General features: G+C 30.1%; 1 protein-coding gene across 1 annotated transcript; it reads right to left on the bottom strand.

Annotated features, from left to right (window-relative positions):
• Positions 1-23,124: 23,124 nt before the first annotated feature.
• Positions 23,125-58,569, bottom strand: LOC145324277 (lachesin-like). Its single transcript, XM_080166898.1, has 15 exons — positions 58,147-58,569; positions 42,854-42,967; positions 42,358-42,401; positions 39,776-39,856; positions 38,028-38,123; positions 36,045-36,140; positions 33,651-33,726; positions 32,971-33,035; positions 32,479-32,572; positions 32,064-32,129; positions 31,722-31,774; positions 31,250-31,328; positions 27,073-27,147; positions 24,212-24,277; positions 23,125-23,371 (listed from the first exon to the last, which is right to left on the bottom strand). Exons 1-15 carry the CDS (start codon positions 58,196-58,198, stop codon positions 23,262-23,264), a joined length of 1,167 nt encoding a protein of 388 aa, XP_080023024.1. The 5' UTR covers positions 58,199-58,569; the 3' UTR covers positions 23,125-23,261.
• Positions 58,570-72,089: the final 13,520 nt, after the last annotated feature.

Here is a 72,089-nt window from a genome sequence, read left to right as displayed (position 1 = left end):
TGCGCCAGGATGAGAGTGCGTGGCCGGTGAAAACTGCCGTAGCTGTTGATAATGAACCGGTTGGTACTGGCGTAGCCGTTGATAATGAACCGGTTGGTACTGGCGTAGCTGTTGATAATGAACCGGTTGGTACTGCCGTAGCTGTTGATAATGAACCGGTTGGTACTGCCGTAGCTGTTGATAATGAACCGGTTGGTACTGCCGTAGCTGTTGATAATGAACCGGTTGGTACTGCCGTAGCTGTTGATAATGAACCGGTTGGTACTGCCGTAGCTGTTGATAATGAACCGGTTGGTTCTGCCGTAGCTGTTGATAATGAACCGGTTGGTTCTGCCGTAGCTGTTGATAATGAACCGGTTGGTTCTGCCGTAGCTGTTGATAATGAACCGGTTGGTTCTGCCGTAGCTGTTGATAATGAACTGGTTGGTTCTGCCGTAGCTGTTGATAATGAACCGGTTGGTTCTGCCGTAGCTGTTGATAATGAACCGGTTGGTTCTGCCATAGCTGTTGATAATGAACCAGTTGGTTCTGCCGTAGCTGTTAATGATGAACCTGTTGGTTCTGCTTGTGATGCTGTTGTTGAGAAACCTGTTATTTCTGCAGTTGACGCTGTTGTTTGTGTTGCAGTCAATTCTGATGTTAAAGATACTGCCGCAGCTGTTGATAACATTGCTACGGCGGGTGAGGCTGTAGCCGTTCACAATGATGATGCTGAAATTGGTTGTGTTGCAGCCAGTGCTGATAATGAGGTTGGTGCTGTTGTGAATCAAGAATCGACCTGGCTGCTGCCAAGCTGGCCGCCCGACACAGGGTAAAGGGCCTGCAATATGGCGGGTGTTGCCGCCAGAAAGTTATTGAAAGTCTACCAACCCCACAAATCTAATTTACAACATAAACTATTTATGTGTAAAAATGATCTTTTAAAGAAAAAATAATACAAGTTATATATTAAGCTTGTGAAGGGAACCTAAAAAGGTTCTGTAAAGAATAAGTATTCATTATTCAACTAATTTTATTGTTCATATTTAAGCACAAAAATTCTACAAAATTGTTTAGACTTTTAAAGCAGATTTTAAAAGATTTCGTTTCTTAAGTATGATTTTGAAAAGCAAAAGTTTGTGTGTATTAACTACCAAATGATTTTTGCAGATTTAGATTGAGAAAAATAGATTTTTTTAAATTATTTTTCGAGGTATTTTTTTTCATGGTTCACGTTTGCTTAAAAAATGTTATTTCTCAGATTCTCATATGAGATAATGCATTAAAGTAAAGAACACAACATGTAAAATTATTATGATAATGTTTAAAATATTTCTTATTATTATTTTAAAAAAGATTATCGCAAAAAAATCAAGATATTTGTTTTAATTTGTAAGCAAATAAAGGTTTTTCTTTCACTCCGGAGGCAAGGATTCCTAATAATCCACGCGTAAAGATTTTTTCTTCATTCCGAGAGCAGAGATTCGTAATATATATGTACCTAGCGACTTCGGACAATTTTAAACCTTGAGAAGTATTTTATAGCAATTATTTTCCTAGGTACATATATTTTCGTTCATGTTTAAAAATGTAAACTCTATTTTCTATGAGATAAGCATTTATAATAATGAACACGATGTATGATATTATTAAAATATTGATTATTATTTATATGAATATCACAGAATTAATTTAAGATAAACTATGCATATTTTAAATTAACCTTTCCTTCATTTTTATCGCAGATATTAAAATAAAAGCGGTTATTAAAAATTATGATCAATAATTGATTCTTATTTTATGAAAATTGAGAACATTTTTTTTTAGTAAAAAGCCACATTTTCATATGCCTATTTTATGCCTAAAATAAGAATCAACCGAAATGCGATTAATTTTTATTCTATTTCATATGCTCAAATTTAATTTTATTGAGTTTAATTTCTTTTCAAAAGTACAATTCATTATAAAACTTACCTGAAAAGTTTACCAAAAAAGAATAAATGTGTCGAGGTTGCGTGATTCGATATTTATTCTAAGAAAAAAATCAAGTATTTTTTTAGCAGATTTTTTTAAAATTGCATATGAATTTCAATCAAGTAAAACATTTTTATTCAGATCAAGGAATGATTGAAAATTCATATTTAAAGTCTCATATTTTTTACAAAGAAAAATTGGTATTTTTTCATAATTTCGATGAAAATTCTAACGAAGATATTATTATTATTTTGCTATTATTTAAGTATTGAAAAGTTTTATTGTTGATTAAGATAGTTACAGTTCTTATTCATTAAGTTTGAAAACTTTCTGCCCAAGGATTTTGAAATATTTTTATTACTACTCTTTTTGATGCTTAACAAATTTAGTTTTAAGTACCTATAAATCTTAATTTTCTTGTCTAAGATTTATTTCGTTTTATATTTTACCATTATTGTTTACATTTCAACCTGATTTCGTAGGTACTTATTGATTTATTAATAATGATTTATTACCTATTGATTATGAAATGATTATTATTTAGTATAAGTTGTTATATTTACAACATCATGATTAATAGGATTATCCATTTTAGGATTTGTGTATGTGATCTTGTGAGTGTCAAGTGCCTGGAATATTGTATGGTACAAACCAATCCCCATCCTTCTATCCTAAAATGTGAGGTATTATGAGTCTTAGTGAGGAGTATAATATTGTGTATGCATTTCACGGGGTTTCATTTAGTTAGGAGCAAAAATTGTCATGTTTTTCGGGATGTGGCCATTCTCATGTGATTATGGTGAGTTGAGTTTAGTGAGAAATGTTGCTAGTGCTATGCGCAAAAAAAACCTTGAATCTCGTTAAGGAAGTTAATTTGACTTTCAAACGGGGGGTGTGTCTTAACCTCTTTTCGAGGAAGCTTGGTGTTTATCAAGATCGAAATTAATTCCTTATCATTATCCCAAATTAAGCGCAAATGTCGTCTTTTTTGACTTTCCTTTCATAAAGTGACGCGGTATGGATTGTTTATATTTTTGATGCGCCACGTTCGTTACTTTTGAATGAGATATGAGTGTGTGAAGATTTCGGAGAACAAAATTGGGCCTATCACTGGTCTCATAGTGCGTGAACAACCCTAGTATACCAGGGATTTGAAACCATAAGAACTTCAGGTAGAATTTGTTAATTTTATTAAGTGGAATGGTGTATAGGACGATTATATTTAGTTTAAAAGGCTTTAGCCAGCTAAACATGAAACTTTATTATGAGTAATTATTATGTTTTAGTAATTTTTTATGTGCCTTTATTTTTGCATTTAACAATGATTTATTAAACCAAATAATTTTCCTTTAAAGCCAAAGTTTCCAAAGATTCTTAACCGTAGAGAAAAATGATTTTAAAAAGCAATTAAGATTACGTGGTTATAAAAACTGGAATTTTGTATTAATTGATTTTATAATTTCAGGACTTTGAAATAATTTCATCAATAAATCTATAATCAAACCTGCTGTTGAAACTTGATGGTTCCTGGTATTGGGGGTTTGTCTGTAAGTCAACAAGATCTCGAGAACTTCCCGCTAATTCGGAAGTCACACTCAACCAAAGTGTCATGGTTGAGACAAAATATTCTATCTATCTATGTATTTAGCTATTGTTTATTGAATAAGGAATGTTTGAGCTGATGTTTACAAAAGATTTTGTTGTCATGGACAGCTTTTGTTTTACTTTTAAACATGAGTAGCTGGGTCATTAGTCAACAAATTGATATAATAATCCCTTAATTGCTTAAATTAAAATAATGGTCCGAATGTCATAGTCTAAGCTTTTCATCTTTGTTTTGGACAGACGGACAGCCAAAGGAAGGAATATAACATTTTTTAGAAATTTTTTAACTAGCCTAAATCATGACAAATTGGTAACTTGTTGGACTCTGTCCTTTCAGTTTTAGTGATATTTCAGAACATAAGCCTATTGAAATAGGTAAATACTACCTATGCAACTATACTGTTTATTTAAATCAGGGAGGAAGTGGACAATGGCAATATAATTCATTTACCACCCTTCCCCGTCCCCAAAATAATTAAAAGCTAGCATAAGGAGAATTTAAACTCAAAAAAATAAAATGAAGATTTTACGCCACTTGTCATACCCCTGAATATTTATCATTTACTAGGGTTCAAATACAAGATAAATATATACAAGAAAAGATACTCTTTGATAAGAGTATATTTAGTATTTAATAGGGTTCTGAACCTCAAACTTGAAACAATTTACTAATTTAGATGCTCATAAGAGGATCTCGAAATAGATATGTGAACAAAATAACATTAAGTAGATTCGGTGCTTCAAAGTTCCTAGGACCAATTAGAATTAAGTTTAAAGACAGACACACATTTGAAATTATAAAGCAGCTTTAGCAAACATAAGTATCAATTTTCAGTGAGAACAAAAAGGGTTGATAAGGAAGGTTGATTATTATTTAAATTTATACCGCTTAGTGTTAACTTATCAATAATTACTCTCAATCTTGTAGGTCACATGAGAAAAACTTGTATGATCCCACTTGAAACTTCTGCATTTTTTTTCAAATATGGGTGGAATCAATTTCTCCAACCACCCTCCCCCTCCCCCCATCAATTTTTGGAGAATTTTTTCCCCCAATAACACCTCCCTTATTAGTTTTTTTCTGAAAAGAAACTTGTAATAACATAATCCTATATGAAAACAATAATTGAGTTATTTGAAGTTCAAACACTGTTGCAAAAATATATGACCTGATAATTAGCTTAATAAAATATTAACAAAAATAATTCTATATGTTTTGAAAGCATAGCAACTCTGCAATTATCAAGGTTCTGTTCATTATTAAAATGTAATTTTCTTTTCTTACAGTTTTGATTTGATATCCATTTTTAGACGAAAGAATTGTTTTTGATATTTGAAACTTTTTGGATGAGTGATTACTCAGGGAATAAGGCATAATCAGACTTAATGCAAATATCTTCAAATCAAGATTTAAAATTTTAGTGTTAAGAATAAGCAAGATGTATTACAAGCCTTTTCAAGATAGATTTAGAATAATAAAAGTTGTTGACATTATTAACATACATTCTTTTATGCATTTTATTAATTTGTTTGACTTTATCATTTGTTAACGGATATTAACATTCTTGTTTTCTGTGAACACTTACTTCTTTTTTATCGGAATTACTGATGACATCACACTATATATTATTAGTATTTTTTTTATGGAAGGATTAATATGATTATATGTATAAGATAATATAAATATATATTCTGCTTTTTACCAACTTCCCAAGGCATTCATAAGAATTACCTGAAAAGTTCAACTTTTTATTAAATTTTTTGCTTAAGACATAGAAAATACCTTACTACCTTGTATTATAGGATATTACAGATCTTTCCTGTAAATTTTAAAATATTTATCTATAGTATAAAGTAGAACGCTGTCTGACAGTCCTTAGCCTAACATTTCTTCTTACCTTATGGTTTTACTTGATTTTCTCCATTCCACCCTACCCCAATGCATCACCAAAATAAAATTTAATTGTGGGGTAGAGACTTTTGGCGGGGACACTATCTTTTTAGGTTGGATGCATTTTTGACTCCAAAACGCCATTAAATATATTGTCTTGAATTTGAGAACTTAAAATGCTTTATCGGTATTGAGAAAAAATGTTAAAAGCCCTGATATTTGATTTTGATAAGAAAGTTCACTTTAAAATTAAAATTGCTTCACATACATTTTTTCTACTGGTTGGTTTTGTTATGAGTTTGGGTGGTATTTCTTTGTATTATCTCACATTAGAAAAAAAATTCTTTATTTGATCAAATAAGACTTCAAACAATTTTATCCTGCAATTGTCATAATATTTAAAATTTAAAAAGCTTATTTGTACTTACTTATCTGTTTTCAAATTTATTTCTTTTACTCGATCATTTTTTAAATTTGTATTAGTTTTAAATTGTAGACCTTATATAAAGGTTGAGGTAGGCATGTACATTGTACATATACATTCAATAGAGTAAATAATATAGAGTATCATTTGTAGAGACTGTTCCATCTTTCACCTAAATAAAAATCACTAATTATAATTATTCAATTCAATTTTGTTTGCTATAGCTGGAATTATGTTTGTTTCTTAAGATCTTCTAAACGGCCGAACTGAATGGGAAAATATCAAACTCAGTCAAAAATAATTATATAATGGGTATTTTATTACCAAAACACAGTTTAGTAGAGATCTATTCTATTTAAATTTATCTTGCTTAGCGATTTAGTAGGCATGTATTACTAGGCATTTTAACAATAGGTAGACAAAAGAAGGGGTATTGTCATTTCTTTAATCTTCTCTAGTTTCTTTACACCTTGCAAAGCTACTCTAAAATTTAATCAATACAATAATTATTTTAAGATGACAAACTGACAGACTAAAATATGAAGTAAGGTGCAGGGGACATATTTTATACTCTAGTCTACATTGTAACTATAGTACAGGGCCGCGGCTGTGTTGATGAATGAGGTCTCGGGCTTGTTCCACCGTCTCCCATTACTATATATCATTGTTTAAAAATCAATATACTTTTGATGGACCTACATAAAAATTTATAGGATAGCTACACTACCAAAAACACAAAAGGTTGGGAAAAGGCAACTATATTTTTAAAACCCATTTATATAAAAAGGATTTTGAAAAAAAGTAGCAAGCTATGAAATGAAAAATTTTAAAAAGTAATTATCTTTGCTTCTTTGCATTGTAATCGTTCTTGCCCTTCATTACAAAGGACGCGAATATTTTTTGCCCACATTTGCATATTGAACAACAATAGCAGAATTGTTCCAACAGTTGATAAATAGGATGGCGGGATTTACCAAATTTTGCATTGATGTCTGAAAAATTATAAAAAAATATTAATATAAGCACTGATAACAACATTCTTAAAAGTGTAGCTCAACAAAGCAGTTAAAAGAATTCAAATGAACATTGACAAATATAGAGTCAAAAACTTTTTATTTAAAAAAAATAAATGAAAAGTAGCAAGTTGAAATAGTTTTATTTATAAATCAAAATAAAATTATAGTCGATAGTCAAAATTGTGGCCAATTGTCCAAAGAATCTTCACTTAAAAGAACAAGCAAATAGGACAACTTTATCAGTAAGAATTTGGGATAAAAAAAGCTAGAAATTAATAAACCCCAATTGTTACAGAAATCCTTATGCAAGATTTTAAAGTTACAGGAAAAGAGTACCTTTGAAATACTTTTGAATACATTCCTTAAAACTAATAGCTAGATTTTTTTAATGTTTTAGATGAATTTTTATTAATTAAGTTTCAATTACGTACCAAAGTTTTCCCTTATTTACAATTTTTTGGTGTTTTCCCCAGGGAGGAAGGGGGACATTTGGCCTTTTATCATGATAGTCCCAAAAGTTTTAAAATAACATTTTCTTATTTGTTGGCTTAACAACTTAAATTTTGATTGATTAATTCATTACGTTGAGTGTTTCAAAGTTTCAACCACTAATTGTTATTTTTTTATTTACAATAGAGGTGTTTTTGTATCATCATTGGGGATGTACAACAATTTTTAGGCCATTGTCGTATCCCTTGAAATCCCTGTGTTTTACCCCTTCAAAGTAAGAACTCTATACTGTAAGAAAATGATTATCAGGGAAACAGGATACAAATATAAGCAATATATACCTAAACTCTTTAAATTTAAACGACAAAATTCCCCCTGTTTATCTATTGTTCAACTTTTCCCTCTGAATATTTTAATCTATCAAAGGCAAAGTTTTGAGAGTAATTTCTTTTTAGTATATTTCTCTCTTTCTCTCTCTGTCTCCCCCTAGCTTTCTCTCTCTCTCTCTCTCTCTCTCTCTCACTCTCTCTCTCTCTCTCTCTCTCTCTCTCTCTCTCTCTCTCTCTCTCTCTCTCTCTCTCTCTCTCTCTCTCTCTCTCTCTCTCTCTCTCTCTCTCTCTCTCTCTCACTAAAAGTTTGAACAAGTAACATTTAAAAATAACTTTACAAAGAGTAAAAAAAATAGCGATTAAGACCTTTCAAAAGCAGAAATTTTAAAATCAAAAAGAAAGATTAATGTTGTGTTCCTTCTCCCATCATTTAAATATAAAAAAAATGTTATACTTTTAGGTTAGGATAATTTGGTTTAAGCCTTACCTCATCAATTACCTCATACGGGCGAGGCTGCTATCACTCTAACGTCCTTTAGACAACCAACTCTTTGATTGCAAGGCCTTTATGTAAGAAGTCCTTACTGTACCTGTTTTAGGTCAAGGCAATCTACCCTACTCTAACTATTTATGTCGGGCACCTGACCTAGCAGCAGTAAGAATCATTTTAAGGTCAATAGATGATGAGACGCGGTGTCGGGCCGAGATTTCGAACCTGTCATCTCCCCGACGACGAGCGGATGTGCTAGGTGTTGAGCCACGGTTGCGAGTATGCTGGGGCCTTGTTTGTTTAGTGTTTAAAAATACATTGATTGTCAAAATATTAATGAAAAATTGAAAGTATGATAAATAGGACCATCCTAATACCTCTATGGTAAATTTTCAGATTTGAACATGTGTTTTGGCATCCTACACAAGGATCTGTTTTTATTTGGTTATCACTCTATCTAGCTATGTATCCATCCATCTATCTATCTTGCAATTTATTCATTTTACCCTCCCTTACTCATTCATATTTCTCGATATGTATTCTCTTTCCATCTTTCTATCTATCTTTTCATCTATCTATCCTCTTATATGTAAATCCTTTTATCTATGGAAGAGCAGAACATAGCCTAAAACCATCTCAGGACCTATAAAAAGCTTCACTGTAAAGGTAAACCCTATCGGTTATTGCTTATTACTTTATAAAATAAGATATATATCAATGTATGCCCTTTTGTTAAGCTTAAATTTTCTAATAGCTTTGCTACTGTCGGACATATTTGTTGTTGTTAAAAAATGATAAATATTAAAACCATTATACAAAGTCCCTTTACCATAAAGTAATATTAGTAAAAAGAAAGCATAGGAAGGTATTCATGCGATCCAACTAAAATAAGGCTACGATTTGTGATGATATCATCGTGAATACAGTTCTGAATTGATATAACTAGTGCCTGCACCCCTACCATCATGGGTCTCTGTATTAAAAGGTAAATGAGGGTTGTAAAAAGATATTGATTTAAAAATAAAAAGCGAAAAATATACCGGGTTTTAAGTCAGGCTTCCCTAAAACCAAGAACTTGAGCAGTACATTTCATATATTAGTGAAATCATACTGGACAAAAGAAAACCTTACTACTTTATAAAATACGATAATAAAAGTTTACTTTAGTGTGTTTTTTCCATCAAAACTTTGAGTTAAAAAATGAACATTTAAAAGCATATTAATCAAGTATGTAGAAGATCATTTGCTATGCTCATTAACGGCAGGGAGGGAGGGAACATTGGGCTGTTTTTTAATATACTTGTACCCAAAGTTTTATGATAATGTTTTTAATTGGTTGGTTTAACATCTTTTGGGACTTGTATTTAATTTTGATTGGTTGGTTAATTTATTTGAGTGTCCAAATGTTTCAACCACTGATTATAATCTTTAAAAGGAGAAATTTTGTGTATCATAATTGGGGGTGTACATTACTTAATCGGCCATTGCCTTATCCCTTTACATTTCTTCATTAACCGAGTACCAAGTGTGGAAATTTGATATAATTTTGATAAATATTTTACCCTTGATGATTTACCTATATACCTAGTAATGGTACTTTAATTAGCATAAAAACTAATTATTTTTAACAGGCAGTCATTTTATATTTATATTCTTTAGTTGTATGATATTATAACAGGAATAAATATATCCTAAACTTTAAAGTTAGGGAACATTATGTTTTTAGTAAAAAACATCCAACAGACAACTAGCCCTTTAATTGCGCAACGATTGACTGAAATCTCAACTTGTGATTTAAAAAATTTATATTTAATCAGTGGATGCGCTTCTAGCATCTAAACGCTCTCTATTCAAAAAAGCTAAGTAATAAGGGTGAAAAATATAGCCGAAACCATCCCGAAAAGACTAAAAACAAAAAATTAAACAACCTAAAGCCATCAATGATTCATATTAAGCACTCCTAAAATAGAAGAACTCAATCGGTTCAGTAGTTATTGAAATATTAAGCTACAGACAAAAAAATCACACTACTAAAAATAGGATATATACAATCGCAAGAACTTGCTTTATTGTGCAATTATTTCTCCAGAAAACTTTGTTTTACATTACCAAAAAATGATAAACGTTCTCTTAAAATATTTTGTTATCTTGTTGTTGCTTATGTACATAATTGTCCTTGTTTTAAATATAACCTGAGGTATAAAAGTTAAATATTAAGTTGCGTGGTGAAGTGATATTGATTATAGTTAACAATGATTGAGTGGTGTCCAATCAATTCCGCAATTTAATTCCAACCAAAAGTAGCAAAGTATCTGAAAGATAATGGGGCTATTTCGAATAGATTTTTGAACTGCAATTGGCTGACTTTTTTCCCAACTTTGTTTGTTTGGTTGATAGTACAATTATTCTTCTATATTCTATACATGAAAGATATATATATAGAAGGTTTTGATCTATTTTTGTGTGCGATAGGACAACCCTCCAAAGAGTCCAGTGGAGACTATTGAGGTATATTTTTTTGTTTCTGTTTAGAGGCATGCAGAAGGGGGGGGGGGGATCCATCCCCCTAGAAAAATTAAGGGAGATGGATACAACTCCCTAGATTACCTTCCTCCAAAACTCCTCTACAGCCCACTTGACAATGACCTACACCCCCTTAAAACGCCCATGGTGGAGTCATGGTAAAAAACTCACACTATCCTTGAATTTGAGGAGGGGGGGGGGGTTACAAAATTTCCAGCAAAATCCTGTTTCTTTTGTAAAAGTGGTGATTTGAACAAAATTATTAAGATGTATTGATTGGACATATTTTAAGAAATTTCGTGTCCTTTCTTAAATCATTATATTTGAAAGGACCTTTATTAAGAATTAGTTCTGCTTATTAATAATTGACGCTTTGGCGTTTCAAAGCTTATAATGACGGCAATAAAAATAGCAGAGACAAAATTCTATTGTAAGACATAAAATTGTCAAATATATCTAGAGTTTTTGTAGAAAAATAAAAGAATAGACATACATATTAAACAGCTTCTTTTGGACTAGTCTAAATTAGATTTTTAAAAAGAGGAGGGGGTTGGTGTTTTGTGTTAGACTTAAGGGATTCTACCGAATTATTCAAAAGTAATAATATAATTTAGTTGTTCTGATTATGTAAACAAGAAACAATACATTTGCATTGCAATAATTGTCTTTTCATTATGGGAATTAATTCATTGTTTAATCTCAGGGAGCTAGGGGATATTAGACTGTATATTACACTGGTACCCAAAGCTGTCCAACCATGTTATCTTAACGTTATGTACTTTTTGATTGATTGGTTACAAACTAGTAGTGTACGAACTTTTCATAGCTAATTATTTGAATTATAGACGGAATTATTCTGTTTCTTGTTGATTGTCTTATTCCTTAAGATCCCTGGTTTAATCTGCATTCATGTTACTTATTGATCTTATGAAGGTTATTGATATATATTCAATGCTATTGGTTGTATGTGCCCCTATTAGCCTCAATGGGTCTGTTAAGGCAGCCCCCCCCCCCCCCACCTCACCAAAAAAATAATAATTACAATATTAAAAGTTAATAAGGATTACAGGCGGTTTCCCTATTTCAGATCGTATTTTTATGCTACTTTTAGGTTAGGTTAGGTAAATGTTAGAAGAGCCCCGCAGGATTAGTACCAAAGATGTGTTTGAACGAAAGCACTGGATAATAAGGACAAAACTGTATTCGCTGCTTTTCTATATTTGTCTTTATTTTATCTATTTACCAAATTACCATTACCTACATATAAAAAAATTTATTTCATTTATTTTTTTATCATTAAAAACAATAAGCTATAGTGTGCTGGTAAAGTTGTTTTTTACTTACAAATGATGAACAATCAGACCTACTGACGTACTCTTGACTCGTAGAATAGCTTTGCTACTAAAAAAATGTAGTTTATTATGTTGTATGTATTTTATTTTAAATTGATTTGATTTATAGGTTGCGAAGTTATGCACTAATTCTTTTTAAAATATTTGAGTGTCCATACAAAAAAGTTTTCCAATTTTTTTTGCAAATTAAATAATAGAATTCTTATTGATTGGTACAAACTAGTATTGTGCAAACTTTCCGTCATCATATTTGATTTACTGGTGAAATTTTGTTTATCATAATTGAGCTTTCACATCATTTTACCGTCCTTTGTCTTAACTGGTTTAAAACTGTATGTAAATAAACTTAAAAGTAACTAATTGGTACATAGATTGTAAACTTATATACATTCCAAAATTATTTATGATTATGTTTGCTATCATTTTTATTGATAATACTGAATGAATGCCGGCTATTATTCGCCCATGGCTAAACTACGAGGCAGGCGTTATCAATTAGGATTTACGGGTAGTGATACAAAATCACAAATATTTACAAACAGCTAATGAATATCACTTTACTTTTTAATAAAACAAGGATGCCCACATCCAAAAGTAGCGAAGAACAAACAAATCAAGGATGGAAATACAGACAAGGAGATTTAAAGAGCATTCTTATAAATCTAATTTTGAATGAATTTATTTATACTTTAAACACGCACAAAATTCACCCATCTATCTTGAATAGTTGCCATAAAATAACATTTCTCCGTAGTGTTTCGGACTGACGGACTAATAACGTGAATTATAGAGTATCTTTGCTACCAATAAACTTCAAGTTTGAATTTTAAAATTAAAAGTAATCTGATATTTGAATGACCAAAACTAAATTTACTATTTTGTATCCCCTTCTGATTAACAAACTAAATCTGACCATTTTACACCATGCACAGCCTACAGACATTAATCTTTATATAATAATAATATATTTTGTTCTATTTTTATACTTTTAATTAAATAATAATAACATTTTACGTTGTCTACAAAACAATAAAGAAAACTATTAAGTTGTGGGCAAAATAGTTTTCCACTATTAATCTAGAAATATGTTAATTTGTGTAATTTTCTGTCCTAAAAACAATTTGACCTATAATCTTATAAATTCTTCTTTTTCGTATTTTCATTTTCTTAAAGAAGGTGTATCAACTATTTTTTTATAGCTAGCCGGTTCTTTTAGTAAGTAGTAGATGTAAAATTTTTCATAGAATTCAGATATGCAATCGTTTTTTTTGTAGACCTCTTATTTTTTAAGTAATTTAAGTTTCAAAAAAAAAAAATTAAGTCGATTTTAAGGTACTAAAATGCAACAAAAAAAAGAAAGAAAATAGTCATTATGAACAAAAATAGTAAGATCTTTAATTTGACACCTTACTTTTTCAATTCTGTCAGGTAATTATTGAAAAAATCGATTTTTTTAAACCCACGAGAATAAAAACTTTGAACTTAATTTTATTATTTCACAAGTAAAAAAATATGGGTTCATATATACCTTTAGAATCAGAAAAATATTACGAATCCATTGTAAGCAAAATTGAAAAAAAAAGTTTACAATATAGTATATAAACTACAATAAAAGGAATTATATGAAAATATCATATTATATTGTACAGGCAACGTCTTAATTCTTGAATTGAGTATAAAAATGGGAAGGGGGTAAAGAGGGGGTAAAAAAGGGAAGACGATAGTGTTGCCTGAACAAAAAATATAATTGGCCATTTTTTTATTTTTTTATTGTTTTACTTTTTTTCAATTTTGCTTACAATGGATTCGTAATATTTTTCTGATTCTAAAGGTATATATGAACCCATGTTTTTTATGTCTGTTTGAGAAAATATTTAGGTCTAAAGTTTTTATTAAACCGAGGTTAAAAAAATAGATTTTTTCAATAATTACTCAACAGAATTTTAAAAGTAAGGTGTCAAATTAAAGATCTTACTATTTTTGTTCTTACTGGCCATTTTCTTCTTTTATTTTGTTGCGTTTTAGTACCTTAAAACCGACTTAATTATTTTTTAAAAAAACTTAAATTACTTAAAAAATAAGAGGTCTACAAAAAAACCGATTGCATATCTGAATTCTATGAAAAATTTTACATCTACTACTTACTAAAAGAACCGGCTAGCTATAAAAAAAAAGTTGATACACCTTCTTTGAATAAAAAGCTTAATATTATTTGAAATAAACAATATCAAATTAAATAGGACAGTTGTATCAACAAGTAGTGCAACATAACAGCATTTACTGAGATCTTAAGGACAAAACAATGGATGATGTATAACCCAAATAATATTAAACTAAATAATCGAAGGAAAAGTTTATTATTTCACGAAGAAGGGAACGTGTTTATAAAACTTATGTTTGTATCTAATTACCACATTGAAATGACTATCAACTATAGCCTTGTATCTCATAGCCCATCCTATTGTATATTAACCCATTAGTGCCGAGCGCCACTTTTATGGGCCAATCGAGCTGAAATTCTCAGGGAAGCTTTATAATGGTAAAAACGGAATTCCAATTTTTTTGTTTTGCTCTAGTGGCGTGCACAGGAAAGTTGCAAAAAAACCCGGTTCGGCCTGGCCATAAATACCAACCAGGCATTATTTGGGCGCTTTCTGCCGGCATTAAAACCCGGTTTTGTAGTAATAACCCGGTTATTTCGGCCGTTTCGGGTAAAAAAGCCCGTTTGTCGAAGTTTTAAAACCCGACATACACAAAAAAAGGGTGTAAAAAAACGATAAAAAAATCATATAAAAAATAATAATTTGAATAAAACAAATTAACAAATAGATGTACTTGTCAATAAACATTAGATTTCACGAAAAAAATCAGCGACTTTACTAAAAAAACAAAAAAGTTAGAAGGGTATTTTGAATTTTCATGATTTTCAAATTTTGTTGATCTATACCGGCAAACGGAAGTAAGCTAAACTGCCTGCTTCAGGGGGAAATGAAAGCCAGAGTAGTAGAGGGGGGATTCATACTGAGAATGATGCAATTATGAAGCCGGAAACCGTTTTTTTTTTTTCATTTTTGGAACCGGGTTTTAAACTGTTTTTAACCTATTTTTGAATGGGGGGTCAAAAAAATACTAGGACACCTATAGAATCAGACTGCAGAGCCCAAATTTGAATTAAGTCCCCAATAAACTTTTTGTGGGGGATTTAAAAATTAATTTTTAGTGTTGCTGTAATCATTTTGACCGAAGCAAAAGCTCTTTTTTTACTTCGGGTAATATTGTGGCTTACAGAACATTTTTATATAATTCACTTTATATTGATACAATAAAAAAAACATTACTCTGTTCATTGAAAAAAAAATTTTTCCCCAAAACAATTAATTTCATTGAAAAATCTAACATTTACAATAAAACAAATAATTCTGAAATCTAACCAATAAGAAGTCTTGTTTTATATAATTCTTTACAATTCAAAAAAAGAGTGTTTTCACAAAGTGACGTATTTCCAATGTAGTTAAATATTTTTTATTTAATTAAAATGAAAAGAATGAAAACCATACACATAAAAGATACATACTTTTTAAAATTATTTTAAAAGATAAGTTTGAATTTATAACACATTTGTATATGTGACAAAAATAAATTTGTTGTAATGCATAAACATTTGTTGTCATTTACCCCTTTACAGCCATTTTTTATGTTTTTAAAATAAGTGAGAGAACACAAACATGTTCATGTTAATTCGTTGATATATTATAAAGAATTAACTTTTTAGTGAATTTTCATAGTAAAATCATAAGGCCTAATTTTACTCTATACCAGAATACAATATTTATGAAGCAAAACACTCTAAAAGCTAACAATTTTACCCAAATAAAAAAAAGACCTTTTGCTTCGGTCAAAATGATCACGGCAACAGTAAAAATTAATATTTAAATCCCCCCAAAAAAGTTTATTGGGGACTTAATTCAAATTTAGGCTCTGCAGTCTCATTCTACTGGTGTCATAGTATATTTTTTATATACGTTTTAAAAATAGGTTAAAAACAGTTTAATACCCGGTTCGTCACTAATGGGTTAAGAGTTATTGGTCTGAAGCTTAGGATCTCAATAATTACTAATTGAATTGATTGGGTTCTGTATTTTAAGTAGGCCCCATAATGGTCTTGTGATGGTTTTAGGCTCTTCTATTTACATATTTAGATCTTGGGATGGCATTAAACTATTTTTCTAGATCTTGGGTCTCTTCGGAGTCTCTAGATGCTAGGAGCTTGGCCGCTAGTACAGAAAAAAGACAGAAACAAACAGAGGGAGAGGGGATATTTTCGCCTATCTATCTATCTATCAGTATAACTACCCCATCAAATAATTATTACTGAAATTAATCTATTTATTTCTATGATTCATTGCAAACCAAATTGCTCGCTCAAATATTCAAAATAAGGTGTTTTTACATTTAAGCAAAGAAAAGAAAAAGAATTTTGTTCACGGTAATTAATTGTAACTTAAACTTTGATACTTTTAAGTTATGTTGAATTTGAAGACTAATTATTCATGTCTTTAATTATATTTGTGTTTGTTTTTTTTATATACAAATTACTATCATATCAAAGTTCGTGAAAATGTATTGAGTTGTTTCATTTTCTTTAAATCTATTTGTTTGAAAATAAATGATGATTTACAAGTATAGTCTTTAAGGGTGGTGTATGCTAACTTAATTTTAGATAGAAAAGAACAGCAATACTGTAATAGTAGATGTTGTAGCCATCTTTAGCTTTGTAGCTACAGGCATACGTAAAGGAATAACCTACTATAATGTAGCTGCGTATTACATAGTTCGTAGTATTGTATGATACCCCTAGTGGACATGCACTACTCCCTGTAAGAAACTTGGTAGTTTTGTATGATACCCCTAGTGGACATGCACTACTCCCTGTCAGAAACTTGGTAGTTTTGAATGGTACCCCCAAGTGAACATGCACTACTGCCTGTCCGAAACTTGGTAGTTTTGTATGATAACCCTAGTGGACATGCACTACTGCCTGTCAGAAACTCATAAATATTCAATATACATATTAATTGAGCAAGAGGGAATTACTTTGTCAAACTTATCTATCTATCTAATACGAATTAGTTAGTATCTATATAGCTATCTATGATAAACTTTTTACATTAGAGGGTTTTTTTATTTTCAATGTATCAAATCTTTTAGCGAGAGTCACTAAAAATTGTCTATACAATGCATTATTTTTCCTTACAGGCTTAAATTACATATACTTTTATTATCTAGTAACAGGATGTATGATTGTCTGTACTGAAAGATCTCAATAACTGCTAAATCGTTATGACTCTCCTAATTTTATGGTCTTTGGAAGATTTTCAACTATTTGGCTGGATCTTTTTTCACTATCGTTTTTTAAAAAGCACTAACAAGCCCCCCCCCCCCCCAACCACCCCCTCCAAAAAATATACCTTTTTTAAGGGATATGTGAGGTCTGAATACATTCTTCAAAGCTAGTACATAAAGTAAGATGACTTAATATTTTATATTCTATTAGGATTTTTGAATTTTAAGATCATAAATCGCATCAAAGATATCTAAAAAAATAACCTTTAAATTATGTATATGATTCCTGCGACATAATGAAACTAAATTACCTTTGCCAGCTATAATTGCTGATCTACTATAGAAATAATAGATTTTATTTCATAGATCTATTTTTATAGATTTTTTGTGTGAATTATTTTCGCAGTGTATTATTATTATCATGATAGTAAAATCTAAATATTGTAAAACAAATATGAACAAGGATGACAAACTTTTTTAGAAAAGAAGCACACATATTAAAAATGTGATTATATGCAACAAAAACAATACAGACGAATGGAGTAAATGAGGTATGAAGTAGAAGCTCATTGTATATGAGAATATTCACAAAAAATAAGAAATATATCTATGAAACAAAGCGGTCGAGTAGGTGCCATTTGTTTATTTCCTGATGACACTATTCATGGTCTAACGGACATATTGACGAGTGAGTTATAGAGTGGATACTTATTTCTCGGAAGAACATCCACATTAAACAATATACTTCTATCTTAAATGACAGCAAAGAAAAGATGCTTTCCCATTAAAGTTATAGAGTAGCTTCACCAATAAAAATCGATTTAAACATTTTCTCATAAAATTCTGATGGATAATTTGTAGCTAAAAATCAATATTTGTATTTATACATTAAACAGATTTAATTGATATTGCATGACATATTTAGCAAATATAATAATATATTATTTAATGTTATATTGGAAAAAATTTTATATATAGTAACCGTAAAGCTTCATGTTTATAATTGAAGAGAAGCTACTCTAAAATTCAACTTTGCATTTTATAAGATTCAAGTTTACGTGTAGGCGTTTTTCCTTTCTGTGTCCGACAACGTGTTATATCTAAAAACGTTAAAAATGGTTCCTATTGCTACAATGTCAGATGCGACATCAATTGTTTTAGAATGCTTTGTCTCATAAACTCATTACCATGCACTTAGGTGTTAGGACTTATCGAACAATGGTCGTGCAATCAAAGGGTTGGTTGTATGTTGGATGTTACTTAACTTAATATCCTTTGGTGGTAGAGTATCGCATCCCATTATAAGCTGATGTTGCTCTATATTCTCTCAATAATCACTTAAAATCGAAGGATAACCACGCCCTTACGAGCGAGGTAAGGAAAGAACTATAATATTTTTAAAGTTTTTATTTTCTAATTATTTAAGTTACAAACCAATACATCTATATAAAAAAAGATGACAACAAACATTTAATTACAATTAGTTTAATAAACAATTATTTAATCTGAATGAATAACAAAAATAAAGAGTCAGTGTGACATAATTGTAACAACTCATAAATACGAAGAAAGTTTTTGTTGGATACTTTTACTCTAGCCGTGCTTATTATGCCGTCAATTTGAAGTCTTTAAAGATGAACAAAAAAAACTTTCTTCATAATTCCTATCTAATAAATTTTTTTTTTTTAAATTGGGGTACATTTAATTACTAAGAACTGACTCTTTTTTTACAGAAAGAATTTTCATTTAAATATTTAAATCAAGTAACTTTTTTTTTAAAAAGTTTTTTTTGATGTTTTAAAATTAAAATTATATAAACAAGGTGACAACATTTTATATGAAAAAAATGTAATATAAAAAGTATAGGAAAGTCGAATAGACTGATATATAGTAACTTTGCTTATACTAACATGAGCCTATAAAAAGTAACATTGAGTTTTTTATAATTCTACACATTGATTTTAAAGAGGTATTATTTCTATTTTGAAATGTTAAAAGACTAGGAAGAAGTGGTTAATATCAACCTTGTTAAAATGACTTCAACTTTTTATCCAGCATAATCTTTGACTTCATGGCTGTCACTGTATAATAATATTGGACTTGGGTTTATTTCAACAAAAGTTGCAGAGCTTAAAATCTAAACAATTCTAGCCTTTCTTTCCCTATTCGAATACATAGCCCCTAGGGGCTAGTGGCATAGCCGCTAGGTTTTTTTTTATAATTCGCAAAACAGACAAAATTTCCAATAAATTAGGGAGAACTTTAAAGTTGAGAGGGAAGTTAATGGGGGGGGGGGGGGGCAGTTTATGCTGTTGTAATAATTCGTTCTTGTTTCTGGTGATGTAAAGAGGAAATGAGGGTAGTTCTTCCCATATAAGCTAATCCAACAATATTTTGTATTTTTTGGCGCTAGAATTTTAATGCATAGTTTTGCTACAATAATCCTACTCCACTGGTCTTGTCGTTCCATTTTTGCAATTTCTGCTAGTTAAGCTTGGCCAAGGGATTAAAGGATCAGTCTTAAAAACATTATGATCAACATTCATGGCTAAAGTTTATTTTTGAATAAATCTGCCAACAAACTCTTTAATTCCATGTCCTTTGTCTAAAAGTATGTTTTTATGCTTTTACTAAGTTTGCTTTGCGTCTGACATAGCAGCAGCAGAAACTTTTTCAATCGAGCTGGAACTCAATCTCATTATCTAGGGGAGAAAAAAGTTTTAAAAAATGAAATTCAATTATTCCCAAAACCCGTGCAAAAGGTCCGGCTTAGATGTGCAAAATTGTGGTATAAAATATTTTTGCCACTAAGATCTATAATTTGGCTGCATTACAAAGTGATATTTTAGTATTTAACAGGATACTCTTAATGTAATATTTTCATTTCAGGTAGTGTTAAACAAAAATAGATATAACAGAGTCTGAAGACAACAAATTGCCAGTCACCTATATCTTAACAATGGATTCTTTTTAGTAGTGGGATGTATGTTCGCATCAGAATATAGACATGTGCCTTTCATCTATCTATCACTATTCTTTAAGGGGTGTACCAGAAAATGAACCTTATGGCTTTTAAACTAATTGAAATCAGTAGCGTGCGCAGGGTTTTACCAGTTTTAAAAGGGTGAAAAATTGAAAGTTATCACTTTTCAATTTCAATTTGGGGAGGGGTGTTGGTTCTCCACTACTCCCCCCCCCCCCCCCGGCCCCCCCTGTTGAAATGGTTTTCGTATCTGTCCTAGTTCCTTGTATAAAAACACACTAATCGTCGCCCATAAAACTTTTTACTTAGTGTAAAGGAGAGTTTCCTTTTAGAGCCTACTATGCAATTTTGTTTGAATTGCACCTTAAAATAGAAAAATAAAAAGCATAGTACTTTTGTTTTCAAAGATTTTTTGCTTTACAGTTAGAAAATTAGAAGATTTTTAAAAATTTCCAAATCTATTTTGATTAGTATATGTTTATATAACCGTCTCTTACTAATTTAGCTGCATACAATCCAAATGATAATTTGCATTAAAGAAATTCGACAATCATTTTTTTGCCAAATCATCAAATTTAAAACATTAAATATCTTTAAATGTCATTTTCCAAACTTTAAGTATTTAACAATTATTACTTTTTTTACTCAAAATTGAAAATTGACCAAATCAAATTTAATATCAATTTTGTGCAAACTTGATACTTTTTAATTTTCTTATATTAAAAATTCCGCACAGGTCTAATTTTAATCAAAAACAAGAATTTTGATTATTATAAGTTATTGCATTAAAATTTAAGAAAAAAGATAGATAACAGTTTGAGCTGCTAGCCTATTAAAAGGTTTTTTACTGCAGCCTAATTACAGAACTGATTGATTTCTCCATTTAATGGAAGTTTCACATAGGTCCCTGCATGGTTTTAGGATATTTTTCTGCTTTCCCTACTCCTTACATTACATAGCTCTTAGATACTAGGGGCGCAGTAGAACGACGTCTATCAGTCCGTCTGTGCCTTAACTTTATTCTGCTTTAGTCGTTAAAAAAAATCTTAGACAAATGTTATAAAATTGTCTGTAAATTGTTGTTTTATCATGATATCATAGGCGTCCAAGGGGGGGGGGTAATGGGGCGATTACCCCCCCCCCCCCCCCATTTAAAATTTACCCCTACCCTGGGGGTGCCGTAGGCACCCCCAACCATTTAGGAGAGGGTATTTACCCCCCCCCAAACAATTTTGGCGGGGTAAATACCCCCCCCCAAAATAGAAAATCTCTAACAAAAAAAATTTTTGCGCGCTTCGTGCGCATTTTTAATACTAAATTTTTGATAAAATTTAGCTTACCCCCCCAAAAAATATTACCCCAGGGGTAAATTTTGGGGGGGGTGAACAAATTTTACCCCTGCCAACAGATTTCAGGGGGGGTAATTACCCCCTCCCCCCCCAAGCAAATTTTACCCCCGGGGTAAAAATTTTGGGGGGGGTAAAAAAAATTTGCGGCGCGCTTCGCGCGCCATTTTACCCCCCCCAAAGCCGAATTACCCCCTCCTTAAAAAAATTTTACCCCCCCCCGAAATAAAAAGCTTGGACGCCCCTGCATGATATACATGAAAAATTAAATTCATTAACTTTTTAAGAACTGCGTGACTGTTCTCTGTTGTCATACATAGGGAATGAAATATTAAAAAGATTTCCTTTAGGCGTTCTAAATAATGAATTATCTATTATGTGTATTAAATAGGTATAAAAAGATTTAATCTAGGATGATAAAGCTAGGAAAGGCTTAAAGTCGTTTTTGAAAACCTGTCAAATAAAACATAAACAATAATATATAATATCTTATAGAAAGGTATAAGTAATACTTTCTATAAAAGAATTGATGTAGTATAATGTACTTGGATATTACGACAGGGTAAAGACTTGATAATAATGAACTCATTTATTGGTTAGTTCGTTTATCCAGTAGGAGTGGAGGGGATGGAGTAAAGGGAGTTATTTTAGCCCGCTTAATTTTTTACTTTATAAGATTCAATTATTAATATATCCACGATATAAAAGTTGCCAAAACTGACAAATTACCGAGTATCCGTTATTCTAATGACATTATGTATATTTAATGACAGCACAAAAGCCTAACAAGTTTTAATAAGAGAGGTAAATATAACAAAATTTATACTGGTTTAAAGTCACATATCAATTTCGCACAATTGCGTATTTTTTTTACACGTCTGAGCGTCACAGATTCGCTTTTTATGCGTAGCTGATCCAAAGTGTCATGCCATTAGAAGTAAAGATTAGACTGTTTAAAATGTTGGTATTTGAAATAAAATCATTTAAGTTCTTAAGTATATCCCACTGAAGAGAAAAGGCCCTGAAAAATATGCATACCCCTTATAATATATATTCTTTAAATAAAATAATTATACTCTAAAATAATATTGTCTTTTATCAAAAAGGTAAAAGGGTTTTAAATTTTAAAAATGTCATCGCTCTTAAAAATGTTTTGAAACCAAGTCAAATTTTGAATTTAATCCTTTTTAAAATAAAGGTTAATATAGACTTAATACCATAATAATGAAAAGAAAAAATAATTTTGTAATAAATGATCATGTAAAACCTTGGAATTGCAATGAAAAATAACATTAAACATGATAAGTCGACTTGACATCAATAGAAATAAAACCTATAAATATAAAATTGACTATTGTAACATTTATTAAGTCTTTTTAGTAGTATTACTACTTTATAATTGTCTTTTAACTATTTGTCTTTTTTTTTCACTGGTATTTTTAATTATTTTATTGAATTTTTCACTTTAATACTGAATTAACTTGAGTTTTATAACTTATTTTTGTCTTTTATTTAGTAAATTATCACTAATTTTCTTTTTAATTGATTTAGTAAGTTTAAAAATGTCCTATTAAAGCTGTACATAAAATAGACATATGTATGAAATGTATAGAAATCAAAGAGTTGCTACTCGATGATGTTACTGTTAAGCTACTCTTCTGAGAATCTGAAAAAGAAAACATTATTAAAAAAAGGTTTCCCTGAAAAGATAGCCCAATAATGTTTATAAATAGTGCAGCAATAACAAGTTTACCAATTTGATGTACAATAAAATGTAACTTTTGGAAGTTACAGTCAATGAATTACAAGTTATTGCTTATAAGATTTTTATCATTTTTTATTTTTATTACGGACATACAGACAGACATACGTACATACCACAACTTACAGATAGCACAGGCACTATAAATTATCTAGTTTGATTTTAAGTTTCCAGTTAGTATAAAATATTGCAGAAAGTCATGAACCAAAGTCACGATAATCATGCATATTACCTCACCCAAGGTTCTTACACTTCAGGTTATAACCACCTATATTATATCTAACAAGCTATTTCACTTGGAAAATACTCACGATAAAATAATCTGTTTTGGTGGGTTTTCATTAAGAGAGATACTAATTTCATTGAAAATAATGTTATTCATTTTTGTTAAATTCTTGTCAGAAATGTAAAACCTTGTAGTTAAAAACCTTGAGATTGGTTGAACTTGAGTTTCATGTTCAAATGTCCTACCATGATACCTACTTTCCTTATAATCTATCTATCTATCTATCTATCTATCTATCTATCTATCTATCTATCTATCTATCTATCTATCTATCTATCTATCTATCTATCTATCTTTCTATCTATCTATCTATCTATCTTTCATCTATCTATCTATCTATCTATCTATCTATCTATCTATCTATCTATCTATCTATCTATCTATCTATCTATCTATCTATCTATATATCTATCTATATATCTATCTATCTATCTATCTATCTGTCTGTCTATCTATACCTGAACTATAAGTAGCCCCAGTAAACTCTGGTTCTTCACTTTTATTAAGTGTTATACTCTCACTTTCTGAAATAGAAAATAATTTAGAGCTTTTTAAAAGCGAAGCTTTTCTATAATTAGGGTCGGTCCGTCCGTACGTCCGTCCGTCCGTAACGGATAGCTTTTTTCGTTAATTTAGACATGTTAGAATTGTCCTATCGATTTCAAATTTTGCATGGTGATTCCTTTAGTAGTTAGGTACGATTTAGAAAGCGTAGCAACTCTATAATCATTACCAAAATGTCCGTACGTCCATTTTAAACATGTTGATTTTTTTACTTTTTTAAATAGTTTTTTTTTCGTTAATTTTGGCATGTTAGAATTGTCCTATCGATTTCAAATTTTGCATGGTGATTCCTGTAATAGTTAGGTACGAGTTAGAAAGCGTAGCAACTCTATAATCATTACCAGAATCCAGAATGTCCGTACGTCCATTTTAAACATGTTGATTTTTTTACATTTTTATGTGACCTAATTATTTGATTGGTCTGATTTTTGGTATACTGATTCCTGGGACAACAAAGAAATAAACAATATTATAAGCGAAGCAACTCTATAATCAAGTCCTAAAAATGTAAGTATGTCCATAATCATTATCCTGTATCAAGCAGTTTTTCAACAAATTTACTTACAATTTTGCCTTGACTCTTATACATTCGCATTCTGATTATTCAGTTCTGACATTACACAAGTGTTAATGTCCGTTTGTCCTACCGTTTCAGAGCTTCGCTTTTATGGATGTTGTCATCCTTGTTTAGAAACATTTTTTGAAAATTTAAACGTACTTTTTCAGCTTATTTGAGGTTAGGTGTGGGTTATGTAATGGTTTCAATAGCCCACAGTGATAGCCCCAGGGATAGGGTCCAGCAGAATATTGGAAGTTAGACATTTGTTTTCTAAAAATCAAAGCCCCTGTGCCTCCTACCCCCTTCCTTCCCCTAAGACTTTACACCATCCACTCCTATTACCATGGAGAAAAATATTGACCAATATCTGAGGACTATATAAGCATGTTAAGTTGACGTAATCTAATCCACGTATTCTGAATCCATTATTATAAAAAGGGTGTTTTTGTTTATTTCAATTCAATCTCAATTGTAAATTGTATATTTCTAAACCATTTAATACATTACCTTATGGCCTTAAATGAAAGAAGGCAAGAAATAGGTTATTGCGGATAAAAATGTTATTCATTTGCAACTGAATAATTGATGAAGAAATAGTGTAGGTAATAGGAGTTCATTTATTTCCGCACATTAGTCGCATTATCGAATTTCAGGAAGTGCTTATATTTTGGAACAGGTTTTAGTTCATTTGATGCGTGGTACGTCATCCCCTCTAAGAGATTTATATATAAACAAGGAAGACAACATCCATAAAAGCGAAGCACTGAAACTGTAGGACAAACGGACATTAACACTTGTATAGTGTCTGAACTGAATAATCAGAATATAAAAGTATAAGATTCGAAGCAAAATTGTAAGTAAATTTGTTGAAAAACTGCTTGATACAGGATAATGTTTATGGACATACTTACATCTTTAGGACTTGATTATAGAGTTGCTTCGCTTAAAATATTGTTCTTTGTTGTCCCAGGAATCAATATACCAAAAATCAGATCAAACGGATAATTAGATCACATAAAATTTTGTTGTTAAAAAAGTAGAAAAATCAACATGTTTAAAATGGACGTACGGACATTCTGGTAATGATTATAGAGTTGCTACGCTTTTTAAATCGTACCTAACTACTACAGTAATCACCATGCAAAGTTTGAAATCGATAGGACAATTCTAACATGCCTAAATTAACGAATAAAAGCTAACTATCTCGGACGGACGGACGGACCGACCCTAATTATAGAAAAGCTTCGCTTTTAAAATAAAGATGATAACATCTATAAAAGCGAAGCTTTGAAACTATAGGACAAACAAATATTAACACTATCAGAGTGGCAGAATACAAATGTATAAGCATAAACAAAATTGTTAGTAAATTTGTTGTAACACTGCTTAAATACAATTATAACATAACTAAATTAACTATAAGAGCTACCGACGGACGAGCCCTAATTATAGAAAAGCTTCGCTTTTTAAAACACCCGAAACTAATTTTGTTTAACCTTCATCCAAAAAAATTATGTTTGATTGGCTAGAGGCGAAGCTCGATATATAAATTATGGTTGTAAGAAGGTAACACTGTTAAATAATTATACAATGTATGAAACAATGTAAATGTTAACCTTTTAATAGCACTATTTATTAACTACTAAGAATATTAACTTTTTATTAACTTTTTAAAACAGAGCAAGGACAATTATTCCCACAACAATTAACTATCATACAGCAAGGATATAGTAATTTTTCATAGAAATAAATTATCTAAATAAATATTAGTAATTATATTAAGTATTGCCAATAAATCACTGAATATGACACTTTCGTGATATATTTCAAGGCAATCTGAAAGATAGACATTTGAGAATGTCAGATTTTAATGGGCCGGTGACGTAAGAAAATACTATACAGAGTTGCTGTAAATCCTATATGTTAAAGGGATGCTTATCTTTATAGAACAAACATTTTTGAGTATTCTACAAGAACAATAATGTCTTATAAATCGCTGTTCATACAAGTGCTCGGCAGCCGTGCTTCAGCCGCTTTTAAGCCTCAGGGAAATCAACCTTTTACAGTCTAAACCTTACCAAAATATGGCAATCCCTCTTTCCAAAATTTTTCAAAGCATTCAAGTGGATTTAAATTTAAGGCTTAAACGCGGCTGATGCGCGGTTGGCAAGCCCTGGTCTAAACCGATGAATTTACCTTCGATAACAATTCTTTCTTCAGATGCCCCAATATTGTTTGTAGCTATACATATGTACTCTCCTTCTGGTTTATCTAAAATAGAGAGATAGGTGATAATCTTGGAGGGAACGGACATTAGACTGTCAATTATAATTGTACCCAAAGTTTAATGAATACGTTTGCTTATTAGTTGGCTTTTATTAAATCTTGATTGGGTTGTAAAAACTAGCAGTGTACTATTATCTTATTCCAGTTTTATTGTCCCTTTATCGGTTTAGAAGCCATACTGAAAAAATTTATAATCTTCACTGTCAATAAAAATGAAGCCAGCCTAGCATTACTATAGATCACCAAAGACTGGTATAGAGTAGCTTTACTAATAATAATAGCTTGTCTATATAGATCTTTAAGACAGTGACATATCAACAGTAAAAAAATACTGATAGATGTTTTAAATGAATAAAAATTTGAAATATAAATGAATAAATAAGTTTTAAAAGTAGCATAATATATAAATGTATTGAAAAAGAAATGGAGAATATTTAGAAACTTTCCGTTCTGTTTCTATCAGTTTTCGATATATTAGACTGATGCCAGCTAGACTAATCAACAATAATTCTGTTTATATCAGTTTTTGATATATTAGACTGATGCTAGCTAGACTAATCAACAATAGTTCTGCTTCTATCAGTTTTCGATACATTACACTGATGCTAGCTAGACTAATCAACAACAGGTCTGTTTCTATCATTTTTCGATACATTACACCGATGCAAGCTAGACTAATCAACAATAGTTCTGTTTATATCAGTATTCGATATATTACACTGATGCGAGCTAGACTAATCAACAATAGTTTTGTTTCTATCAGTTTTCGATATATTACACTGATGCAAGCTAGACTAATCAACAATAGTTCTGTTTATATCAGTTTTCGATATACTACACTGATGCGAGCTAGACTAATCAACAATAGTTCTGTTTCTTTCAGTTTTCGATATATTACACTGATGACAGCTAGACTAATCAACAGACAACAACCGTTCTGTTTCTATCCGTTTTCGATCAGTAATATTCATAATTTTAATAGAGGTATGTGGACACTAAACTTATTATACTGTTACAAATGTAACAGGATGTTTTTCTATAGCTCAAGATATCGCTGCTGGATCGTTATTGTCCTTGTTTATACGTTAACTCTATTATGGATATAGCGTCCTTCTTCCTATTTTGACTAACAGTGCCATTTATACGAACTCAGCTGCACTATAAAAAATATTTTAAAATGCTTGTTATGACATTTTATTTCTCTCGAAATATAATAAATCTAGTGACTTTTCCCCTGTCATCTAGGGGCTTTATTTGTAATTTTTGTTATGTTATTTTTATTTTGGCGATACTACCTAGGTTCTATAAGTGTAAGGGGATCCAGGATACCTTTGTTTAATATATTTTGGGCAAAGTAGACAGATCCTTAGTGATCTATTCATGGTTTCCCGGGCAGAACTGATTAGGATTTAGGTTGTTTTATTGTTTTAGTAATTTGAATTGTGTTTCATATATTTTTTTTATTTTATGACTATGTTTAATTTGTATGCCCAAATAAATATGTTTATGTTTTATTGGTTAAAAAAGATCATACAGTAGAGTCCTAACATATGCAATACATGTATAGCAAAAAGTGAGCAATATACTTTGCAAGCAATGTGAATGGAGTCAACTTACTTGACGAGCTCAGACAATAGTTATTTTTTTCAGTGAAAAAAAGCAATAGACTTATAATGAGAATAAAGAAAAGGCAGCAGTGCATTTTATAATACAGCGAAAGTTGTGTCAATTTTGACAGATATTTGATTGGTGCATTTTATTGATGTCTGTCTGTCTGTCAGTCAGTCTGCTCATTTGTCTGTGACGATTTAAAAAAGTAGAAGAATATTGATGTTAAGAATTTTGAAAAAGAAATTCTTTGAAATTAAAAAGAATAATGACGTTTATAGAATGATACAATATTTAATATTATCTTTAAAATGATGTTTTTGATAGAATTACATGATTTAAAACTTTTAAATGCTATAGAGGACGTAATAAATAAATGGACTAAAATCTTCTAAATTCCAAAGTTATTTTTAAATTTCTTTGCTGTAACTTTATTTTTTATAAAATACCATTATAAGATTCTATTGTTAATTTTTTTATTGTCTATTCTAACGATGAATCATATTATCTTATCAACATAAAAAATTAAATTGCAAAAATGAGAGTCCAAATTCAAAAAAATGCATCCTTATTTCTTATATAAAATCTTCATAAACATTTTATAACAAAAACTTATCATCTATTATTTAGTTAAATTTATTTGACAAAAAGAAATTGAAATTATTGAAACTTTTTTAAATTCAGCAGTAAAGGAATAATCATAAAGTATATATAATATAAAAAATTAATTCAGTCTTCATTGAGTAAAATAATGGGTCTTATCGTTCTGGTCAATGAGAGTTTATTATGGATTATTGGAGCACTATGATTTTAAGTGGAAGACTTGAGCTCATTTATAGACATTTATTTCCTATATAGATCTGACATGGATCTTGAAGCAATGATGAAGGCCGTTCTGTAAATGTTAAAAATTGGAAGAATTTATAAAACAACAGTAATCGCAAATATAGGTATTAAATAGTAGAAGTAGTTTAGAAAATCTATAACATAAAGGGACCAAGAACATGTTGAAAACACGATGTTTTATTATACATGTACTAGGCATGTTTAAGGCTATATTGCAACCCAAAAATATGTTCCATTTTCATATTTCTTAATCCATATAAAAATTGTCATGAAATTTCAAATGTCATCTCCATTTTAGTTTTTTTTATCAAAATTCTTTTACTTTTTTAAAATTCATTGTCTATCAAAACAGCAAAATTGTATACAATATGACAAAATTCAATAGTTATCACACAAAAATGTAATTGTTTTGGAGCAAACTTGTTATTAAGAAGCGAAGCAGCTCAATATCTATCCAAGCCTTGTGATTCATTTCTGGTTTTTGATTATAAAAATATTTCTGAGATTTTGTTTTAGGAAGATTGCCATGCCAATAGGCAAGCGCTCTATAACTCATTTTGTTTATTGTAAAGGTAATTTACTTAGCTGCAAAATGAGTTAGAATAGTAGAATTTAATGTACAGAAATTCCTTTCAGAAAGTTATTTAATATTATATATCATAAATTGACTTTTCTTTATGTCTTAATCAAATTTGTTTTTTTTAGAATATGCACAAAAATGTGAGTTTTTTTTCCGAAGTTACTGAAATTTTCTGTTGAAAAGGCTATCTAACATTTCATCTAATTTACTTTAGCTGTATATTATATTTGCAGTTTTATGAGATCATATTTATAAGTATTTACCACTCTGTCTGTTATTTCTTTTGCAGACTTATAGATAACTTTAACAAGGACAATACACAACATAGAATCAAAGCTGATTACTTCTTTAAAAAGATACATAGCGATACATGGTATTATAGCTGTTGATAGACATAATTTATATGTAGATATATAAGTTCTTTTTAAGGGATGTCGAAAATATTTTGAGTCATAATTATATGGTTGTCTGACGGTACTAACCGAACATCTAACTATCTCTTAATTGTGTAGATTAGGTATGATTATTAAAATTCCATAATTTAACAGATAACCTAAGTTAAAGAAAATCTCCGCTTAATATTGCATGAAAAAATAAGAAAAACAATAAAAAATAGAACAGTGAATTACGTTTAATGATAAGACAATGAACGAAAAATTAATATATAAATATGGAACAGCTTGAAAACTGGAGATTTATTTAAAGTCTCCCAAATTTTTAGCCAATGAATGAGAGAATTTGTTGATAAAACTTAAGAGAAAAAGTTATAAATTACTATTCCCTTTCTCCCTGTATGTTGTAGACTTTCAATAATTTTTCTTTAAAGTATGAAAAAATTAATACTGCTCTGCTACAAATATAAAGTACAATACTTTGTTCTGATAAAAAGCCAATATTATTTGATTGATTTTGTATCAAAAAAAACATTTCCTCATATTTGCCTAGCGAAAAATTAGAATTTAACAGATATATGGTTGGTAAGCTGTTCCTGTTAAAAAGGTCTACACAGGAACTGTGTAATGAATATGGCAATATTGTAAAATGAGTGTTTACCTGTATTTATAAGTCTTGAAGTAATTGTGACTGTATTTCCATCCAAAGATGATGTGTTACTCAGGATTGCATGAGGGCCCTAGATAGATTGATATGTAGATAAATAGAAAGACATTTAGATAGATAGTTTTAAAGTGTAGCCATTTCACAAAAGACATCTGGAAATTTTAGGTCGAACTATAGAAGCTTTAGGTTTACAGATTTAAAAAAAAAGAAGATATTTGATGGTTGTACTTACTTAGGTTGACCTACAAAAAAACGGTCGACCTTCAAAAGTTATTTTTGAACTGGGTAAAGGTATGATAGAGAGTTAGAAAAACTATACTTACAGTCAGATAGAGACGTAGATAGACAATCAGAAAAACACTCAGATGGATAGACAGATATGAAGGCAGATAAACAGTCTATAGATTGACAGAAATATCTACAGAAGATTAGATAGATAAATGATAAAAGATGGATAAATAGATACCTTTAACATTGCTATACTTGGTTTTGGGATGGCATCGGCTGAACATGTAAATTCTAAATAGAGAAAAAAATTATTAAGGTACCAATTAACTAACTTCAGTTATTTAAATTCTAAAGCAAGGACGATGATATCCAATAGTAGCGAAGCCTTCTGAATGTATAACCTAAACTTTAGGTAATAAATTAAGAGAAAAATAAAGAGAGAAAAAAAAGAAAATAAGTCAGAAAAAGAAGGGAAAAGAAAGAGAGACGTACCATATACTGCAAAAAGGTGATTAGCAAGCTATAAATAATGCATAGTATGTTCTTTAAATATTAGCTTCCGTGGTAGTGTATTACTTACCTATTACTTTTCTTTCTCCGTCATCAACAAAGACATGGCTCTTACTAAACCTTATTTCAGGTACATCTGAAATAGATAGATAGATTAATAGATAGATTAATAGATAGCCTTACTTAGATAGATATAGGAACCTTACATAAATAATGTGGAGAAAAAAAACTTTTTAAATATCATTTAACCATTTGATTGCAAGACTTTTGCTTTAAATTCTATGAGTGTTAACTGTTTAGGTTTTTAACTGCATTCACCCTACGCTTACTCTGTTTGTCACACGGCATTCATTTCAGCAATACGAATATTTTATTTAAAATTTAGTAACTATTTTAGCAAAAGTATACTAAATTTTTGTATCTTCAGTAAGAACTTGCAAATGGCTAATCAGATTGGTAAAAAATTAAGGAATTAATAAACTTACATTGTACAACAACATTAACAGATTCTTGAGTTGGCTGGGAACTGAACCCGTTATCCGCTAAACAGGTATACTTCCCAGCATGCTGTTTGGATACCTAGACAATTAGACAGATATAAACTCTAAATCGTGTACTCTAATATAGTGAAACTTGTAGCTGGCTATAATAATAATCCCCCATCGTCCACCACTTTTACCCAACCCCTTCAATCCACTAGATGAATGAAATGACCAATAAATGAGGGCCATGTTAGCAACCTAGCATAATGGCAACTGTTAGCAACTTTCGTAATATCCAAGTATATTCCATATCCAACAGATATTAGCAAATATAAATGTATGTACTTGTTTCCTCTAACATGCCAGTTAATTAAATAACATTTTCATCAAATATTGCATGATAATTAAAACCAAATATAAGATCAATTATTTATCGGAGTGAAGGACGGATGAATCTAATTATAAGCTAGCTGCACTTCTAAAACTTTAACTTACCTCTGGTATTCTAAGATATCTGCCAGTACCAACTATTTTAGCCTCGGAATCTGTTTCGTGGATGCCTGTTTTTTTTTGTAAGTTTTTACTACACGGCTGGTAATTAGTTTGATATAAAAACAGAGACGATTATTTACTTAGGAATTGCAGCAATAACAAACTAACAATGTTTCAGATTTGTTAGAAATAGAATTTAGTTTACATTTAAAGAATATGTAGATAATGTAGAGTCTATAATGCGTAGATACTGTATAGTCTAGATCGAGCCTAGACTGCGGAAGTGCTTGAGGTTCTAGACTTCACATAAACTGTAAAGTCTAGACTAAGTGCTAAGTAGATACTGTAGAGTCTACACTTCAAAAGATACTTTAGGGTCTAAACTTATAGATCACAATATTGTCTAGAAAACTTAGATTCTAGTAACTGCATGCATAGTTACTGTAGGTTAAAGACTGAATAGAAACTGTTGCGCATACTCTGCATGGATATTGTAGAGTCTATATTTCAAAGATACGTTAGAGTCTAAATTGAAAATTGAAGGTTAATACATCATAATCGTTCATTGTCTAATAATTTTGTTCTGTGTTCTCAAGCTTTTAAACTTTTGAGATATTTGATTTTTATTGTTTAATAGGCATTGTTATTAAAACTCAAATTTTACAGCCGCATAGTATCAAAACCTGTATGTTGCCAGGATAGGGATGGTTCCGGCCAACCAGATAGGACTGCACAGCTAAGGTTTAATCCGTTACCCTCCTAGAATAGGTTTATAGTTAATAGGATGGTTCTAGCCAACCAGATAGGACTGCGCATCTAAGGTTTAATCCGTTACCCTTCCTATAATAGGTTAATAGTTATTATGATGGTTACAGTCAACCAGATAGGACTGCGCATCTAAGGTTTAATCCGTTAACCTCCTAAAAAGGTTTATAGTTAAAAGGATAGTTCCAAATTAGATAGGACTGCACAGCTAAGGTTTAATCCGTTGCCCTCTTAGAATAGGTTTATAGTTAACAGGATGGTTCTAGCAAACCAGATAGGACTGTGCAACTAAGATTTAATCCGTTACCCTCCTATAATAAGTTTATAGTTACTAGGATGGTTCTAGCCAACCAGATAGGACTGCGCAACTAAGGTTTAATCCGTTACCCTCCTAGAATAGGTTTATAGTTAATAGGATGGTTCTAGCCAACCAGATAGGACTGCGCAACTAAGGTTTAATCCGTTACCCTCCTAGAATAGGTTTATAGTTACTAGGATGGTTCTAGCCAACCAGATAGGACTGCGCAACTAAGGTTTAATCCGTTACCCTCCTAGAATAGGTTTATAGTTAATAGGATGGTTCTAGCCAACCAGATAGGACTGCGCAACTAAGGTTTAATCCGTTACCCTCCTAGAATAGGTTTATAGTTACTAGGATGGTTCTAGCCAACCAGATAGGACTGCGCAACTAAGGTTTAATCCGTTACCCTCCTAGAATAGGTTTATAGTTAACAGGATGGTTCTAGTCAACCAGATAGGACTGCGCAACTAAGATTTAATCCGTTACCCTTCCTATAATAGGTTTATAGTTAACAGGATGGTTTCAGCCAACCAGATAGAACTGCGCAACTAAGGTTTAATCCGTTGCCCTCCTAGAATTTATAGATTTAGGTTTATAGTTATTAGGATGGTTTCAGCCAACTTGTTAATTGAGAAAGTTAGGTAAGATACAATACAAGTTTAGCAACGAATTTATTAAAGATAAAGTTTAAAAAAATAAAGACCAGCTGCTAATAACTTTCTATATGGCTGAAGTTTAGAAAAAAACATCTTTGCTTAACTTTATCAAAATTTATTATTAATATGACAGGGGCTTTTTTTTACACCCCCTGACGAAATAAAGAGAACCCTTAAACCGTCCTCTTAAACCCATTTACATACTCGTAAGAATAACATCACCCTTACACCCCTTCCTCTAAATCTTAATGTGTCAAAAAATTGTTTTGTTGCTAGCGAAATTCTGTACACGCGACTACTATATAGTATACTAGCGGCTTCGCCCCTAGCCTCTAGGGGCTTTGCCCCAAGAGGTTTGATCAACCTAATTTTTCGTACTTTAGATTTAAAAAGAAAAAGTAAAAAAGATTTTTTTTTTTTGGAGGGGGGGTATTTTTCATTTTTTGTCCCACCCCCCAAGAAAATAGCTTAAAACCATCACAGGACCAGTAGGTATATTCCCTGAAGAGTAGAACCAAATCGGTTCAGTGGTTACTGAGATCTTAAGCTTCAGACGGACGGACAGACAGACAGACAGACAGACAGACATCGTTCTACTATGTAGTATATTGTAAAAGTTTTAACAAATAATTATATTTCTATGTAAAACAAATATTCATTTGTAGGACAAACTTTAAAAGGACAGAAACCTGGGCTCGCAGCCGCCCCTGGGTCGCACATTCTGAAAAACTGGATTGACTGATTAGACATGTTTAGACATCCAGCTGAATTAAGTTATAAGGGGACGATTTCACTAAGGCTTTCACGCGGCTGACGCGCGGCTGCTGAGCCCTGGACATAATTCTTTTACTTGGCAAAAAGTTTCTAAGTTATGTAGACATTTTAATGGCGAAAAACTTTTGTCTGTTATGTATAATATTTCCTGAAAAGTATTTTTTCTTTCATTTTCAATCAATCTCTCTCTCTCTCTCTCTCTCTCTCTCTCTCTCTCTATCTCTCTCTCTCTCTCTCTCTCTCTCTCTCTCTCTCTCTCTCTCTCTCTCTCTCTCTCTCTCTCTCTCTCTCTCTCTCTCTCTCTATCTCTCTCTCTCTTTCTCTCTCTATCTATCTCTCTTTTCATTCTCAATGTATTACTTTTACTCTAGATTTTTTAACTGTTTCTTTCTTTGTCTAATTTTTCACTAACCTTTTCCTATTAATGTCATACATCTGACACACAGCATGACAATTTGTGAGAATCAGGTAGAATATATTGAATTTTTTAAGAATTATGTTTTGATAAATTATAATTAAATATTCTATGTGTATCAAATGAATTGCTGATAGACGGACCATAATAAAAATGTACTACATACCTCCACCATAACCGTTGCTCCTTCTTCAATTTGTAGCACAGGCTTCACTCGAACTCGCAGCTGGTGGGTTAGGTTACTCGCCTTTAATGCTGAAACCTAGATAAAAAGACAGTTTTAGGAAATAAAGCCTTAATTGTACGATCAATAAGGTAGCATACAGTACTAGATGCTCTTAGATAATGGGGGATCTTTACAAAAAAAAAATCAGCAGTCCATATCACAAGGCAGCCGAGAAAATCCCTCTATCACTATACCGTTACGGTCTGACAGACGTACGGTCAGAAATATAGACAAAATTAAATTTAGAGTAGCTTTGCTACTAAAAGTTTAAAGCATAACGCATGAAAACTGATTTTAAGTAAAAAGTTAAGTTGTGTATTTAATTATGATTATTCAGCGCATAACTAATTAACAAATGGTATGTTTTGTATTTATGGACTAAGGAATAGGTAGATAAGCAAAATATAAATTGATATATATTTCAAAAAATTACAATGTTTATTTAGCCTTTAATAGTTATTTCTCTCATCGTATTATAAACAGCTTTCAGCGGAGACAAAGTCTTTTCGTATGGATGAGAAACGGTTTCTATTTACCGGATTCGAATGAACACGAGAAAAAAGTGGTTATTGCTGACGAATTATCGATACCATTGGCGTTAATGATGTACAGTCTGTTAATAATGGCGAAGGAACTTTATAATTCAAAATTTCCGGCTATATTTTATTTATGTCCGTCTGTTAAAAAAATGTTTAGTTAAACCTGATTTTCTCGGTTCTAATGTAAGACAGACGACTGACATTTTTAGTAAAGAATTTATATTCAAAGGAGCATTCATTTTGTCATCTACTTAGTCTGTTGGTCTAGCAACATATGAAGTTTTTATTCTCTTTCATCCCTCTTTTTTTTGCGACCCCTGAAGTTCTGCTCTATAACCAAACTGGTCCGTTTGTGCTTCGCTACTTATGGGTGTTTTCATCCTTGTTTGTGCTTCATTAATGAGATTGAACATCATATTACTTTGTATAATAACCTATTCCTTTACCACTGATTGTCTGCATAATTTTTTTTTGCAAAATTCTGAAAAATGCACAATTCAAAGAATCAACTGAAAAATTCGTGGATTTTTACAAAATATTTTTTTTATAAATAATTAATGGCTGTTGAATAATTATTGTGATTTATTGAACCGTAATAGCAGAGTGTTTTCTTTAAAGAAGCTATTAACAAAATGTTTAAAATAGAAACCAATATCTACAGAGTTTATATCAAATACGTATACCCACTTCTACATAGGTATCCCTTACTACTTTGATGTTTTTAACTACTTTTAGGGGTTCTCAATTTAGAAAGGACGGAATATGTAAAAAGCCTATTTTTATATAAAGATTATAATACAGTTAAAAAAAACACCTAAAATCATTTTATAAATCAAGTTCTTTTGCCTTAGCACAATTTTCTTGTAAATATATTGAGCAATCAATCAAAATATTGGACATTAAACACTTGTTTTTATTTGTTTTCATATCATTAACCTTCAATTTTGATGTATTAATTATATATAGATTTAGTAAAATTTACGACTTTTTTTACATAATTCATTTATCCTCTTTGAAGTTGTTTATGCAGGCGTTTCACAGAATATCAATCTCTCTGTTCATCTATCAAGCTATTTTTCTATTTAACTGATAGTCTACTAGTGTATCTGTCTGTCTATCTATCTATTTATTTAATGGTTTATATTGATCTGTGTATTTGTTTATTTATCCAACTATCTATCTATCTATCCAACTAAATATCTATTCATCTATCTGTCCATCTATATATCCATCAATCTATCTATCATTCCATGGTTTATCTATTTATTTATCTTTTTATTTAGACATACATACATACATCCATATATTTAATATATTCTATCTATATATCCATTTTACTAGTTTCTATCTATCACCCTTTTCTATATGTATAAATGTCACCCACCTGACAAACATATTTTCCCGTATTTGCAGGTCTGACTAGTCTAATCACCAGAGAACTTCCATGATTGTCATTTTCTAAGTAGTATTGGCCACGCTCCTATTCAAAGAGTTTTTTATTGTCCTTGTTTCTTCTTAAATCCTAAATTACTGTTCGTTCTAAGTATTTATAAAAAATAACTAATTATGATAAACAAAATTAACTCTTCTATAGATCATTTTTTTGACATAAAAGTTTGGATACCACGCAATCAAAATGTAATGGAATTAAGTGCCCAAAGTATTAGAGCTAACATATGAGAGAAAAAGTTTATAAAACTTTGGGGACTACTATGATTTAGAGTCCAGTGTCCCCTCCCTCTGTAAATAAAGGTAACATTTTGATAGAAATTTATTCCATAGTTACCACTCTTAGACTGTAATGGCACGTGGCTTACATAAAATAAAAGAACTAACTATTTTGTGGTACAAACAAAATACTAAAATTCAGGAAATAATAAGAAAAATATTTCCTAAAATATACAATATAGGTATCTAGAAGAGGGAAAGAGACTAGGGAATTTTGTAGAACATTTAAACACAATCGAAAGTTTATAACTCTTAGGTTTAATTTATTAATTTTTGTTTTATGCAGTAGCTTAGGCAGCTAATCTCTTGTGGGGGGGGGGGCATCGAAACCTGAAGGGGGTAAAAAAGGAAAATACAGTTTTTGTTATTTTGTTTTAGAGGCGTGGTGTCTCATACCCCTCTCATGACACTGATTTTATGCTAGTTTTTTGGCGTTAAATCTAAACGAAGTATCATTTTTTATAATACTTGTTCCAAGCCGGTTACAAAAAGAACTGTGTATTGAATGCGGTTTGTTTTCTTAAACAAGGATGACAAAAGTAATATGTAGCAAATGGACAAAAAGGGGTAAAAAAATGCGTTTAACCCAAATATACTTCTTGGCGTTATTGATGGACAGACAGACAATGTTGTCCTTTAGATTCTTATTTTCATAAAAAATTTACAGAAGCCTGTCACATTTAGCAGCCAAAAAAACAAAATTTACTCCATATAAAACTCGTTGCTCTACCGACGGACACAATTAATGATAAAGAACTTGATTATAAGGGCAAAGAAAAAGTATAGTTCCCAAATTTACGTGCATGTTGCACAGACGGAAAAAACGAGTTACAGAGTAGCTTCTCTATAACTAGGGAATATAACTTCTTTGTCTTGGAGTAAACAAATCCGATAAATATACTGCAAACTAGGGGGAAATATTATCAATAGCAATATCCTATTGAATTGCCCTTGACAACCCACCTTTCAATAAAATTTTAAATTTTCATTAATTGTGTTTTAATAATTCGCTTTCTTTATAAAAGTAATTAATAATAGCATTACCATGTATTGTACAATATCATAAAACTTACAAAAGAAGCTTTGATAATATTATAGCTCTGCTGTATCTATTTCACTTTCTCTTAATGTCTTTTTATAGGACAATTTGTAATGAGGAGAGTGGTTTTAAAACTTTCCAAATCAAGTGAAAAAGATTAATAAAAATTCCTGTCTAAATTCTGCTTGTTTCTCTCTCCAGCTAATTATATGTTGATATTACAGGTTATTTGTCATATTTTTTACAACTTGTTGTGTTGTGTTTTCATGAATTGGGAAAAAAAACATTAAGTATCTACATGACAAACCTACCGACAGACTATGTAAAATAGCGTTGCTACTTAAAATTAACAAAATTATACTTACATTATGAATGATATCATCTCCCAATGCAATTATTTTTCCATCTTTCTTCCATATCAACACAAAACCTTGCAGCTTATCAACCTAAATAAAATAAACTTAAACATCTAAAAAAGCCTTTAAGAGCATATTTTTGCAATGCACTGTTGTAGCATATTATCTTTAAAAACTACGTATATTGTATTGTTAATGCTAGATTTTTATCCAAATAGTGTTTTTTTATTCATTGCCGTAGTAGGTTATGTTATATTGGGTACTGTGTAGGGCTGCGGGGTTTGGGCACGCAGGTATAGAATTAACAGGGGTTAGGCATAGAAAAAAAAATATACCCCCACACCCCATTCATTTTATTTTCTTTAAAAAACAAAAGGCGGGAAGGTTCATTCAGTGCTCGATTGGCACGTTTTGAGAAAGCATCTCAGAAGGATTTAAAACAATCAATCGAACACAATGCAATTTATTCAAAATACATCTACACACCTTCTATTGTTTGATACCAAAAAAATAATTTTAACTCCAAGAGATATAAAATTAAACATTCTAGTTTGAAAGAAACGCACAAGTAAAAAGAAAAGAGTTAAGTTTCAAAATTGAGAAGAAAAAAACTTTTTTCTCGTTAAAGCTAATCGATGAATGAAGCCAAAAGGAAGTAGAAAATAATAACTAATAGTCTTCCATAAACATCTGATTTGCCAATTAATCTTTTGCAAAGTGAAAACAAAGAATTCAAAAGTTGTTAGCAATTTCCAATTTTCTCAAGTTAAAGAACAATGACCCATCCCCCCCTCTCTGTTTTTCTTCATGAAACGTTCTTTAGTATGTACAATTATGTTCATCCAAAATAAATATTTTATGAAAAAAATGTTATTGCAGAAAAAAAAATGAATAAACAGACCCTAATTATAGAAAAACTGTGCTACTGAAAATGCTGAAAGTTTATTGCGTGTTTAGGGGGCCGATTGGGGGGGGGGGGGGGGCGCGTATTAATTATCACTTTCAGTTTCGATGTTTTTTACAAAAAGTTTTTTTTCTGCAATTTATTTTGTTGTTATTGGTGTAAACTATATACAATCTATCAATCTATTTCTAAGTTGAGTAGCTACTTTACAATAATTAAGAATTGCATTAAAATATCACGTCAAAAATGGATGTAGTATTACTTGGATCTTACACCATTTTTTCATGTTTTATAATAATGTGAACTCTGTAGCGGGCCAAAATAACTATCTACCCCCATCCCCTCCCCTCCTACTGGATAAAATAGACCGACCAATAAAAGAATTGAGATTGAAACCTAAATTGGCAACAATTTTTCATATTATTCACTTATTTCTACATCCATAATAATTTTCTTTTCCATTGAATGCTAAGAGGTCTTTAACGACTTTATAAGAAATATATCTTTCTAAGTTTATAAAAAAAAATTGTCCAGAGAAACGTTAATGAAATTAAAAATAGGAACAATTAAGAAGAATTCTAAATTTTTCATTTTCGTTTAAACATTCCATATCAAGCTTTAAAAGATACTTCCATTGCATTGTATTTAATTTTTAAAAATCCCTTTAACAGTTTTTATTTCTTATATTCTATGACCTCTTGGGTTTTGCTTTTTAAAAAGTAAGCAGATATGAGTGAACTCCTCATTTAAAATTGACTTTTTGAATGACAGTTCTTTGGTGAAATTTAATTGGTTATTGCCAAAATTATACTTCAAAATAACCTTTTATAAGAATATCTACATACATATTTGCTACTAAATCATATAATTTAAGCATCTGTAATTTGTATATTTATAGAAAATAAAATAAGAAAAAGAATATGTCTATCAAAAAAAACATTCACTGAATCGTATCATCAGAGATAATAATACCAGTTTGACTGCCAGAAAAGTTAAAAGCAAAATAAATTCGCCTATTCATTTTGGCTCAGAAAAAAATGGGGGGGAGCGTTCTTTTCACTTTGAAAATGATTTAAAACCTTCGTATGACCAGTTATATGTTTCCTGAACAGTAGAGCCTAATCAGTCCAGCAGTTTTCCAGCTATTAAGCTGCTTCCGGACAGACATAGTTTTACTCTACTTTGTATCATAGATTATTTTTGGATATTCATATTCCAATCAATGCTTATATCTATCTATCTATCAGTGTGGTAAAAATCAATTCATCTTAGAAAATACACACACATTTGAATTTGAGCTTGGAATATGTGATTGAAATATAGTGTATACTCAAAATTGTTAGAAATCATGTTTTAAAAACAGCCACATTAACTCAAAAAGCTTCCTCTCGTTGTTGCAAAGGTAACAGAATGATTACTTAATCCGTTTAAAAGGAGAATGGCTTGGGCTATAAACAAGACAGACACTTTATAATAAACAGTGAAAACTTTCTCACAAAGGTTGTGCAAAAATGAACAAGTTTTTAATTTTAATAAATCAGGGTAAAATTTGACAAAAATGATAATATACAGCATTTTTTAGCAATGAGTTTTTCATAGAATTCGTTTCATATGTGTTAAAGACAAAAGACATACATAATTTGTGTTATTCTATCTGAACAACTATTGAATATAAATTAAATTTTACCTTACAAGGCAACCTTACTGTCTCTCCCTCGTTCACCGTTTGATCTGTAAGAAAAACTTATTCAATTTTTTGGTTTTAAACCAAAAAAAAAATATTTTATTTCCTGTAAAGATTAGATATATAAATATATCCAATATTAAAGCTATTATGTGAATTGAAGACAATCACATGGTCAAAAAACAATCAAAGAGTAGATATATATTTAGTCAAAAAATGTAAAATGACAACTTTCTTACATAGCAGCTGAGTTAGTTATCTTTTTGCTTACATACAGACATACCCTCCTTATTTATGAGTCTGCCTGTATATGTGTCTGTGTATCTGTGTGTCATTGTGTCTGTACCTAAAGATTTCTCTAACCGCTCAACCGCTATGGTTCTCCTTCACAGTGAAGATTATTATCCTAAGAGAAATCGTCCTATTAGAAAATACTACCCCCCTCCCAATTTTGTTTTCCTTTAAAGTAGCGTTGGTTCTAAAGCTTTATTGGCATTACCTATACTGGAAGAAGTGAAGGAGGGTGTTTCTACATAATAGTATTGACTAGCATCCACAGAAACTTCGTTGTAATAGTCAGCATAAAGGTCATCCACGAACTCGTAGCTTTTACCTGGAAAAAAAAAGAATATTTTTACTAAAAACATACAAAAAAAATTAAAGAATTAGTTGTAGGAAGTGGCTAGTTCTTCTTAGGAAGATATACATTAGTCTTGGTTTTAGGCTATTTATTTATATAATCTGTCCATTGCTTATACATTATATGTAGAATTGATGAACGAAACGAAGCGCTGGAAAGTGTCATATGTGACGTAATAAAAAATACGTCTAATTCCATCTCTTTTTCAGGGGTTTCCTTTCCCATTTCTCCTCTCATCCCTCCATTTTAGGCGTATCTTTATGACGTCACACATGACACTCTCCAGTGCTTCACCGAAGCTTTTTTGAAAGTTGAAAGTCGTAGGTTATTAAAAAATTTATGGATATTTAATTTCAAAATTAGAAAAAAATAATGTTTATGAAATAGTTCAAATAAAGTTTTCAGGGTTCATCAGTCGCAGCCGTGTTAAACTGCACTTTTTGAGAAAGCAAAGGGCGTGACAGCCGCCACTAAATACCTGTTCAGCATTATTCTTATTTTCAGAAACTTAAATTTTAACAGCAAAAAAGGGTTAAAATATGCTTTTAACAGTTGGCAAAAATGTATATGTCATCTTATCTTCAAATTTATATTTCAAAACAATTGTAAAAAATCTGTTAAATTTTCAACTTTTCAATATTTTTATGTTTTTAGTAGCGAAGCTACTCTATAATTCACTATGTCCGTCCGTCCGTCCGTCCGTCAGTCAGTCCGTAACGCTATGGGGGAAACGTGATTTTCTCGGCTCCTATTTAAGATAGACAGCTGAAATTTTTAGTGAAGATTCCTATGACATATGCCCATCTAATCTATACATTGTTTTGTCCGTCTGTCTATCAATTGGGGTGCTAGATCGATTCCTAGATTTTTACGTTTTTGTAATTTTCTCGATTCCTGTTTAAGATAAATGGCTGGAATTTTCAGGTATTGAATAAATTTAGATTTCACATATTCTGATAAAGTTTTGTTTAGATGCCCTTATTGGTTGGGGTGCTAGATCGATTCCTAGATTTTTAAGTTTTCATGATTTTGTCAATCCCTATACAAGATAGACAGTTGAAATTTTCAGGGATTGAATAAGTTTACATTTTGCATATTTCCATTAATTTTTATTAAGATACCTTTATTGGTTAGGGTGCTAGATCGATTCCTAGTTTTTCAAGTTTTTGTGATTTTCTCAACTCCTGTTCAAGATAAACGGTTGGATTTTTTAGTAATTAATTAAGTCAACATTCTTCATATTTTGACCAAGTTTTTTAAACACTTACTATTTTTTGAGGTGCTAAATCGAATTTAGATTTTAACGTTTTTCTTATTAGCTTAAGGCTTCAAAAGACCATTATACAATATACATTTTTAAAAGATTTCGTGATTTTTATAATTGAAGTTTTTTATTACATAATCTATAGATTATTTCCTGTTGTATATTTATAATTTTTGAGCTTCGCTACTTATGGATGTTGTCATCCTTGTTATTTTATTTTTCAACAAATTTAAAGCAATTTATTAGCTAAAGTCATAAAAATGTAAGGTTTAATTATGTGTGAGATACAAAGATATACCTTTTTATGATTGAAGCTATTGTCTCTAACCCGTTTTGTTAACATGAAGTCTCAATATTGGTAAAGGATTTTTTGGCCTACAATTTTTATATTATAAAATGCTGGTGGTCTTTGAAAAGTGAAGGTGCTACGAAAAAAATAAAATCATGAAAAATGTCTTTTAAAAAATAAAATCAATGACACAACCGCATTTACTTTTTTTAATTGGAAGGAAAAGGGTTAATTTTTCCTGATTCCTATACCAACATAGATAATTATTGTGGATCTACTCCCTAATAACTGGCCTAAAACCTGCCTAGGTTGATTAAGAAGCTTTAAGATTTAAATATAGATACACATGAAAATATCAATCTTAAAAATATTTTTTTTTATATTAGATTTACTGACTTTTTTGAATGAAAAATTATTTTTTTTATAGCACCAATGACTTTTCATAACAAAAGGAATTTTTGCCAGTAAGCATTTTCAAAGAAAATAAAAAGGGGGTAAGTATACATACACGAGGTATTCATGAGAAAAATTTTACCCACGATGCCCCCGACTCATGCCTCTTCAAAGGAGAACTTCGTGGAATAAGGTCACCTCTTTCTAGTGTTTTAAATATGAAATCCTACTTGGAAATAATGCTTTTAAACAGTAGAAAGTGCATAAAAGCGGATGTGTTAAAGATAAATATTTTTATAGCGTAGCCATAATGCGAAACATTTAATGTCATCCTTGTTTATTTTAAATAATTATATGTTTATCTTTTTCAATCTTGAATAAATTTTACTAAAAGCCTCCCTTTACTATAGTTTTGGCTTACTTATAACCTTAAAGGTACACTACATCACTTTTATTTTAAATCCATTTGTATAGTATAGTGACTTTTAGACTTCAGTAAAAGTAGAGAATATTCATAGCCAAAAATAATCCTTATGAGTTGTTTGTTAAAGACATAAAGCCTTAAAGCAATAAATGTTCTCAAGTTATAAAAATCCACAAATAAACAAGAGTGAATTACGTAACTTACAATGAAATTCAGACGGACATACCCTTCTTAATGAGTAACTGCTCTACTATTTAAGCTTTTGACGAAATCAATGTCTTTCTAAGAGAAGCCCGAAGTGTCCTTTAAAGAGCCTGCGGGAAAAACAAAAAAGGTCCAAGAAAACACCTTTGGGGGGATTAATGATGTTGGCGGTTTCTTTTTTAAATAACATGGTCCTATGTTACATAAAAAATACTTTATAGCAAAAAAGAGCTTTTAGATATTATTTAGATAACTGGTTTCTTTGCCACTAGCCTCTAGTGGATGAAGGGTTAAGTCATAAAAATAGCCTAAGCCACCCAGAAATAGTTATAAAGCATTAGAAATAAAAGAAATCCATACTACTTTATATTATAACATGTTAAGGAATAAAGCTATCTTAAAATGATTAACTTTTGATTATTTTATAACATGGGTTTGGTTAAGTAATGCTCAAAAGAGTCCTTCATTTTGAGGCCTTCCAGTGGTAAGAGCTTTCCCAATATAAATATGGAATTTTACCAAGACGATCATGGTCTGAAATTTGCTAATCTGAAAATGTTATTGACAGTATTGTAAGGACACTCTAAATAAGACAATTTTATTGTTGTTTTACCACCCGGCCTTCTTAGATTCTTTGACTTTATGATATGGCACTAGTGTGAAACAGTAAATTCCACCCTAAACTATTTAAGTCCCCCAACTCTCAACCTTGTTTTGTCAAAAAACATCTATAGTTTGTATAATCATTTAATATTTCGTTGGTTTGCACCTCATATCACACATTTGCACAACAAACAAACTTTTTGAAAACGTTAGGAGCCTCTAGGGGCACTTAAGGTAGGAGGGGAGAAAGTCGACCCCCCCCCCCCATTTGTAATAGGGATTTAAAAAGAAAATTTTGATAAAAAAGTTCTGGGGAAGTTGTCAATTTTTCTTGGGGTGGTGAAGATACCTACCCTTCCCATAAATAGTTAAAAATATTTGAATAGTTAGTAGCGAGATCCTTCGCTACAGACAAAGAAAGCTTACCAATAAGATTCCTTATAAAAACCAAGAAAGTAAAATAAAGTAAATTTCATTCCAAAATGTAAATTTATACATTAAATAGTAAAAATTTTTTTAGAAATTGGAATAAAATAACCTATCCACTATCTTTCCTATATTTATATATACTTAAAATGATTAAGGCAATAAAATTAGCATTCAAATTGACTTTGAGAGACCTTTAATGCTGTAATAAAAACTACTTTATTGATAGATATACCACTTTTAGTAATTTATTACCTAGATGAAACGTCCAGAAATATTCACTTTGGTTTTTTTTAAGGAGAGAGTTTAATACTTATTGAATATTAAATAAGCTATTTTGGCTTTTATTGACAAAAGTGTTTTGTTATTATTCCTTAAAATACTGATTCCTAAATCGATTGGACACGTTATTTGATGCGTTATCATTCTATAATTAATTCTTTTTATCCCCATTTTGATTGATAGGGCCGTTTTTTAGTTTTTTTTTCACTTGGTTGTAATTTTGAGTAATCCTTATAAAAAAGTAAGAGTCTCTCTGAACCGAAAAATAAATTTTTACTTTTTTTCAACTAAATCGAAGCCGCTATTAATTTGTAAAGTGCTTTTTTTGTTCCCCACCTTAAAATTAAACGCTTCTTTACATATTAATTTCCCCAATTTATATTTTTACGCGTGTTTACTGCTTGTGGAATTTTATTTCTATTTAAAGTTGTATCATTTTACTACTAAATATCGATAGAACAAGCACCCGCACCCCCCCCCCCCCCTTTTTAGACGAAAAATGTTTATATATGATTTGTATTTTGTGCTTTGTAGTATTCGATCACCTGCAAGGTTTTGAAAATAAGAAATAGGATGGGTTATTTTTTTTAAGCTAAGTGATTAAAAAGACATTTTATATAAAACTATTTAGGTTTTTAAAAGTAATAAAATAACATTGCAAATTTTTGGACAAAATTGGACTTTTACAAGCCCATAACGTCAAAGAAAATAACTCATTTTTAAAGATAATCCTTTTATTACATGTCAAATTTTCAGGGAAGCTTAAATCCTCTAGGCAGCTATTTTTAAAGAAGCCAGAAATTATTGTTGCAATTTAGGAAATGTTTTTATGTTTGTCTTTTTGATAAGTTATAAAATCACAAATATTACTTAAGCATGGCGTTAAACCTGCCCTAATTGAGTATAAAATTAAAATAAAATTTATCTTAAAAACTGAAGCTAAAAATTTCACGTCTGAGTGACTAAACATTTACAGGCGAAAATTTAGGAGCTCTTCAAAATAATATTTTTTTTCTTCAAAATGTCAAATGGCACACATGTAAAATCGAAGAAATTAAGTGACCCTTTTTTATCATGGTATTCGTCAAACATGTAACTTATTATTTTTGTTCCAATTAAATCATTTTCTAGCTTTTGATATGAGTTATTATTTAGACACAATTTAATTATCATTATTGGCATTAAGCCCGTCTGCTGCAAAATCACTAGGAAACGGGTGAATTATTATTTTGTATCACCTGTCTCCTTTAAAAGTGGGAACAGACATTTTGCTTTACATCTTGATTGCGATTTGTTTTACGAGGATTTTAAATTAAAGGGATTTTTGGCAATTGCTACCTTTTGAGATGCGCAGCATCTCTAAAATGTTTTTTTTATTTCTTCTAAACTATCTCTGTCTGTCTTCCTGCCTCTCTCTCTCTCTCTCTCTCTCTCTCTTTCTCTCTCTCTTTCCTTCTGTACATTTCTTTCCTTCTGTATATCTTTCTCCTTCTATATCTCTTCCTCTCTCCATTTTCTCTTATTCTCTTCTTCTGTCTTTCTCTCTCTTTATTTTCGTCGCTCTTATTATTCCAAAAGCAAACTTATCTTTTTTGAAAAGAAATACCCTTCTATTCAGCAGTGAGGAAGATCAGGTGCAAATAGAGAGGCTGGAAGACATCCTACCTCTTTTACATCAAGATTGATGTCTAGCTTTGCTCTTGTGGATTTTGCTTTCCTTGTTTGTTTACACATGTTTAAGATTTTGCATATTTATAGAAACTTTACTTTTGGGGAATAAACAGATTTTTAAAGACGTTAATAGCGGCATCGCTTCTCTATAATTGGGGCCTGTCGGTGTAATGGAGCCGCTCTATATAACGTCTCACTCACTCCAACTGAATTACACATGCAAAACATGAGGTGGTGGTTTCCTTTATTTAAAATGTATACCATATGCGAAAGTTGTGAAGAAATAAACCTTATTTTGATACTTATTTCAGGATAAGTAAAGGTTAAAAGAACCCCAAATGGATAGTATTTCAATGGGATAAAGCCCGTAGCGATATCATTATCATTTTATCATTGATTTATTTTACTTGCTTACAGATAATTTGATTGTTATTGCTGCGTTACTTATGGACAAAATTGTCTTTGAATTACAGAGCATTTGTATAATCCCTAAAATGTTTTAAAATGAGATATAATAAAATCAAATCTTCAAAACACTTTTTAGGTGTAAAAGCTAAGAATTACGTTATTACTAATACAAATTCTTTGTTTAAAATATTCAGTACTAAAAGGAGTTCAGTGCTTGATAGGCACTTGGAGGGAAATTACCAAATGATTAAATCTAAAATGAACAAATGTACCAACATGAGAAGTTATATGAGGTCATATCCTAAAATTATACATTTTATTGCATTCACAGGATAACCATAATAAATATAGGATCTAATTGATATAAAACTTCTAGATTAATCAATAAAGCATATTTACTTAATTTTCTAATATAGTAAGGATAACCTTTAGAGACAACACAAAGAAAGAGAGAGAAATAGAGAGGGAGAGATGGAGTATAAGAGAAAAGATAATAAAAGGAAAAAGATGAATCAAGACAGAAAAGGATTAGTCTAAAAACCCTCTAACGTAAAAGGGAAGAACTATATGTTATTTACAGGGAGGACTTCAATCGAGTCCCCAATATTTAATTGTACAAGTTATTAAATCAAGTCACAATAAAATTGGAACCATATCGATATGTCATTGTCTATGCTATGCCATAACTACTTTTATTTAATGCATCATAGTCGACAGTTTTGACATGCTTTACATCCACTACTTTTTCCGTTTCAAAGAATTTTTCGGGAAGATTAATTTACTGTCTCTTGTCTTATCCCCGTTTCCCTGATTTTATGGCACGGCGGCCATACAATAGCATAATCAGGTTCACCAAATTAAATACCAATAAAGAACAAGGATGACAACATTCAAAAGAATCGAAACAGATAGAAAAAAATTAGAATTAAGTTATTGGTCTTTAAATTTTTTACCCAAATGTCAGTTGTTTTTCTTTAATAGCAGCCTAGAAAAACATGATCATAAAATAACATTTAAAATCCTCCAGATTGGTACAGACAGTCAGACAGACTAAGTAATTTGTTGATCAGTTGAGTAAATTTTAGTGTCTAACTTTAATAGAAGCATTCCATCATGAAAAATATGATTCCTCTTAAAGCATTAAAGACAGACCAACGAATATTCACAAAATAATTCTGCAGTTTATTTCTGATAACAGCTGAGAAAATTATCTTTCCTCAGGAAAGACGGACAGACAACGTGAAAAAATATAGAGGAGCTATGAAATTAAACCAATAAATTACAACCTCAATATAATTCTCAATCAAGATTTTAAGATTAGAAGAAGCAAGGTTCCCAAATGGCGTTATTTAAATAGCGAATCTTTTCTATAAATATAAATCATGTTAACCCGTGGCATTGGTAGCGTGTCAGCATGCTGACATTAAGGTTTGAGTCTGGATCAAACTGTAATATAATAGAGTCATTCAAAATTGTACCTGCTAGTTATTTGTCGACATAAATAGTAAAGGTTAAGGCAATGTCTTTTTCCATAAACAGGTGCAACTCATTGCCATGCATAATTAAAACTTCAAGACGTGACTCTTTAATGAATGTTAGATGTAATATTGCCATATTTTAAAACTAAAGTTTCGCTATTTATAACTTATCCTATCTTGTTATATCAACTATTCACATCTAATTTAAGTGTTTAAAAATTTGACTGCATAGAAATTGTAAACTAGACATATGGCTTTTCTGACAACAAAGTCCATAAAGTTCGTCAATAGAGATTCTATGTTTAGAAAGTTAGAAAACAAGGATCTTTACTTCTATTAAAACATAGCTTCTTAATGCTTTAAATATAATCAAGTATAATATATTTAGCTGTGTGACCACTAAGATCTCGGAAAGCACTAGGGGCACTTGAGGATTAGAGGAGGGGGGGGGGGGGGATGGGCGGCAATCGACCTTTAACTTTCAATTTTAATTTTAAAAGAAAAAAAGAAAAAAAAATATTATTTATTGTAATTTGAGGGGGATGATTTCTCCTTAAAAATAGGTTTAAACCTTCCCTGTGCCTATGGAGTAGATACTTTGCTATATACGACACACTTACAGACATCCTCTTACTTTTATAATGAGGATAATGTGTAACCATAATCCAATGCAATGTGTATCTAAAAGGATGTGTGTGTTGGTTTACTGGTCTATACAGGTGTGTGCTTTGATGGCATATAGTACTATGCGGAAGAATATAAAGAGTTAAATGCGCACAGACGAACAGACGTCAGACAAAGCCATGTAACAGAGAAACTATGCATTTAAAAAGCTGGCATTTAAAGGTAAAGTCTCGTCTTTTCATGGTTTATAGATAGCATGGGAAATTACTCAAATTAACAAAATTACGACTCCCTATCAGGGAGAGAGGGATAGGTTTATGGATAATGAATAACAATTTCTTCTGTCTGTTTGATGCCAAACAGTTTGTACCTGTTATATAGTTATAGGCTACGTCCTTGAGAACATTTTGGTAGTATACAATATTTTTTCTCTAAGCTTACTTACTTAAAATGACTTTTTGACATAACAATGTTTTAAATCAATTAATTTATTACCTATCATTTTATAATTTTGTTTATGCTAAAAATGTATCTTCCCTACTCTCCTAAGAATTACAATTACTTTAAAAGATTTTCCCATAAGTTTATAGCTATCAATTACCTTTTTAGAAATTTGTTTTTCATTTTAAAATTTGTACATTATAGACAACAAAAGAATTGTAGATCTTTATGAATAGAAGTAATTTGTTTTATATTGCAATATTAGATAAATCTACTTTATACAGACCTTTTAGAAAGTAACTAGTTAAAGAAAATGCTACCCCATAGTTTAAAACTGATAGACTAATTCCTTCTTTCATTAAAAAAGATACATTTCTACGTATATATAACCTCCCTAAAGATATAAAAATGGGAAATGAAGTTATAAAAAAAGCGTTTTCCTTAAAAAAAAACACGATTTGAACAATCTAGGGGTAGATCTTGAATGTATAACAAGCAAATGTTATTAAGAAGCGCAGCAATAAAAAGTGTTTTTATTTGTCTGTAAATATTTCATGATAATTCAAAGTGAGAGAAGTAAATCAGAATGAAAATTATATGGTAAATCTTATTCGTTGGCCTTAAGTCTTTGTGTATTTCAATTTAATTTTGAGTGTTTGTTTCAAGCTAGCAGTGCACATTACTTTTAATTCTAATACATAGAAGGAATACTTTTGTTTATTATCTATGGGGATATACATAAATTTATTATACATTGTGTTTTCACTTAAGATAGCTAGTAATACATAATTCAAAGACAGACGTACAGACGTTTAATATTTATAGAGTGGCTTTGCTGCTAAAAAGGATGCGTCCTTATAAATTATCTGATTTCACTTCAATACCAATTTGTTTATTGCTTCCTCTTAAATTTGAGGTGCTACAAATTTACAAGAAAAAAATGATATGCCAAATCTCTTTTGAAGGAGTTCTTTTAGTTAAAAAGTTAGCGATATTAGTGCGTTTTTCATTCACAGAAATAATTCGAATAAAATAATTTCTACTGACAGATTAAAACTTTTATTGTGAAATACATTGAGATTTTTCTTTATTTTCATATTTTTTTTCATGTGATTATTTTGAAGAACCACACATTAGGAAATGGGGAGGAGTATGAAGGGTGGAAAATGGGGGATATGAGGGGTAGCAAAATAATAGGGACCTCAAATATAAAGATATCTAAATAATATACTATCATTTATAAACTTCCAAAATAAATAAAACATTTATCTACGAAAAATATTTTTTTCATATCCTATTCTATAAAGTAGTAAGGTTTTTTGTCTGTAGCAAAACTGCAAAAAAGGTTCAAATAGAATCTGAGATGAATTTAGGCTAATTTATTTTGGAGTGGGGACAAAACACCTAATTTAAAAATACCTAATTTAAAAATGCCTAATTTTATAAATGTCTAATGTGACAAAACACCTAATTTATAAATACCTAATTTAAAAATGTCTAATTTAAAAATACCTAATTTTAAAAATGCCTAATGTGACAAAACACCTAATTTTAAAAATGCCTAATTTTATAAACACCTAACTATAAATACCTAAGTTTAAAAATACCTAATTTTAAAATACCTAATTTAAAAAAACCTAATTTCAAGCATATCTTAAAACTGTTGTTGAATATATTACACCGGCAGCTACGCCCCCTAGAGTCCTCTAGGGTCGATTGCAGTGCAGAGGGGAATTCAATAAGTCTGGGGGAGAGGGGGATTATGACCACTTCCAAAATTTCAAAATATAGTTTGAAATAGAAAAATGGATGGACGGACGGACCGACCCTTAGGGGGGGGGGGGGGTTTAATGCAACCATCCCGTAATCAATGATTAAATGGCACTTAGAATTCGAATTTTGATCTGAAATTATGCATGAATAATTGGAAAAAATTTGAAAAGTAACGGCTAACTGCTGGCGGCTCAGCAGTTTTACCATTTTTTGGATATCTTAAAAGCAAATTAGTTGTGAAACCTTTCTCCATGTAATACATTTTGTGGCTCAAAAACCTTATCAAACGGTTCTAGCTGGTAGCTGTTGGTACTAGAAATATAAAAAATGGTTATTGCTATCATTTAACATGAATTAAACCAAAAATATGTTTTAAAAAGTTGATTCCTACGTAATTAATGATGAATTTGCCCTGAAAATATGCAAAAAACGGCTAAACAGCTGAGCCGCCAGCTATTACTTTTCCCACTTTTTGTTCGATTTAGGGAAAATAAACCGCCAAGGATTACTCATGAAATTTCAGATCAAAATTCGAATTCTAAGTGCCATTTAATCATTGATTACGAGATGGTTGCATTACCCCCCTGGGCCCCCCCCCCCTTATAGAAAAGCATCGCTTTTAAAAATAAAATTTTATGATTAGTTTGTGGCACCTCACATGAGAAATAAATTAATTAGTAAAATCAAAGGTTGAAGGACAAAGAAAATCAATTTTGATTTTTATTGGTTTCTTCCCTAACCTAAGTAGCCGTAGCGTCGCTTTCTTGGGGAGTGATAGTTGACCATCCCCCATTTTAGTTCTAGTTTTATAAAGAAAGATTGAAGAAATATAAAAAAAAACAAGGGGAGGGGGGCATTTTTTCAAAGGGCAATTTCTCATTGGAAGGTGTTGGTAACCTCCCCAAAAACATTATAAACCTTCCCATGACCTACGGGAAGCTTCATTGTAAAGATGAACCATATTGGTTCAATGACTAGTGAGATCCTTCAGCAAGAACAATCAGCCAATTGGATTAATGTTATCAAAATTTTAGGTATTTTAGTGGAAAAAATAGATATTTTAGAATTAGGCATTGTTGAATTAGGCGTTTAGATAGTTTAGAATTAGGTATTTTTAAATTAGGTGTTTTTAAAATTAGACATTTTTAAAATTAGGTATTTTTAGTTAGGCATTTTTAGTTAGGCATTTTTAAATTAGGCATTTATAAATTAGGCATTTATAAATTAGGTGTTTTTAACGTAGGTGTTTTTAACATTAGGTATTTTTAAACTTAGGTGTTTTTAGTTAGGCATTTTTAGTTAGGCATTTTTAAATTAGGTGTTTTGTCCCCACTCCTTTATTTTTAGATTTAAGTATTGAGATGGTTTTAGGCTATACCTATACCAATAAGATTACAACGGTTTAGTAAAAACTATTTTTGAGATACATAAGAAAGAAATAGTTGTCTATGACTTATAAGTTTATTATATTTGTAAATGTGTAGGAAAAATAGACAAATTTGTTAGATTAAAAGACATGTACATTGTACAACACAAAGTTCAGACAAAACCTAGACTTGTAAAACATTTTAACATTAAGAAATGAGTTTTACCTTCACATTTTAGGTTTTGCTGTAAGTTTATGACATTAATATTTTATATAAAACATAATTTTACAATATGAAACAAAAATCCTAAATTCTATAGAAATCTTTTTGCTATTGTGAAAAAAATCAATAAATGAGTTTTAATTGATTTTGTTATATTTAAAGTAATGTTTAAGTTTAAAGTTAAAACCCATCGAAAAGAAAGGAAGGTCTTGTAATTTGTAATGAGAATGAATGGTGTAATGACGTGTAAACGTACGGACAAACATTATAGAGTAGCCGCACTGTTAAAAAGCGACACATATAGGGGGATCAGGGTTAAAAGGTCAATTAGTTTTGGAATAAAAGCTTCTGTTTTTCTTTAACTATATAATTTCAACACATCATAAAACAGAGTGCTCGCTAGAATGACTCTCTAAATGGAAAAATATTAAGATAAGATTCCTTTTTTTGCAAGCGGATCACTTAAAACATACCTCCCTCACCCACTTAAATTGTTAAAAAAGAAATCACACATGACATTAATTAATAATTTTTTTTTGGTTTTAAATTTAGGATAGAATTAAAACATTATTAATTGAAAACACAAAATGAATAATTGCTTAGCAAGGTCTTATTATGAACAAACAACTCTTCAAACAAATATTTTGTGAGGTAGGCGGGAGGAGGAGTTTGATCCCACCATTGAAAAATTAAAGGACTATATCCTTTTATTGAGGATTTTGTTGAAAATACAGAAAATATAAAAGGGTTAGTAAGGATTAAGGAGATACTTTTCTCACTAAATTGTGTCTGGGTATTTTTAAAAAGATAAGCTATTTAGAATTTAATTTTCATATTTTGTTTCTCCAAGAAGAGACATTACACTGTATAATACTGGTATCCAAAGTTTTATAACCACGTTATTCTATTAGATGGCAAAAAAAAATTTTGGGTACTTGGATAAATTTGATTGGTTGGTTGGTTTTAAACTAGCAGTGTCTCAACTTTGTAACCAATAATTTCAACTACAAAGGTGTTAATTTTGCTATTCTTACTATGGTTATAGAGTAACCTTGCTACTAATGATATATTATAATATTTAGAGTATTACTAATATTATACTTGACATAATTATATAAATATGACCACAGTAAGGTGATCATATAATTAACTAATTACCTTTATTTAATATTCAAAATATGGATATGGCATTTATTATTTTTTGCCATTTCCAGAATTTTGTATACCTTCTTTAATGTCTCATACTAATCCAAGGCCGGGATCTTAAGTGATAAGATAAATAAAACCTTCTGTAGATTAAAATTATTAGTTCAGCAGAATTTTGAACCTACTAATCAAGATTTTTAAATATGTTTCATGCCAACAAATAAGAAAACGTTTTTTAATTCCTTTAACTAACCCTTTGTTATTTATTAGCGAGGTATTATATAAATCCACATATCTGTCTGGCTGACAGTCTTTTGTCTTCTAACATTATAATCTAAAACAACCATTTTTCTATAGTCAAAGAAGAATTTCATGGAATGGATCTAGCTATTATTGAGATTGAAAGGTACAAAAATAATAATTTATGAAATCAAATATTAATTTTACTTTGTTCATTTGTTGTTCAAAATAATTGTAAGAGAAAGATTAAGTAAATGTAGTGTTTAAATGATTGTCTTCAACAATATTCTTTCGTTAAAAACTTGATTTTTATAGAACTTTAAATTAAATTTTTTGAATAATTGTCTATGTGTTAAAATTAACATTTGTTTAGCGAAAGTTAATGAAACAATTGGCTTTACTACAATACAATACAAATTAGTGTATTGATTTTATTAGTATAGCACAGTTTAACTACTCTATATAAAATATTGTCCGTCTGTAATATAAATTAGTGTGTTGATTTCTTAAGTACATATATCACTGGGTATTCAATATTGCCAAGCTTTTGTAAAAGTTAACAGTCATCCCGTTAGCTCTTATCGTTAATTTAGGCATTTTAGAATTATCCTATAGATTTAAAACTTGTAATGATGATTCCTGTAATAGTACTGTACGATTTAGACAGCGTAGCAACTCTATAATCATAAACAGTAAGTCTGTAAGTGTAAATCCATTTGATATATATGAAATGATCACCCTATTCTTCTGAATTTGTGATAATGATCCATGGGACAACAAATTAGAATAATATAAGCAAATCTGACACTTTACAAGTGTTACTCCTTGTTTGTCCTTCGCTTTTATGGAGGTTGTCATCCTTGTTTTATTGAAATTATAGTCTATAGAATATTGTTAATTATAGACCACAATAAAGTTGTTTTACACCTGTTGTTATTAAGTCAATTGGGAAATATATTATTAGAGTTAGATTAGAATCAATAAAAGAAGGAATCCACAAAGTTTTACATACACGTTTTCTCATTTGTTGATCCAGCATTGACACACTAATAAATGTAATCTACAGAAGAGGTTATTTTGTTTATTACAATTGAGGGGTGTACTGTACGTACCATGTACATTAATTTATCTTCCATAACCATAGCCATTAAAATTCCTTCTTTGTTTAAATGGAGGTATTAAAAATAGCATTTAATTAAATTATTTTATTCAGTGATTTATTGACAATGTCTACAAAAAAATAAGAGTACTGTTTTTTTTATAAGAAATGTTTTAAGCATGATTTTGGTGCGCTACCCTCGAAGATAATTTCTAAATCAAATTTTAGAAAATCCTCCAATGAAAGGTCTAATATATTTGTCTAATAATTTATTTGTTAATCTAATATAATTATTGTCTATATAACAATGTTGCAATTGTTATTACATGCAAATAATCAATTCTTCATAGATAACTTTTTTTGACAAGAACAATTGTGTTATTTAGTAGCGCCGCTTAAATGGTAAATTACAGTAAAGATTATGTAATTTATCTGTTATTAACGTACTCAAAAAGGGTTGTACTTTCGAGAGAGCCCTATCCTGTGCAACGAAGTAGTTAGGTTTTTGTCAGTGACTGAAGATATTGAAAAAGGGATGGTTTGGTCATATTTTTCTTAATGGAAATCTGAATGGACGTTTTATCTATGTTTTACTTTTTGAATTTCACCAAACTGTAGAGCATCGTATTACAGAAAATTAAATAAAAATAATAAAATAAAAATCTTAAAATTAAAATTAGTTCGACCCTTGAAGCTTATAATTCATTTTAATATCCGCGGAAAGCTGTCTATCATATGATGCAATAAATAACTATTCTAGTTCTAAGAAGAGCAGTTTCTCAAAAATAAAACCCTTACCTGTGGTGCACGTCAGTATAGACACGAGAATCTGCACTAAAGCCTTCATCATTCTTTTTGCATCTCTTTTATAACTAATTATAAATAAATTTCACTTTTTAATGTAAAAAAATGTCTGAAAATTTGTTAAAAATAATTCAATTTTAACATTGTAAAAGAATCAACGGTGCTAAAACCAATATTTTTCACAATGAATCAAATTTATAACAAATGATACAAAATTGCTGTGTCAATTTTTCACCTTTTTTGTGTCACATAGCTATAGAAAGCTGTATCAATTAATATAGTTGGATAGATAGATAGGATTCCTGAATAGCTTAAAGAATAGCTAGATAGCTAAATTGGATAGCTAGATAATAATTGTTATTAGCTTGAAAACGGCAGGCAGTCTAGCAGGCTGTCATTATCATTTGTCTATACTCTGAAATAACAAGCATGATTAAATCATAAAGTAGCATGACTTCAAGTATAGCCGTTGTATCTATGTTTATGCAATAAAAACTCTTCATTCCAATTAGCAAAAACTGCTTAATCAATGCTTGCTTTTGAAAAAAATCTTATGTGTTACAAACATAGAAATACACATATTTTAAAAAACGTCACAGTTGATATTTTGTAGAAAAAATAAGATTCTTGTGCATGAAAAGGCTGAATAAGAAATTAAGTATTAATGAACCAAAAATAGGATAAAAGTAACTTCTAAAGTGGCTACACTCCAAACAATTGTCTTAGCAGTGAAAGAAAAATGAGTTGTAATATGTTTTTACCATGATTATTGTTTATGTATCTATTTAGTTGTTTGTTCTTTGTAACAAAATTTCGGCATAATTAGCTAAAAAAAATATATAATATTTATGTATTTCCTGTCAAATCTATAATACCAAGTAGAATGATGTCTGTCCGTCCGTCCATCCCTTAAGATCTCGGTAACCACTGAACCAATCGGATTCTACTCTTCAGGGTATATACATATTGGTCCTGTGGTGGTTTTAAGCTATTTTCTTAGGGGGTGGGACACCCCAAACCCCCCCCCCAAAAAAAAAAAAATGAAAATTCCTCCCAACCCAAAAACTTAATTATAAATTATGGGCAGTACCAGAATTAATTTTTTAATTTTTTTTTTAAATTACCTCATGGGGCAAAGCCCCTAGACGCTAGGGGCGAAGCCGATAATATTATATAATTATATAAGGATACGTACATCTATACATGTTTCTTCACAATAGAAGATTATATTACTAATAATTTCTTGGCTATGTACATCAAATTATTTCTTAAAATGTATTTTCTGGTATTTACAATGAATCTTGTTAGATTCACTTGTTATAAAAGCAACAAAGTCATTAAAAATTGAAAAATATAAACATTTATACAAGTATTCAAAATTTATAATCATTAATATTAATTTTGTATTAGATTACAACAAAGATTCATAAATAAACATTTGGGGAAATACATTTGAATTCAATTTATTTTATTTTATTATATAAGAAATCCATGTATATTGGATAATTAATGATGTAATGGCAACGTTGATATTTTAACACCAACATTAAGAATACCATAAATATTTGATTTTTTTGGCGTATTCCCAAAAAGTGCCTGTTGAAAACTGAAACACCTTTATTATATTAGTTTTTCGTTTGTTTGTTATATATTTTAGGGCAGGTTAGATTGATTATGTTTGGAAAAGAGTAGCACTGTGGGACCTCAAAAGGTTATAGCCCCACATAGGGTTAGTCATAGGGGAAAAAATTAAAATATGGAAGGGTTTCAGTGATCAACATGTAACTTCAGGGAAAGCTCCAAATCAAGAGAAAAAAAAACAGGTCATTAAAATGCCTCCAATTCCAAGCCATATGGTTTAAAACTTAAACAATTTTATGAATTTATGCTTGATGTATTTAATAATTACTTAATTAGTAATCAAACAACTAATTTAGACAATTTTTTCTCAGTAAAACTTCTAATTGTCTTACAATTAATTACTTTATCAAGATTTTTGGATATTCTTTCAAAAATGCTAAAGGATAAAACTTAAAAAAAGAATGTGGAATTAGGGTTTTACTACCTTCTCAGTAGATAAATTCTCTTTTCCCCTTTAAAGAGAACTAGTAAAAAGAGGAGGTTCTTTACTATTTCTAAATTATGGACTGTATTGTATAAACAATTTAATTTTCAATTGGGTTTAATCATTGTTAATCATGAAATTATAATTATGATTTGTTGGCTACTAAATACAAGGAAATCAATGTTCAAAACAGCGTTTTTTATTTTTAAATCAAGAATTACTCGTGTATTCAGGTTAGAAAATTCCCATATTTTTTTAAGGTTTCAAAAAGCTATTCTTTTATCTAAATACATTCATGGGTGTATTAGATCTTGTAAATGGATGGACCGATAGTTCTGCCATTTTAGGATAGTCAAGTTTAGGTAAAGGGCAGGTTTTAGGCTGGAAATGAGAACCCGTACCCCTAAACTATTCTCTTAGGGCAAGTTCCCTCGAAGCTAGGGGCAAAGCTAACAGCACTTTTCTATTTAATCTTATAATTTCAAGTTGTGATTTAGAAACCGATTAATATCCACTGGATTAGAACCGGTTCTTAGCCAAACTGAAAAATCTTGTAAGTTGTATTGCAATACCAGTTTTGTTAGCCTAGGTCTTCGGCCCTTCGAGGCTAGCAAAACTGTGTTAATTCTTATAATTTTTCATTTTGATATCCGCGGAAAGCTGTCTATAATACGATGCGATAAATAACTATTATAGAGTAGCTACTCTGAAAAAAAAACATTGATCGTGATTAAAATTAAAATGTAAGAAACGCCTTCCTCATTACTTTTTGTCTTACTTCTTATTTTAGTTTTTGTTTCCAGACTTTTATTTTAATTAATATCAAAGGAAAGTTGAATATAACTGTCTTTTCGAAAATTGAAATTAAAATACCATTATTCTTTAATATTTATGCTTGTAAGATCTCAAAAACGGTATGAGTTTAGGCTTTATTAACTCACTTATGACTTTGCCCCCATCAATTGAGTTTCTCTATTTAAAGGGGGATCAAATGTTTTAAAAAATAGCAGTAAACCAACCCAAAAGCTAAATGAAGTTAATATTAAATCAGCCTAGTTATCAGAAAGATCTTAACGGACAGACAAAAAAATTAAACTTAATGAGAAGGATAAAATATAATTAAATTTTTTTAATATTGAAAAATGTATAAAATTGTAGGCAGCTAGAAATGTAATGTTTCTATTAATGCACACAATTGCTTTACTTAATTTTTATACAAAACAGTCAAAATTATGTTCATAAATAGCGAATCTATAACATGCCCCTAAACATGCCACTAAAATGCCCCTGCTATTAAAATGTAGAGAAAATGTATGTATTATTTTTTGGATCTTTCACCAGATTATCATGTACTCTAATAAATGAAAATTTGTAGCAGGCTAAATCTCACCCATCCCTATTGGATGATCTGATCAATAAATTGTAAATAGGTGAAAGAGTAAATTTTTCCCCTGTCATAATATCCACGTATATTCTACATCCATTTTAGAGAATTCGAAAAATATTGACAAATTTTCGCTGGTGTGTAAGAACGTCTTAACTAAAATGCACATGGTTTAATTAACCTTTTTACTTTCTGTTTATTGTTTACTTACGACTGTGTCTAAAACTGTTTAAGTAAAAAAAATCACACCTAAAACAATCCTATATTAGTACTGTATTCAGCTGTAAGTAAACTATTACACATTGACATTTGAAATCTATTTTTTAACTGCATTTTCCACGAAAAGAATAAACCTAAAAGTAACAATTCAAATTCTCTAAATTTAGAAATTCAAATTTAAATGTTCAGTTTAATTAAATTTTTTCTGTAGTGCAACTACTTTATGAATAGGGTACACCACACTAAGACTTACACCCCTCTTATATTCCCTTACAGTTAAGGAAGGTTTCAAAAACCGTAAGGGGGGTTGTCAAAATTTTCGGCATAGAAATTAGGTATGTCTTTTGAAAAATTGTAATATTACAAATTATTAGGTCAAATCATATTAGGTCAAACTTAACATAGTATATAACGTATTCTACTACAATATAACAATTTACTGTTAATTTTTGCCAATCTTTTCCTTACAAATTCAAGATTAGGTCTTAAGAAAACTTCCATCCTAATTAGTAAGATTATTGCAGCTTGAGTAGTACTTTCATTTGGTGAGCATTCACTTCCACATAAGGTTTCATATGGTCGAGAAAACAGAAGCAAAAAGATTACAGGAGTGTTTAATTATAACAGTTATACACAATTGTTTTTGTTTTGTTTTACAAACAGATCTATTGTATAGATGTATGTACAGATAACTACCTCCATCCTTTTTCCAATGACATTTTTCGTCTGCTACTAAATTGTTTTCTGCTACTTGGCTGTGTTAACATTACTAAGACCATTGGTTGATTTTTAATGACCAAATTGAGAGTGGGCACAAGGTCATTGCGATGGGGAGAAACAGTAACTTAACCCCTTATAACTGATATTTATTCTGATGATTAGATAATGTTATACATGTGTGGAAGTGAATGCATAATCATTATATACTTTAGGTTATATGTAATAAGTTCTGTTAATATACCAATTAATACTAGACTATTTAGAATTGTTTTGCAGATTTTCAATTCAATGATTCCAAAATCATGGTTCGTCAAAATTTCTGTCTTTTTGTGCTTTAAAATATTAAGGTACAGGGTGTTTCAATAGAAACGTCTTTTTTAAATTCTTAATTATGCATAGAAAATAAAACAATTATATAGAATGCTTTATATATTTGGAAAACCTATTCTGGGACATTTATGTTTCAAATATTTGAAAATTTATTTTTTGAATAACTTATGCCTCAAAAACCGGTTTTTCCAAAGGCCTTATTTTTGAAGATTTATGGATCTAAGGTTGTGGAAAAAATGTGCACATTTTTAAAATTCAAATTGCGCGGCTTGTATTAATAGTAGAAAAACGCCATGCATATCGTTAGAATCGTCATAAACTCTATTTCTAAAAATAAATGTACTATTATAAAGTGCTATTTGTAGTTTAGCAGCTACGTTGAAAAATGTGAGAAATGTTGAAAAGTTTTAAGAAAATTTAAACATTTTACCGTGTAGCTCCTATACTATACGTAGCACTGGAATGGTTCTTATATATCCAAAAACTAGAGTTCATGACGATTCTAACGATAGGCATAACGTTTTTTTACTATTAATACAAGCCGCGCAATTTGAATTTTCAAAATGTGCACATTTTTTCCACAATCTTTAAATCCATAAATCTTCAAAAATAAGGTCTTTGGAAAAACCGGTTTTTGAGGCATAGGTTATTGAAAAAATAATTTTCAATTATTTGAAACATAAATGTCCCAGAATAGGTTTTCCAAATATATAAAGCATTTTATATAATTGTTTTATTTTCTATGCATAATTAAGAATTTAAAAAAGACGTTTCTATTGAAACACCCTGTATTTTTAATTCTATTCTTCCTTTTAGATAAATAAGGTTTAAAGATGTAAAAAAAATACAGAGGAAGCATACTCTAAAATACTCTAATATCATGTCATGATCCTAATGCAATTTACCCCATTTCACAACTTTTTTCTGGTACCCTGCCAAAAAGTAAAAGTAAATTAAAGGGTTGGAAACTTGGTATGTCAGAGAGTTTTTTGTTTGACGGGTAAATAATAAAGTTAAAGAAAAGATGGCTAAAAAGTTACATATATTCATATACCCTTTTTTTACATTGATCCTATTCTAGTTTCAAATTTAATTCAAGAATAAAAATATTCTGATTTTTACATGGTTTACTTTAAGCTTTTTAACACCCCCCTAACCCCAAATCGATTTGGTATTAGCTTACGGGGGGTGTAATACAGACAACAAGAAAGTGCTATTTTACTGTCAGGGGGGTAGGGGGGGGGGGGGGGGGGTTGGATACATCCTCCTAGGTGTCCTGCCCCAATCAACATACTTAAAAGTCATTTTTTGCACACTCCTCTTGAATTTTAAGGGGGCTTATACTTTTTCACTTCAACCCCCTTGACTGTTTTAGGTGTAACAAAGGAGTGTAGTCAATTGTAGAAAATTTATTGAATAATACAGAAAATTCAAAATAGGACAATATTTAGGTTTTAAAATGTGAAAATCATATTTCTTCTTCTTTACAATTGGGGTTTTCTACAAAGTATATGTGCTAAAACAATTTAGCCAAAAAATAAACATATTCTTATGTTTTTATCGAAGCACCTTAAATAAATATAAAATAGACTATGTTAAGGCAAGGCCTACTTATTTGTGAGACAGCTAAACCTTCTTGTAAAATTTGTACATCATTGATATATACAATAACCATTTTTATATATTGCAGTTAAAAAAAATATTGAACAATTTGTGAAAACACCAAAACATGAAGTTTATTATTACTTTAAATATTTGTATAACTTTTAAACTTTTTTTTGCACAGCTTCGTTTCAACAAGCAAATCAGGGAATAATTATAAAAGCTTAAAATTTAAAAAATGTCTAAATATAACAAGCATAATCTTTCTTTCTTAGATTTACTTTTGTCATATTAATTTAATTGGATGTTTTAGAATTTCTTTTATTTATATTGGTATGGCCAACAAAAGAGTCAATCTTCAGCTTTTCATTTCAATATTTCAGGTAAATTTTATTATTATTAAATATATTTTCTACTTCTCAAAACTGGTTTTGTGTCCGACAGAAAAAACTTATGATTCTAAGCCATAGTGTAAACTAAAAAAAGATTTTTCTTAGGGGCTTTGTGGTATCCTAGAAGTTATGAAACTTTCCCTGAATGTAAAAGAGAACCATATCGGTTTAGCGGTTAGTAAGATTTTTCGTTTCAGACAGACACACAGACTGAGAGACAAACATACATCATATTACTTTTATATAAAGATTATTGCTACGCTATTTCTATTGTTCTGGATGCATTGTCCTTTTTCCATGAGTTAAGCAAATGAAAAATAATTTTAAAAGTATTTAAAAAGTTTTGATCATGTTTTTAAATTTTCCACTCACAGTTTGCATTCGCATGCTTGACACTTTCAAAGATGGTGATACATAATAATTAAGCAGTTTTTAGGCTATTTTTTTGTGGTATTTCTTTCAACAGTTTTAGCTCAAAAGAATAGAAATTCCTCAAACGTATTGGAAATCAATTTAAGTTTTAAAGTCATGATAAAATATTCCTTAGTTTTTTGAGCTTTTCATTGATATCAATGTCGAACAATAGACCAATAATTGGTAGGTACTTTTAATTTTAATTGAATAGTAGCACTACCATTTTGCTAAATATTATACTCAAAACTTTAAATACTTTAACAGAAATAATGAGATAATTTTAATACATAAACTGCATAAGTACATACATGTAAAGTATATATTAATTACCAAAAATAACAAATCAATGTGTATTAAGTGCCTAAAAGGGGCCTTTAAGAAAAGTTAAGAATGAAAAACACGAGAATAAAAGATAAAATTATAAGAAAGGAGATTTTATTAACAAAATTACCTACAAAAAACATTGAGTCATGGAATAATCAAAGCATTGACTTAGTACGGAAAAGTATTACTTGTAATAAAATAAAAAAAGTTTTGGTGCTTTGAAGTATAAAAAGAACAATAAATAGTAGAAAAATGTAATGAAATTCAAAGAAAATGAATATACATAAATACGTATTAAGAATTCTAACTGGCTTGTATACTTAACTTATTCAGACGGACTTACGGACAATATAGATTTGCTACACCACTATTTTTTTCAAAAATAATAAATTAAATCCATTTATGTATTATTTTTTAGATTTCACATGAATTTTTTAAAAACAATTCATTTTCACTAAAATCTAAAGTAGGAATAACTTAAATCACATAAAAACTTAAATATTAATACTAAATTTAGCTTTTCACTGTATAATAATTCCAATAGTCCCCTCTTAAAAAACTATCTCTAAATTACTAATCAAAATCGGCCTCTTGACGCACGTAAGTCTCGGACGGACCAAAAACATTATAACTTGTGCGTGTGTGTGTGTGTGTGAGCAAGGGGGTTTCCCCTCATTTCTTTAGCTTACTATGCCTTGATTGCTTGACTCGACTACCGGCTAAAGCAAAAATCCGCGAAAATGTCCCCCCTCCCCCTTTCACGCCCTCACTGTAGTTCCCCTCTCCCGGCACCTGTTCTTCTTTCCCTTTCTATGATTTTCTTTACCCCCCTCTCTCTCTCTCTCTCTCTCTGTTTATTTTCTCTAGCTACTTACTTTTGTCATTCTTGGTATTTCCTCTCTCTGTCTCTCTCCCTCTCTTTATCTCTCTCTCACCCTCCTTATCTCTCTCACACTCTTTCTTCCTCTCTCTATTTCTATCTATCTCTCTCCTCTTTCTCCCTTCCTTATATCACTTCCTATTTTATCAAAGAATAAAGAAATAGAAATAAACTAAACATTTGATTTAAGCAACATTATAAAAGAAATAGATTTCTTTTTATAAATTTTATAATGTACATATCATGTATATAAATAAATATCATATTTCTACCTATTTATTTATTAAAGTAAACAAATTTAAATCATGATGAAGAACATCTATTATGTAAAAATACTAGCTCTTACAGGCCCTAGCCTCTAGCCTGCAGGGCCTTTAATTATGAATGATGATAACCCAAATTCTATAATAATAAAGTATAAATTAACTAGTTATTCCTTAGTTTTTTTTTCTTTAACACAAATTAATTTGATTTAAAGTAAAGCTCCTTTTAATATCCTCCCTAAAAGAAATCATCTTATTGACACTTCTACCCCCTCCTATTAGTAGACGATATTGATATCTTAATAAAGAAATTTACTAAGACTTTTACTCATTATGCATTCTATCTTATTCTATGTAAAGTCATCCCTAACTCTTAAAAGAAAATGATCATCCACTCTTCTTAAGGTTTTATTACTACAAGATAACCATTCAAACTTCTTCTAAATGAGAGTAAGAAGGGAAATATGTTCTTTGCATGTTTTAGAAATTTATGCTATTTTTACAAATAGTGGTTGAACCCCAAACAAATATCCAAAAACCTTTTCTGGCACATTTACTCCCGTGTAAGAGAACTTATCCGACACTTAAAGTTGACAAACGGACTATTTAGGTTATACTTTGTTTTGCTTTAAATCGTAATATATATATGAAAGGTTTTAATCAATTAAACAAATCCATGCTTAAAAAGTCTAAATTTTTGAAGTTTTTTTTACTAAAATAAAGGTACACATGGGGGAAAGTAGATGGTCCAAAAATGGCAAAAGAAATGAAAAAGGGGGGGGGGGGAGGAAATATAAAATGGCATGGCTTTGTCTAATGTGCAATTTTCAAGAACAAAAACTTAGATAGATAGAAAGATAGATAGATAGATAGATAGATAGATAGATAGATAGATAGATAGATAGATAGATAGATAGATAGATAGATAGATAGATAGATAGATAGATAGATAGATAGATAGATAGATAGATAGATAGATAGATAGATAGATAGATAGATAGATAGATAGATAGATAGATAGATAGATAGATAGATAGATAGATAGATAGATAGATAGATAGATAGATAGATAGATAGATAGATAGATAGATAGATAGATAGATAGATAGATAGATAGATAGATAGATAGATAGATAGATAGATAGATAGATAGATAGATAGATAGATAGATAGATAGATAGATAGATAGATAGATAGATAGATAGATAGATAGATAGAAAGATAGATAGATAGATAGAAAGATAGATAGATAGATAGATAGATAGATAGATAGATAGATAGATAGATAGATAGATAGATAGATAGATAGATAGATAGATAGATAGATAGATAGATAGACAGATAGATATACAGATAGATAGATTGGAGAGTTAGTGACTTTTTTCCTGAATGCCTTCGCCCTCCCCTATAGGCTAGTGTCTAAGCAACTTGTATATATCATATAAATGTGCAAATTTGAAGAACAATAATACTTCTATATACTCTAAAAAGTAAAGTTCTCAGAACACTTAAAAAGACTTTTATTTAAGTTGAAAAGGGTGGAAAACACTACAATATTTTACTGTTAGTAGCACAGCTACTCTGTATCTAAAGTATGTCTGTAAATCAGATCAAACGGATAATTAGATGACAACAAAATTTGTTATTAAAAAGTAGAAAAATCAACATGTTTAAAATGGACGTACGGACATTCTGGTAATGATTATAGAGTTGCTACGCTTTATAAATCGTACCTAACTACTACAGGAATCACCGTGCAAAGTTTAAAATCGATAGGACAATTCTAACATGCCTAACTTAACGAAAAAAGCTATCTGTCTCGAATGGACGGACGGGCGGGACCTAATTATAGAAAAGCTTCGCTTTTACAAACAAACATGAGACACGACACAAAGTCCAGATATTCATCAAAATGAAGGACAATGGCAGAATAAAAAGTTTGGTAAAAACTGCCTCACTTCACAGTGGCTTCATTGTCTTTTATTTAACATTATTGATTATGTATTTTGAGGTGACTTTTTATTTATTACTAGTGGATGCGTCCATATCTTCTAGGGGCTTTTTTCTATAGAAGATGGTTTAGGGGATAATCTCTCTACTTAAATGAAAAATAATTTAAAATAAGGGGGTTTGTGAATCGCCACTTTACCCCCCCCCCCCCTTGGACGCCTATGTACAAGGTATTAATAGAAATAGTCAATGCTGACGAAATATCGACCTAACGTTTTCCAAAGGACATCATTATTTAATTAATGTAATGGCGGATTTTAAGTTTGATTTTAATAGGTTATAGAGGTGCTATGTTACAGGACTATTTAGCTATTGTTGACTTTAAATTTGCTTCAAGACACCTATCATTCATATTCTTTTTACAAAACAACAACAAAAACATTTAGTCAAAAGCTTACTGGGGCTTTTAGCAAAAATAGTAAACTAAGATTGAATAAAAAATCAACAGAAAACCAGCAAGCGGTGGACGTCTTAATGAAAATATTTAAAATCAACCATCCCACAAGTCGTTTGTCAATTTTGTAATGTGAATGAAAATGCTATCAGTATAAATTAGCCCTTTTAAACAAATATTCATGATGATCTATCGAAATTAACAATTAAGGTTCTACATGTATCAAATTGGTGATTTTTGAAAAACATATTATTTTGCAGTGTTATTTTTTTTACTAACTACAAAGACAATTTCTGCTTCATTCATATATTTTGCACCTTCACAATGCAAATATATGAAAAATTTTGCACAAAAAACACGCTCATGAAGTGACATATTGTTGACGGATTTTTTCCTAGGTTTATTTGAGTTTATTCTGTAAATAAATGGCCACAGATCTAGGCATCCGAAGTCACATTAAGCAGTGCGAACTTCTTAAGTATAAAATTCCACGCTGAAGCCAAGCGGCTGCTATAAACCTTGAATTATAACATTGAAGTCAAGCTATCAACCAGATTAAGAATGTTGAAGTGGTACAGAAATAACGTTTCAAATAATTCAAAGATTATCAAACTTAAAATTTTTTTCAATAAATAATAGATAAACTATTGTTAAAAATGTGATTTATTGATATGAAGAATTTAATCGCATTATTAGGAGTGTAGTAACTCTGTAAGCTACGCTTAGAGAATTATGTTTTTATCATATCGTGAAATAAAAAAAATAGAGGAATGCATTTCAGTATGGCTAAGAACCGGTTTTAATCCTGTGGAATTTAATTGGATTTGGAGCCATTCTGGAAAAATAAATTCAGCATTTGAAATAATTAAATTGTTTAATGATTAGCTAGATCTTAAACTTTGTTTAAGACTATAACTTCTAGCTGTGCTGCTATGCAATGAAAAATGAAAGATGCTTGTTGAAATAAAAAGAAGAAATGATCCGTAAACATATTTGGTAAGAAAGCGTTAAAATCAATTATAAAAAATATGTTATCTTTTAACTTTAACATTTTGTGGTTGCTTATTTTTATAGATATCATTTACTTTATTAACATTTTATTTGGAAAGAAGTTGCTCTATATTTGTCTGTAAATTTTAGTACAAGAAAACATAAAAATTATTCGGCTGCTGAAAGATATGCTTCTGAAGTTACTGTTAAAGATTCTTCTGGCCAATAAAAACTTATATAAAAGTTTTCACCCTTAGAATAAAGTTATTAAAATCTGTAATTTTACAATTCTATATAATAATCTAAGATTAAGTGAATGATAACTTTATAAGACGTGAAATAAAAGTAGCTTGGAGCAAAGCTTTTTTAAAAATAAGGTACAAGTCAATTTATCAAGATTGTTAGGTATTTTGTACATGATTTTCTCTTCTCATATGAATGATAGATGTCTGATTTTTTTGTCTTTTTCTTTTAGCTTCTTTTTCACATTGTCCTATATTTGTTAGCTTTGTGTCGATCAGTAGTCAAATATTTTTATGATACTTTATTTTGGTACAATTTTCGCATTAAAATAGCTTCAAAGTATGTTTTTTAATTGTTTTATTATCTTCTTGGTTTAAGCTTTTATTTAACCAATAAAATATATCAGTTAGATAATAAAAGCAAAACAGTATAAAATTTTACAACCCAACTTCAAAGATAATTATTATATCATGATAATATAGATATAAAACAAGGATGATAACAACCATATAAGCATAACTCGTTTATTGGATACTTAATTAATTTAAAAATTATCTGAGACCCAACCAGGAATCTACACATGATTTTTATGAGTATAATACACCTCTGGATGATTTGAAATTTATTTTAAGTCTTAAAACCGCTGACGGCCAGACATACAATTGTATAGCTATTTGTAAATAGAGTCAAAAATTTATTGAATCAGAACTATGACTTCATGCTGCTCCTAGGAAATGCCTTGAGGAGTAGAATCAGGAACTTTTGTCCGTTTCAAAATATCCCATTCCTAGCCTTAGAAATGATTTTAAAAACACCTTTTTTAAAGGTTTATTGAGAATTGTCCAATTTGTAGAGGTTTTTTGAGATTTTCTCAGGCTAGGAACGATATATACAAAAGTTCCTGATTCCACTCCTCAAGCCCATTAATGGGAGCACCATGATCCCCGCTTTGGTCTCAGATAAAAATGTCCAAAATCGACCCACCCTAATATTCATACCTGGAATTTTTAGTCGACCAAGCTTCAAAAACATAAATACTTACCTTTTATGAAGGTTTCGTGATTGTTTCTTAATTATAGAATATTCTCTTACTTTTATTTTCTGAATATGACAATTGTACATCTGCTCTATAATTCAATTTGTACGTTTGTCCAACCATCATTTATTTTTCTGCGTGATGTCATCCTTGTTTAAAATGTCAGCTATTAATAGCAAGTATATACCTATTTAAAATCAATTAATAAGTTTTGCTTCCTTTAATAAATAAAAAAATAAAATACATAAAGACAAGGTAAATAAAGGAACGGGAAACTGGGTTATTTATTACACTAGTCCCAAAAGTTTTTAAATAACGTTTTCTTTTTCGTTGGCTTAAGAACTTTGGGAACTTTTATTGAATTTTGATTGGTTGGTTGATTAAATTTATAATCCAAACGTTATACTACTAGTTATAATCTATAGAAGAGTAATTTTGTGTATCATAATTGGGGATGTATTGTACATCAATAAATCGGTCATTGTCTTATTCCTTTAAATCCCTGACATTACCACAGTTATGTTGAGCGGACAAGCCAACGGGTTGCACAGACCTTGTTTATAAGTAGCTGCGCTGTTAAAATAAAGTATCATGATACAATTGTCCTAATTATTAATAACAGACCGCTTGTGTTCAAAATTAAAAATTGTTCTGGTGCGTTATTTTAGAAA

This window comes from Acartia tonsa, chromosome 7 (assembly GCF_053477335.1).
Source record: "Acartia tonsa isolate MP-2025a chromosome 7, ASM5347733v1, whole genome shotgun sequence".
NCBI lineage: Eukaryota > Metazoa > Arthropoda > Copepoda > Calanoida > Acartiidae > Acartia > Acartia tonsa.
Note: the sequence above shows the minus strand (reverse complement) of the source record. Positions and strands in the feature narration are given on the sequence as shown.

What these genes read in the sequence shown, in the direction of transcription:
- LOC145324277 (XM_080166898.1), bottom strand. Translation starts at nt 58,198, where the DNA reads ATGATGAAGGCTTTAGTGCAGATTCTCGTGTCTATACTGACGTGCACC. An exon ending in CCTATCCTGGCAACATACAG is followed by an intron (nt 33,036 to 33,650) that starts GTTTTGATACTA and finishes AAAAAAAAACAG; the next exon opens with GCATCCACGAAACAGATTCC. An exon ending in CAAGTATAGCAATGTTAAAG is followed by an intron (nt 31,329 to 31,721) that starts GTATCTATTTAT and finishes CAATCTATCTAG; the next exon opens with GGCCCTCATGCAATCCTGAG.